Source organism: Zea mays, chromosome 7, assembly GCF_902167145.1.
Source record: "Zea mays cultivar B73 chromosome 7, Zm-B73-REFERENCE-NAM-5.0, whole genome shotgun sequence".
NCBI lineage: Eukaryota > Viridiplantae > Streptophyta > Magnoliopsida > Poales > Poaceae > Zea > Zea mays.
Window position 1 is genome coordinate 19,172,223 of NC_050102.1, and position 72,089 is coordinate 19,244,311.

Consider the following 72,089-nt stretch of genomic DNA (forward strand, 5'->3'; position numbering starts at 1 on the left):
CACTGTTCACGTTGTCAGTCAACCGTTGGAGTTGACCGTTGCGCTGGCGACTGTTGCTCCGCTTGGCACACCAGACAGTCCGGTGCCACACCGGAGAGTCCGGTGAATTATAGCGGAGAGCAGCCTCAGAAACCCGAAGGTGAATAGTTGGAGTTGATCGACTCTGGTGCACCGGATACTGTCTGATGGCACACCAGACAGTCTGGTGCACCAGACCAGGGTTCTCTTCGGTTTCTTTTGCTCCTTTCTTTTGAACCCTAACTTGTATCTTTTTATTGGTTTGTGTTGAACCTTTAGCACCTGTAGAACATATAATCTAGAGCAAACTAGTTAGTCCAATTATTTGTGTTGGGCATTTCAACCACCAAAATCATTTAGGAAAAGGTTTGACCCTATTTCCCTTTCAATCTCCCCCTTTTTGGTGATTGATGCCAACACAAACCAAAGCAAATATGTAAGTGCAGAATTGGACTAGTTTGCATAATGTAAGTGCAAAAGTTTGCTTGGAATTAAACCAATTTATATTTTATTAGATATGCATGGATTGCTTTCTTTTATTTAACATTTTGGACCACGCTTGCACCACTTGTTTTGTTTTTGCAAAATTGTTTTTGGAAAATAATTTCAAAGCCTTTTTGCAAATAGTCAAAGGTATATGAATAGTATTGTAAGAAGCATTTTCAAGATTTGAAATTTTCTCCCCTGTTTCAAATGCTTTTCCTTTGACTTAAACATAACTCCCCCTCAATAAAATTCTCCTCTTAGTGTTCAAGAGGGTTTTAGATACCAATTTTGAAAGTGGTCATACCAATTTGAAATATATCAAAAATAAGATACCAATTGAAAGACTTCTTTCTAAATAATATACCAATTGAAAATCTTTTGTACTAATTACAAATCTTCTTTAAAAACTTTTGAAATTGGTGGTGGTGCGGTCCTTTTGCTTTGGGCTAATACTTTCTCCCCCTTTGGCATGAATCGCCAAAAACGGATACTTTGTGAGTGAAATATGAGCCCTTTTACTTTCTCCCCCAATGGTACATATAAATATGAGTGAAGATTATACCAAAGTGAAGAGAGGTGCGGAGTGACGGCGAAGGGTAAATAATACCGATAGAGTGGAGTGGAAGCCTTGTCTTCGCCGAAGACTCCATTTCCCTTTCAATCTATGACTTAATAGAAATTCTCTTGAAAACACATTAGTCATAGGCATAAAAGAGATATGATCTAAAGTATATAAATGAGCTATGTGTGCAAAGTTTCAATCAAAGTTCCGAGAATCAAGTATATTTAGCTCATGCCTAAGTTTGGTAAAGGTTTTCTCATCTAATGGTTTGGTAAAGATATCGACTAATTGTTCTTTAGTGCTAACATAAGCTATCTCGATATCCCCCTTTGTTGGTGATCCCTCAAAAAGTGATACCGAATGGCTATGTGCTCAGTGCGGCTGTGTTCAACGGGATTATCCGCCATGCGGATTGCACTCTCATTGTCACATAGGAGAGGGACTTTGCTCAATTTGTAGCCATAGTCCCGGAGGGTTTGCCTCATCCAAAGCAATTGCGCGCAACAATGGCCTGCGGCAATACACTCGGCTTCGGCGGTAGAAAGAGCTACTGAGTTTTGTTTCTTTGAAGCCCAAGACACCAGGGATTTTCCCAAGAATTGACAAGTCCCTTATGTGCTCTTCCTATCAATTTTACACCCTACCCAATCAGCATCTGAATAACCTATCAAATCAAAGGTGGATCCCTTGGGGTACCAAAGTCCAAACTTAGGTGTATGAACTAAATATCTCATGATTCTTTTCACGACCCTAAGGTGAACTTCCTTAGGATCGGCTTGGAACCTTGCACACATGCATACAGAAAGCATAATATCCGGTCGTGGTGCAGATAAATAGAGTAGAGATCCTATCATCGACCGGTATACCTTTTGATCTACGGATTTACCTCTCGTGTCGAGGTCGAGATGCCCATTGGTTCCCATGGGTGTCTTGATGGGCTTGGCATTCTTCATTCCAAACTTGGTAAGTATGTCTTGAATGTACTTCGTTTGGCTGATGAAGGTGCCCTCTTGGAGTTGCTTCACTTAAAATCCTAGAAAATACTTCAACTCCCCCATCATAGAGATCTCAAATTTTTGAATCATAATCCTACTAAACTCTTCACATGTAGATTTGTTAGTAGACCCAAATATGATATCATCAACATAAATTTGGTATACAAACAAATCATTTGCAATGGTTTTAGTAAAGAGAGTAGGATCGGCTTTACCGACTTTGAAGCCATTAGTGATAAGGAAATCTCTTAGGCATTCATACCATGCTCTTGGGGCTTGCTTGAGCCCATAAAGCGCCTTAGAGAGTTTATATACATGGTTAGGGTACTCATTATCTTCATAGCCGGGAGGTTGCTCAACATAGACCTCTTCCTTGATTGGTCCATTGAGGAAGGCACTTTTCATGTCTATTTGATAGAGCTTAAAGCCATGGTAAGTAGCATAGGCAAGTAATATACGAATTGACTCAAGCCTAGCTACGGGTGCATATGTTTCACCGAAATCCAAACCTTCGACTTGTGAATATCCCTTGGCCACAAGTCGGGCTTTGTTCCTTGTCACCACACCATGCTCATCTTGTTTGTTGCGGAATACCCATTTGGTTCCTACAACATTTTGATTAGGACGTGGAACAAGATGCCATACCTCATTCCTTGTGAAGTTGTTGAGTTCCTCTTGCATTGCCAACACCCAATCCGAATCTCTTAGTGCATCCTCTACCCTGTACAACTCAATAGAGGAAACAAAAGAGTAGTGTTCACAAAAATGAGTGACTCGAGATCGAGTTGTTACCCCCTTATGAATATCGCCGAGGATTGAGTTCACGGGGTGATCTCTTTGAATCGCTTTGATGGACTCTTGGGTGTGGCGGTCTTTGACCCTGATCATCTTGCTTGTCTTGATCAACTTCATATCCCCCTTGATCGTTGTCCTCCTCTTGAGGTGGCTCATCTTCTTGATCTTCTTCTTCATTGTCTTGAGCCCGATCCTCATTTTGAGTTGGTGGAGATGCTTGATTTGAAGATGATGGTTGATCTTGAACTTGTGTGGGCTCTTTGGATTCCTTAGGACACACATCCCCAATGGACATGTTCCTTAGTGCGACGCATGGAGCCTCTTCATCATCTAGCTCATCAAGATCAACTTGCTCCACTTGGGAGCCATTAGTCTCATCAAACACAATGTCACAAGAAACCTCAACTAATCCAGTGGATTTGTTGAAGACTCTATATGCCCTTATGTTTGAGTCATATCCTAGTAAAAAGCCTTCTACAACCTTAGGAGCAAATTTAGATTTTCTACCTCTTTTAACAAGTATAAAACATTTGCTACCAAAGACTCTAAAATATGAAACATTGGGCTTTTTACCGGTGAGGAGTTCATATGATGTCTTCTTGAGGATTCGGTGAAGGTTGAGCCGGTTGATGGAGTAGCAGGCGGTGTTAATCGCCTCAGCCCAAAACCGGTCCGGAGTCTTGTACTCATCAAGCATGGACCTTGCCATATCCAATAGAGTTCTATTCTTCCTCTCCACTACACCATTTTGTTGAGGGGTGTAGGGAGAAGAGAACTCATGCTTGATGCCCTCCTCCTCAAGAAAGCCTTCAATTTGAGAGTTCTTGTACTTCGTCCCGTTGTCACTTCTTATCTTCTTGATTCTCAATCCGAACTCATTTTGAGCCCGTCTCAAGAATCCCTTTAAAGTCTCTTGGGTTTGTGATTTTTCCTGCAAAAAGAACACCCAAGTGAAGCGAGAATAATCATCCACTATTACAAGACAATACTTACCCCCGCCGATGCTTATGTAAGTAATCAGGTCGAATAGGTCCATGTGGAGTAGCTCAAGCGGCCTGTCGGTCGTCATGATGTTCTTGTGTGGATGATGGGCACCAACTTGCTTTCCTGCTTGGCATGCGCTACAAATCCTGTCTTTCTCAAAATGAACATTTGTTAGTCCTAAAATGTGCTCTCCCTTCAGAAGCTTGTGAAGATTCTTCATCCCAACATGGGCTAGTCGGCGATGCCAGAGCCAACCCATATTAGTCTTAGCAATTAAGCAAGTGTCGAGTTTAGCTCTATTGAAATCAACTAAGTATAGCTGACCCTCTAACACTCCCTTAAATGCTACTGAATCATCACTTTTTCTAAAGACAGTAACACCTATATCAGTAAATAGACAGTTGTAGCCCATATTGCATAATTGAGAAACTGAAAGCAAGTTATAATCTAAAGAATCTACAAGAAAAACATTGGAAATAGAATGGTCAAGAGATATAGCAATTTTACCAAGTCCTTTGACCAAACCTTGATTTCCATCCCCGAATGTGATAGCTCTTTGGGGATCATCATTTTTCTCGTAGGAGGAGAACAGCCTTTTCTCCCCAGTCATGTGGTTTGTGCACCTCCTATCAATTATCCAACTTGAGCCCCCGGATGCATAAACCTACAAAACAAGTTTAGGCCTTGTTCTTAGGTACCCAAACGGTTTTAGGTCCTTTCACATTAGAAACAAGCACCTTGGGTACCCAAACACAAGTCTTTGACCCCTTGTGTTTGCCCCCAACATATTTGGCAACTACTTTGCCTGATTTGTTAGTAAGCACATATGAAGCATCAAAAGTTTTGAATGAAACATTAGGTTCATTTGATGTAGCAGGAGATTTCTTTTTAGGCATTTTAATATGAGTGGAATGCCTAGAGCTAGATGCCTCATTCTTGTACATAAAAGCATGATGGGAAACAGAATGAGATTTCTTAGCATGAATTCTCCTAATTTTATGCTCAGGATAACCAGTAGGATTCAAAATGTAACCCTCGTTATCCTGTGCCATGGGATCCTTTCCCTTAACAAAATTAGACAATCTTTTGGGGGCATTAAGCTTGACATTGTTTCCCTATTGGAAGCCAATGCCATCCTTAATGCCAGGGCGTCTCCCATTATAAAGCATGCTACGAGCAAATTTAAAATTTTTATTTTCTATGTCATGCTCGTTAATTTTAGCATTAAGTTGAGCTATGTGATCATTTTGTTGTTTAATTAAAGCTAGGTGATCATGGATAGCATCAACATTAACGTCTCTACATCTAGTGCAAATAGAAATGTGCTCAACAGTAGAAGTAGAGGGTTTGCAAGATTTTAATTCATCAATCTTAGCATGTAGCATGTCATTCTCATTTCTAAGATTGGAAATAGAAACATTGCAAGCATTTAAATGTCTACCCTTGGAAATTAAACTTGCATTCTCAGTTTTAAGGCTAGCAATTGATTCATTTAATTTATCAATCTTAGCAAGTAAAATAACATTCTCATTTCTAAGATTGTCAATTGAACCATGGCAAACATTTGATTTTTCAACCTTAGCAATTAAACTAACATTCTAAGTTCTAAGGTTGAAAATAGTGTCATAGAAAGTTCTAAGCTCACTAGTTAATTTTTCACATTTCTCTATTTCCTGAGCATAGGCATTTTTAACTTTAACATGCTTCTTGTTTTCCTTAATAAGGAATTCCTCTTGGCTATCCAAAAGTTCATCCTTCTCATGAATGACACTAATCAATTCATTTAGTTTTTTCCTTTTGTTGCATCTTAAGGTTGACAAAAAGACTAAGCAAGTTATCCTCAACATCACTAGAGCTATCCTCATCACTAGATGTCGCATATTTAGTGGAGGCTCTAGATTTTACCTTCTTCTTTTTGCCGTCTTTTACCATGAGGCACTTATGGCCGATGTTGGGAAAGAGGAGGCCTTTGGTGATGGCGATGTTGGCGGCATCCTCGTCGGAGGAGGAGTCGGTGGTGCTCTCGTCGGAGTCCCATTCCCGACACACGTGGGCATCACCACCCTTCTTCTTGTAATATCTCTTCTTTTCTCTCCTTTTTCCCTTCTTGTCGTCGCCCCTGTCACTATCACTAGATAATGGACATTTAGCAATAAAATGACCGGGCTTACCACACTTGTAGCAAACTTTCTTGGAACGGGGCTTGTAATCTTTCCCCTTCCTTTGCTTGAGGATTTGGCGAAAACTCTTGATGATGAGCGCCATCTCCTCGTTGTCGAGCTTGGAGGCGTCGATGGGGAGCCTACTTGATGTAGACTCTTCTGTCTTCTCCTCCGTTGCTTTGAATGCAACGGGTTGCACCTCGTGTGTGGAGGTGCTGCCTTGCTCGATGATTTGTTTGGAGCCTTTGATCATCAACTCAAAGCTCACAAACTTTCCTATCACTTCCTCAGGAGACATTAACTTGTATCTAGGATCACCACGAATTAATTGAACTTGAGTGGGATTACAAAAAACAAGTGATCTAAGAATAACCTTGACCATTTCATGGTCATCCGAATTGGTGCTCCCGAGGTTGCGCACTTGGTTGACCAAGGTCTTGAGCCGGTTGTACATTGCTTGTGGCTCCTCTCCTTGGTTGAGGATGAATCGACCGAGCTCCCCCTCGATCGTCTCCCATTTGGTGATCTTGGTCACCTCGTCCCCTTCATGCATGGTCTTTAGCACGTCCCAAATCTCCTTGGCACTTTTTAGCCCTTGCACCTTGTTATACTCCTCTCGACATAGAGAAGCGAGGAGTATAGTGGTGGCTTGGGAGTCAAAATGCCGGATTTGGGCGACCTCGTCCGAGTCGTAGCCTTCATTCCCTACGGATGGTACCTGCGCTCCAAACTCAACAATGTCCCAAATACTAGCGTGGAGTGAGGTTAGATGATGCCTCATCTTACCACTCCACATACAATAATCTTCACCGTAAAAAACCGATGGTTTGCCTAATAGGACAGAAAGTAAAGGAGTGCATTTGGAAATGCGAGGATAACGTAGGGGGATCTTACTAAACTTCTTGCGCTCTTGGCACTTAGAAGTGACAGACGGTGCGTCGGAGCCGGAAGTGGAGGGCGACGAAGAATCGGTCTCGTAGTAGACCACTTTCTTCATCTTGTTCTTCTTCTTGTCACCACTCTGATGCGACTTGACGCGGGGAGGTGATTCCTCCCTTCCTTTGGCGCCGGACTCCTTTGATGGAGCCTTCCCGTGGCTTGTGTCCGTTTCCATCTCCCTCTTGGCGGATGCTCCCGACATCACTTCGAGTGGTTAGACTCTAATGAAGTATTGGGCTCCGATACCAATTGAAAGTCGCCTAGAGGTGGGCAGTGAATAGGCAAATCTGAAATTTACAACTTTAAAGCACAACTACAAGCCGGGTTAGCGTTAGAATAAAATCCGAGTCTGAAAGAGAGGGCGAAAACAAATCAACCAAGAAATAAAGCGAGTGGCACAGTGATTTGTTTTACCGAGGTTCGGTTCTTACAAACCTAGTCCCCGTTGAGGTGGTCACAAAGACCGGGTCTCTTTCAACCCTTTCTCTCTCTCAAACGGTCACCTAGACCGAGTGAGCTTTCTCCTTAATCAAACGGGTCACTTAGACCCCTACAAGGACCACCACAACTTGGTGTCTCTTGCTTTGATTACAAGTGTCTTGAGAACAAGAATGGAGGAAGAAGAAAAGCGATCCAAGAACAAGAGCTCAAAGAACACGAGCAAAACTCTCTCTCTAGTCACTATTTGGTTGGAGTGGATTTGGGACTTGGAGAGGCTTTGATTCTATTGAATTGTGTCTTGTATTGATTGCACTAGCTTTTGTATTGAATGTGAAGTCTGAAAACTTGGATGCCTTGAGTTGTGGTGGTTGGGGGGTATTTATAGCCCCAACCACCAAAACAGACGTTGGGGAGGGCTGCTGTCGATGGGTGCACCGGACACTGTCCGGTGTGCCAGCCACGTCACTCAATTGTTAGGGTTCTGACTGTTTCGACCGTTGGAGCTCTAACAGCTTGGGCCACCGAACAGTCCGGTGATGCACCAGACAGTCACTGTTCATTGTCCGGTGCGCCTTTTGGCGCTGCTCTGACTCTGCACGCACTGTTCACGTTGTCAGTCGACCGTTGCTCCGCTTGGCACACCGGATAGTCCGGTGCCACACCGGACAGTCCGGTGAATTATAGCGGAGAGCAGCCTCAGAAACCCGAAGGTGAAGAGTTGGAGTTGATCGACCCTGGTGTACCAGACACTGTCCGGCGGCACACCGGACAGTCAGGTGCGCCAGACCTGGGTTCTCTTTGGTTTCTTTTGCTCTTTTCTTTTGAACCCTAACTTGTATTTTTTATTGGTTTGTGTTGAACCTTTAGCACCTATAGAACATATAATCTAGAGCAAACTAGTTAGTCCAATTATTTGTGTTGGACATTTCAACCACCAAAATCATTTAGGAAAAGGTTTGACCCTATTTCCCTTTCACTCCTCAATGGGAACTAGGTTCTTTGGAACCGAACCTCGGTAAAACAAATCACCGTGCTCACTTGTGTTGATTTTCATTTGATTTGTTTTCCCTCTTTCCTCTCTCTAAAGTTCCCTTGCTCATATTGATTCGAGTTTGCTCCCAAACGTTATCCGCATCGATTGAGCAACTCTAAGCAAGGAGAACAATCTTTCTAACTCTAATTTAATTCTAACGCTAACCCTGCCCTAGTGCAAGTTTAAGTTTATAAATTTCAGGTTTCGCCTATTCACCCCCTCTAGGCAACTTTCAGGTGGAAGCGGCTGTGGTGGCGCGATGGCAGATTTCGGGGGCACGTGAGCAACGACGGCACCCCTAAGGCGTGCATGACAACAAGGTGGGAGTGACTGATGCGACGGATCTTGGGATGCACGCGTGAGAGGGTTGACCCCTGAGCGTGTACGACTGCGATGCCATCCAAGGTGGGAGAGGTGATGGCGGACTTCCCTAGGCGTGAGCGACGACGACAGCCTCCCCTAGGAACGAAGTGGTGGCGCATCCTAGATGCGAGGCGGCGGTTCTGCCGGGCGGTGGTCCTATTATTATGCTATTTTGTATACATATTTATGCTAACGTCAATAGGTTTTTACGACCTATATTTCAGTTCATGGCTCCGCTTCCATCTATTTGTCTGTTTATGATATTTCTATTCACATTTTACGCAAACGGTTTATTGATTTTATGCATTATCTCGTTTACTTAATCCAGTGTGTATTGGGTTCCTACCATTTATATTACATTGATACCTTCGGCTTGCTCGAAGGTGAAGACGCGAGAGAGCGATTACAATCCAACGTGAACAGTACGGTGCTACTGTTCATCTATTTATAGACACGGGACGCAGCCCGGGTAAAATTACATTCATGACCTTCAACATTTATTTATAGGCATAACTTAAATTACTAGGGTCTATCTGGTCTTTTCATCCTCTGCTCGATCTAAACCGAAGCTGATGGTAGCTTCGTCACTTGGCATTGTTGCTTCTAAGCGAGGTCTTCATCTTGAAAACCTTCGACAGAAGGAGGGAAGACTTCAGTATCACTTTGCCGAAGGTGTTTTTGTCTTGACGACCTTCGGCGGAGAAGAAGACCCCCAACACTACGAAAGGCTAATGAACCGAAACTTGTTCTGGAGCGTTGAAGGAGACTTCAGAAGCTTCTCTTGTTAATATCTGTAGAAACACTTTTGGAGGTTCTTTGTACAAGAAAGTGTATCATTTGGCAAAAAATTGTAATTGCATGTGAACAATTTTTTGTAAATATTTGTGAATGCTTCGTAATGCTGTTTTACCTTTTATTTTACTGTTGTTTGTTTTGTTGTGGACGAAACCGATGCTCACAGCTTTTTGAGCCGTAGGCGAAAAACACCTTCCCTTCTTTTCGTTCACAACGAAGCACCTTTGGGCCAAAATCAAAGAATGGTCCCCTCATATATAACGAAGCATTTTCCTTTCTTTTTCTGAAAAACAACTTCATTTGAAACAAAGCATCTTCGTTCACAATGAAGCATTTTCTCGTTGAAGGTAGAAACCCTCACTTCTTCTCCTGTTAATGCCTTATGTGTTATGTCATGATGCGATGAAGCTACAGATGCCTAATGTATGTTCGTATGAATGCAAAAAATGATGTGATGAAGTATGCAAATGTATGCCGAAGGTAAAAAAACTCACGCGAATACACACCCAGACTCTGCATCCCCTTAGGAACGACTTTGGAGATAAGCTCTGCATCCCCTTAGGAACGACTTTGGAGCTTCTTCACCTTTGACTTAGGTGGCATTTAAGCTCTGCATCCCCTTAGGAACGACTTTGGAGCTTCTTCACCTTTCACTTAGGTGGTATTTTAGCTCTGCATCCCATTAGGGACGACTTTGGAGCTTTTTCATACTTTTTTACACTCGATGGTGTAATCTCGGATCTTTACATTTTACATGTGGGGGAAGCTGGCCCTTGTATTGCACATGGCTGCGTAAGAAAAAACAAAAATTACAACCTATGGCCCTATTAAAAACCTTTCTCCCCTCTTGAAAGGAAAAGGGTGCCATAGGGAAAAGTAAGAAAATTACATAGTTTACACATAATATCTCCGAAGCTCATCTGCATTCCAAGATCTTGGAATGTCATTACCATCAATGTCTTTCAACCTATATGATCCAGGTCTTGACTAAGACACCACCAAGAAGGGACCTTCCCACTTAAGCTAAAGCTTCCCCAATGTGTCTGGGTTGGCCACTCTTTGAAGCACCAAGTGTTCTGGCTTGATATTCTTTAATCTTACCTTTTGTCTCACCATTTAACTGTTTCGACCTGATATTTATTGATGTGATCTATTGCCTGAAGCCTGGTCCCTTCTATAGTGTCTTTTGTTATTTTGAAAGCCTCTTCGTCTTCTATCGAAGTTAGGGTCCTTATTGAACCTGTTCTTGCTTCTTCTGGTGTTATTGCTTCGTCGTCGAATAAAAGTTTGAACGGAGTAAACCATGTTGATCTTGAGACAACAATGTTGTGAATCCATACCACTTTTACCAACTCATCTTACTACTTTCCTTTTGGCAGATTCAACATAGACTTCATTATTCCTGTTATAATAATTCTGTTAGCTCGCTCTACCAACCCATTTGACTCTGGATGCCTCACAGATGCAAAATGTAGTTTTGTACCAATTTGGTCACAAAAAGTTTTGAATGTTTCAACATCAAATTGAGTTCCATTATCAACTGTGATAGCCTTCAGCACATCGAACCAGCAAACAATATTTTGCCAGAAGAACTTCTGGACCGTGGCTGAAGTGATTGTAGCTAGGGGTTTAGCTTTGATCCACTTTGGAAAGTACTCCACTGCTACCACAACATATTTCAAGTTTCCTTGTGCTGGTGGAAGTGGGCCTAGTAAATCTAGGCCCCACCTTTGCAGTGGACTGAATTAGCTGAGTTAGAGACGAAGGTTGTTTTTGATATCTGGCACTCTTCTGGCAGTTTTCACATTTTTGAACTAGGTCCGCTGCATCCGAAGATGCCTTCGGCGTACAAAATCCTTGTCTGAAAACTTTTCCATGCAAAGGCCTGGATCCAATATGAGCTCCGCATATCCCTGCGTGTATCTCTTTCATTTGTTCTTGACCTTCGGCTCTGGACAAACATTTCAGCAGTGGAGAACAAACTCCTTGTTTGAATAATTCTCCTTCTATGATCATATAAGGTTTTGTCTTGGCTTGCATTCTTTTTATGTAAACTTCATTGTCCGAAGGATAATTGCCTTGTAGGAAAGGTACATTCTCAGTCCTCCAATCTTCGCTATGTACATGTGAGATTGTAGCACCGCTCGCTCCATGAGCTCGATTGAAGGTGCTTTTAGAGTTTCAAATAATACTTCTGAAGGGAGTGGGAGCCCCTGTGCTGCTTATTTAGCTAGTAAATATGCATGCTCATTTTCTCCTCTTGGGATATTCTTCACTGAGAAACCTTCGAAAGAGGCTTCCATTCTTCGAACTGTATCAAGATACTTCTCAAGCTTCGGATCTCTTGCTCTGCTACTTTTATCAATGTGGCCTGTGATGACCTGTGAGTCAGATTTGATGACTACCCTTCTTATTCCCATCGCCTTAAGCTTTCGAAGCCCTAAAAGAAGAGCTTTGTACTCTGCAATGTTATTTGTGCAGTTGAACTCCAATCTGGCCATGTAGCAGGTTTTGATCTTGGATGGTGAAATTAGAATAGCAGCTGCACCTCCGTCGAAGGTCCCCCATGAGCCATCACAGAACACTGTCCAAGCTTCGTTGTCTGTTATGCTTCCTTCGTCCTGAGCCCCTAGCGTCCAGTCAGCAATGAAGTCTGCTAACACCTATGATTGGATCGAAGATCTATGGACAAAATCAATAGTGAACTCATTCAGTTCTGCAGCCCAGTTTCCAACTCTTCCCGTGGCTTCTCTGTTTCTTATAATGTCCTTGAGAGGCTGGGATGAAGGTACTATAATGTGGTATGACTGGAAATAATGCCGACACTTTCTGCATGCCATCAATACGACATATAGTACCTTCTCTAGCTCTGTGTAATTTCTTTTTGATGGACTAAGTACTTCAGAGACAAAGTATACCGGGACTTGCTTCTTTGCTTGATCATCTTGTCTCTCCTGCACCAGCGCTGCACTGACTACAGCGTGGGAAGCAGCTACATACAGTAGCAATGGGGCTCCTGACAAAGGTGGAGTCAATGTTGTTAGTTGTATCAGATATTGCTTCAGCTCTTCAAAAACCTTTTGTTGAATTGGTCCCCATTTAAAGACTTCGGCTGATTTTAGTACTTCGAAGAATGGTAAATTCCTTTCTGCTGATCTTGGGATGAACCTTATTAAAGATGCCAACCTTCCTGTTAATCTCTGAGCACCTTTTCTTGTTCTTGGTGGCTCCATCCGAAATATAGCTTCTATTTTATTTGGATTTGGTTCAATTCCTTTTGTTGATACAAGGCACCCAATAAATATTCCCTTCTTCACCCCAAAGACACATTTCTCTGGATTTAGCTTGAGACCAGCCTACCTAAAATTGGCAAATGTTTCTTGTAGGTCGGCGATGTGATTTTCTTGCTTCGTTCTTTTTACAATGATATCATCGACATATGTCAGGACATTCCTGCCAATATGAGAGCTAAGGACTTTGGAGGTCATTCTGCTAAAGCTTCCTCTGGCATTCTTGAGCCCCTCGTGCATCCGAAGGTAGCAATAGGTCCCACTAGGGGTTATGAAGCTTGTTTTAGGCTTGTCCTCCTTCTTCATCCAGATTTGATGATAGCCTAACTAGCAGTCCAATAAACTCATGAGCTCCAAAGTGGCTGCTGCATCCACAAGGGAGTCTATTCTTGGCAAGGGGAACTCATCCTTCAGGCATGGCTTGTTGAGATCTGTAAAATCAATACACATTCTCCACTTTTCATTTGCCTTCTTTACCATCACAGTATTGGCTAGCCATTCTAGATATGTCACCTCTCTGATTACTCTGGCACTCATGAGTCTTTTGGCTTTGTTTCTTGCACCTTTGGCTTTGTCATCGGACATCTTTGAAGCTTCTACTTCCTTGGTCTAATGGCTGGGGCTACATTGAGTGAGTGTTCAACGACATCTCTGTTGACACCACAAAGATCATTGGCTGACCAAGCAAAAACGTCCTTGTTGTTGAACAGAAACTTTAACATAGTTTTCTCTTGTTCATCGGACAATTGGGACCCCAACAACACCTTCTGCTCGACTATGTCTTCACGTAGAAGCATAGGCTTTGGTTGATCTGCTGAAGCAGCCTTGTCTCTTTTATGTTTATACTGTTGATGAGCTTCGGCTTCATCTATGTTATGGATGACCTTTGAATCTGTCATGTTCCCTTCGACCCTTCTGGCAGCCTCTTGACTTCCATGCATAGCGATAGGACCTTGGTCAGACGGTATCTTCATGCACAGATATGCTGGATGGAGTATTGCTTCAAAGGCAATCAGTGTCCCTTGACCAATGATTGCATTGTAAGGATAGTCCATATCGACAATGTCAAATACAACTTGTTCTGTTCTTGTGTTGTGAACATAACCGAAGGTGATTGGCATTGTTATCTTTCCAAGTGCCACTATCTGCCTTCCTCCGAAGCCACACAAGGGGTGTGTTGCATCATGTATCTTGTCATCCTGCTCTTGCATATGCTTGAAGGCTTTTGCAAAGATGATATCTGCTGCACTGCCTATGTCTACAAGGACATTATGAACCAGAAAACCTTTGATAACACAAGATATGACCATTGCATCATTATAGGGGTAGTCCTTGAGCTAAAGGTCTTCCTGAGAGAATGTGATTGGTACATGAGACCACTTGGATTTGATGAAGGGCCCTTGCACTCCAACATGTTGTACCCTTCTATGTGCTTCCTTCTTCTGCTTCTTATTGGCTGGTTCAGAACTTGGGCCGCCTGTGATTGGAAGCACCAGCTTCGTAGCCGAAGGTGTCGCAACTTGGTCACCTTGCGAAGCCATTGTCGTGGTCGTGGAAGTGAGTTCACTGGAGGTGGGCGCCAATGTTGGTCACTTGATCTCAAATGTTGTGAATTAAGAACAAGACAACACAATTGTTAAAGGTTAAGGACCTTTGTCCTCCGAAGCATTATCTCCTTTTGGATATAATGATCTTCAGATGAAGGTCATGAAGGACACACCTTCATGATTCATGAGAATAAGAAAACATAGAAATAACATATGCAATCCATTCATTCATTCATATATCTATCCCATGTTATATGTATGAACATTAACAGAATTTATATTACATTGATACCTTTGGCTTGTCCGAAGGTGTTGACGCGAGAGCAATTACAATCCAGTGTGAACAGTATGGGGATACTGTTCACCTATTTATAGGAACGGGACGCAGCCCGGGTGAAAATACATTTATGACCTTAATTTGAATACATAACCGTAACATAAATCATCAGGGATTAACTGGTCTTTTCCTCTTTGGTTCAGCGCCATGCTTGACCTTCGTCATCACCTTGAGCCAAAGCTGTCGTCCTTCGGTAAAAGCTTTGACATTCCTTATTATAGCTCTTAGATTGTATCTTCGTCTTGAGGACCTTCGGCAAAGAGGATTGTTGGGACTATGCTTCGTCGCCGAAGGTCTTATAGAAAGAAGTGGTCCTCGGCTGAAGCTGTTTGTATAAGTTAGCCGAAGGTTCCTCTTCGTGAAGCTTCGGTATTACAAACCGACTTAAAGATAGAATGACCTTTTAGTCCATAAAGGTCTGAGTCAATGTTGTAAGCTTCTATAAGGGGCATACTTGTAATTCCTCACAGGCTGTGTCCTGTGCCTATAAATAGTGAACAGTAGTCCGTTACTGTTCACGGATTCTGGTAATTATACTCGCATCTTCTGGAATTCAACCCTTACCAAGGCAGAGGTATTATTGTATCCAATGATTCAATATATTAAGTAAATATGACATAATTCGTCTATGATTTATTTACCCCTTTAATACCTTTTATTTTATGTTGCCTTACAATATCTATTGAAATTTTATTACGAAGTCCTAAGCTTCGTAATTTTACTCTCATCAACCTTCGTCCAAGGCTCATTATCCTCAAGGGAATAATGTTTCATGGACGAAGAACGTTAACATTTAACACTTTATGTTGCCTTGTTCTTAATTCATAGCGGTTGAGAACAAGTCCCCAACATTGGCGCCCACCTCCGGTGAACTCACTCCCACTTTTTGAGCTGATGGCTTCGTTCAACGACCAAACTGGAGCTGCTTCGGACCCGAAGCTGGTGCTCCCGATCACAGGTGGTTCGTCCTCAGAGCCAGCTAACAAGAAACAAAAGAAGGAAGCACAGAGAAGGGTACAACATGTTGGGGTGCAAGGACCCTTTATCAAGTCAAGATGGTCTCACATTCCTATTACCTTCTCCCAAGAGGACCTTCAGCTCAAGGATTACCCACACAACGATGCCATGGTTATCTCTTGTGTTATCAAAGGATTTCTGGTCCACAATGTCTTGGTTGACACAGGCAGTGCAGCTGATATCATATTTGCTAAGGCCTTCAGACAAATGCAAGAGCCAGAAGATAAGATTCATGATGCTACACATCCTCTCTGTGGCTTCGGAGGAAGACAGATTGTAGCACTAGGCAAGATCACCATGTCAGTGACCTTCGGGTTCATCAACAACACTAGAACTGAGCAAGTTGTGTTTGACATTGTTGACATGGAATACCCTTACAATGCAATTATTGGTCGTGGCACCCTCAATGCCTTCGAAGCAATCCTTCATCCTGCCTATCTTTGCATGAAGATACCTTCGGATCAAGGACCCATTGCTATCCATGGAAGTCAGGAAGCTGCAAGAAGGGCCGAAGGCAATTGGACTGACTCAAAAGCAATCCATAACATAGATGGAGCTGAAGCTTGTGAACAGTACAAATTCAGAAGGGAGAAAGCAGCTTCAGCAGATCAGCCGAAGCCTATGCTCTTATGTGAGGACATAGCAGAGCAGAAGGTGCTGTTAGGCTCTCAATTATCCGAAGAGCAGGAGAAAACTTTGATAAGGTTTTTGTTCAACAACAAAGATGTTTTTGCATGGTCAGCTAATGATCTTTGCGGAGTAAATAGGGATGTTATTGAACACTCGCTCAATGTTGATCCATCTTTCAGAGCCAGAAAGCAGAGGCTTCGGAAAATGTCAGATGATAAGGCCGAAGGTGCTCGTAACGAAGTTAAAAGACTCCTCAGTGCAGGAGTCATCAGAGAAGTAAAGTACCCAGAATGGCTGGCTAACACTGTTATGGTAAAAAAGGCCAATGGCAAATGGCGAATGTGTATCGATTTTACAGATCTCAACAAGGCGTGTCCGAAGGACGAGTTTCCATTGCCAAGGATAGACTCTTTAGTAGATGCAACAGCTTCTTCCGAGCTCATGAGTCTGCTTGACTGTTACTCAGGCTATCACCAAATTTGGATGAAGAAGGAAGATGAGCCGAAGACTAGCTTCATAACTCCAAGTGGCACATATTGCTATCTTCGGATGCCTGAGGGGCTCAAAAACGCTGGAGGAAGTTTCAGCCGAATGACTGTGAAGGTTCTCCAATCTCAAATAGGCAGAAATGTGCTAACTTATGTTGATGACATCATTGTAAAAAGCACGAAACAGCAAGATCATATTGCTGATCTGCAGGAAACCTTCGCCAGTTTCAGGCAAGCTGGCTTAAAGTTAAATCCAGAAAAATGCGTCTTCGGAGTAAAGAAGGGGAAATTTCTTGGATGCTTGGTTTCAACAAAGGGAATTGAAGCTAATCCAAGTAAAATTGAAGCTATACTTCGGTTGGAGCCACCAACTACAAAGAAGGGGGCTCAAAGATTGACAGGAAGATTGGCATCTCTCAATAGATTCATATCCAGATCAGCAGAGAGAAACTTACCATTCTTCGAAGTGCTGAAATCAGCCGAAGTCTTTCAATGGGGACCGATCCAGCAGAAGGCTTTTGAAGAGCTGAAACAGTATTTGATAGATCTAACAACATTGACTCCACCAATGCCAGGGGCTCCTTTGTTATTATATGTGGCAGCTTCGCACTCAGCGGTAAGTGCAGCGCTTGTCCAGGAGAAGCTTGATGGTCAAGTCAAGAGGCAGGCCCCAATATATTTTGTATCCGAGGTTCTTAGTTTATCAAAGAAAAATTATACAGAGTTGGAGAAGGTACTGTATGCTGTCTTGATGGCCTCCAGGAAGCTTCGGCACTATTTCCAAGCTTACAACATAATTGTTCCTTCTTCACAACCTCTGAAGGATATTATGAGGAACCGAGAAGCTACTGGAAGGATTGGAAAATGGGCTGCAGAGCTCAATGAATTTTGTATTGAATATGTTCATAGATCTTCGATTCAGTCCCAGGCGTTGGCAGACTTCATTGCTGACTGGACGCCAGGGGCTCAGGAGGAAGAAACGAATAAAGACAACGAAGCATGGACAGTGTTTTGTGATGGATCTTGGGGAACCTTCGGAGCGGGAGCGGCTGCTGTATTGGTTTCACCTTCCAAAGTCAAAACTTGTTATGCGGCAAAACTTGATTTTAGTTGCACAAATAACATTGCCGAGTACGAAGCATTACTTCTAGGTCTTCGGAAGTTAAAAGCAATGGGAATCAGAAGGGCCATACTTAAAACTGATTCCCAGGTTGTTTCGGGTCATATTGACAAGAGTTGCAAGGCTAAGGATCCGAAGCTTGAAAAATATTTGGATATGGTTCGAAGAGTTGAAGCTTCCTTCGAAGGGTTTTCTGTCAGAAATATCCCTCGAGGACAAAATGAGCATGCTGATTTGCTAGCTAAGTCAGCAGCACAGGGGCTGCCCTTACCTTCGGATGTGTTCTTCGAAACAATAAAAGCACCTTCAGTGGAACTTCTTGAAAGAGCAGTCCTCAACATATCTCCTGTTTATAGCGAGGATTGGAGAACTGAGATCATTTCTTACCTTCAGGGAAAATTCCTTTCAGATGACGAAGCTTATAACAGGAGAATAGAGGCAAGAGCTCGTCCATATGTCATGATAGAAGGAGAGTTGTATAAGCATGGAGTTTGTGCTCCGCTACTCAAGTGTTTATCCAGAACCGAAGGTATAGAGTTGATGAAAGAAATACATGCAGACCTCTGTGGATCTCACATTGGATCCAGGCCATTACTTGGAAAAATTTTCCGCCAAGGATTTTATTGGCCGAAGGCAGCTTCGGATGCAGCGGAATTAGTTCAAAAGTGCGAAGGTTGTCAGAAATGTGCACGAAATCAAAAACAACCTTCGTCCCTAACACAACTCATACAACCCATTTGGCCATTGCAAAGGTGGGGCCTTGACTTGTTAGGTCCGTTACCACCGGCCCAAGGGAACCTAAGATATGTTGTAGTGGCAGTGGAATATTTTTCCAAATGGATTGAAGCAAGGCCTTTAGCCACAATAACTTCGGCCACCGTCCAAAAGTTTTTCTGGCAGAATATTGTTTGTCGTTTTGGGGTACCAAAGGCTATTACTGTGGATAATGGAACACAGTTTGATTCCGAAGCTTTTAGGGATTTCTGTGATCAGATTGGTACGAAGATCCATTTTGCATCAGTCAGACATCCGGAGTCCAATGGACTCGTTGAAAGAGCCAATGGCATTATAATGACAGGAATAATGAAGTTAATCTTCAATCAACCCAGGGGAAAATGGCCAGATCAGTTAACCAAAGTGGTGTGGAGCCACAATACAACAACATCAAGGTCTACAGGCTTTACTCCATTCAAGTTATTATTCGGTGACGAAGCAATAACTCCGGAGGAAGCTAAAACCGGATCAATAAGGATAATAGCTTCGGCAGAATCAAGTTCCGAAGCTGCTTATTCTGTGGAAAAAGATGCTTTAGAAGGGATCAGGCTGCAAGCCGTGGAGAACATCAATAAATATCAAGCCGAAACAATTAAATGGCGAGATAGAAAGGTTCGGTTAAAGAATATTGAGCCAGGACACTTGGTGCTTCGGAGAGTGGCCAACCCAGAAACAGTGGGCAAGTTGCAGTTGAAATGGGATGGACCTTTCTTAGTAGCATCTTCGTCAAGACCCGGTTCATACAGATTGAAGGATATGGACGGCAACGACATTCCTAGGTCTTGGAATGCAGATGAGCTTCGGCGATATTATGTATAACTCGATGTAATTTTTCATATTTTTTATTTTTCTTTCATGGCACCCTTTTCCTTTCCGAAGGGGGAGAAAGGTTTTTAATGGGGCCAGCACATGTAATTTCCTTTTTTAGTTCTATAAGAGCAAAATCCCCCAAGGAATGTAAATGTAAAAGTTGAGAACGCACCATCGAGTGCCAAAAAGTAAAGGCGAAGAAGCTCCAAAGTCGTTCCTAAGGGAATGCAGAGCTTACAGCGAAAAGTCAACGCTGATTCCGCCAAAAGTAAAGGCGAAGAAGCTCCAAAGTCGTTCCTAAGGGAATGCAGAGCTTACAGCGAAAAGTCAACGCTGATTCCGCCAAAAGTAAAGGCGAAGAAGCTCCAAAGTCGTTCCTAAGGGAATGCAGAGCTTACAGCGAAAAGTCAACGCTGATTCCGCCAAAAGTAAAGGCGAAGAAGCTCCAAAGACGTTCCTAAGGGAATGCAGAGCTGAGGTGCGATTGTTTTTAAGAGAATAATGGCTATGAATATGGCTTCGGATACGACTTTGGCCATTCATTTGCACATCACATTACATCATAACATTTGCATTCATAAACATTCATCTAGACATATGTAGGGTAATCATCTTCATGGCATAAATGGTTGCTTCGGCAAAAAGAAGAAAAAGAAGGGGAAGAAAGAGCTTCGTGTACAAAAAGGAGAGCTTCGGAAAAAAAAGGAAAATGTTGTTTTCTATGCTTCGCTGCGTACGAAAAGAAGGGAAGGTGTTTTTTCGCCTTCGGCTCAAAAGAAAATTTCGTCCACATCAAAGCATTTCCCATACATCAATGGAAGGATAAGGATATATAACAAGGTATGAACAGAATTCATTAAAGACAAGTTTTGGTTACATTTACAAAAGTTATCTCAAAAGTTTCTCAAGTACTGTCTACAGTCTACTATCTAATCTCCAAGGAGCTTCGGCTTTGGCGTCATTTTTGATCATCGGCTTCGGCTTCGTCATCCTACATGAATAAGGTCGTTGTAAGTCAAAATCAAGCTTACAGGAAAAGGTAAGCACAAGGTATGGTTTCTTACTGGTTCAAGGTGGCTACGAGCTTCGTCTCCAGCCTTTTCTCGCCCACCTTTGGTCCATATCATTTTTACAAATCTATTCGAGATACTTCGGGCGAGATCAGGAATGTCATCCAGGATTGATGGTGATAAAGTGAAATTTGGCCTGTTGACAACCTTTCCATGATCGCAGCCAGCCTTCAGGAAAGCTGCAGCAGTACCTCGAGAAGCCACCCAAGCACAGAAGTCACCATGCCCAGCTATGACTTCGTCGAGCTCGTCAATCTCCCCCTCAATATGTTCGAAGGTTTTCGGTAGATCTTCAGCTGAGGGGGTGAATTTTTCACTGCTGACTCCAACTGAGTAAAAAATCTTTCTTAATCGTTGAATGCACTTGTTGCTAAATTCCAAGCATTTTTCTTGAAGACTTGTCAGTAGTTTTCTCAAATCTGAATTTTGTTGAGCTTCGGCGTCAAGTTTTGCATTAAGATCTTGTTTTTCTCGTTCGAACTGCTCAGACTGGCGGAGAAGCTTCGTGTTCAGTTCTGCTATTTTTGCTTCAGCTTCCGCCAATAAAGCTTCGGTTGCCTGGAGCTCAAAGTTCTTTTTCTCGAAAGCATCTGATTGCTCCTTTATTCTGCTTTCCAAATTTTGAATTATAACTTCGTGCTTTTTATCTTCAAAATCTTGCTGCATTTGCAAGGCTTTGCTCAACAGCATACTCTGCACAAAAACAACCTTCGTCAGACATGTTTTTATTATTAGAAACAATAAAAGTTAAGGGACAAGTAGTTCACCTTGAAGTTGGAATAAAATAAACTACCAACGACATGTTGTCGTCGGTAGCGGCTGATGTCTGTTTCTAGCTTCGGGAAGCCGATACTCTTGGACAGAGTACTGATAACTTTGGCTCCTGTCTGATCTCGAATACAATCTAATTTTTCATCATCAACGCCTCCGAAGAGGAGTGCCCCAGGTTTGTATCCACAGGATTTGGCATACTCTCTAAGCTCTTCTATTTCAGCTTTTGATAGTTGTTCTCCAACTAAGTTCTGGAACATGAAGGCTTCGTTTTCTGAAGCTTCATCAGCAATTTCTTTTCCTTTCCCCGACGCTGCGGTCACGGCCTCTTCGGCGGCGGTGGTAGCTTCTTCTGCAGCCATGTTTAGCAGTATTTGGTCAATGTGTTCAATTGTGCTCTCCAGGTTCAAATCTTCAGCTGAGGCAGCTTCGGCAGCTGCGGCCTCCGAAGGTGCAATTTCAATATCCGTCCCCTCTGCAGTCGCTGGTGTTTTCTGGGCTGAAGCTCTTGGCGGCGTCTTGTCAATTACCTCTGTCACAGTGATAATTCTTTGTTTCTTTGCCCTGATTGTTTTCTTCGATTTTTCGGGCTCCTTGTCCTTCTGAAAAAACTTTGTCAGTTGAGGGCCCAGTGGACTTAGCTTCGCAGGTAAGGATTCAGTCATTACCTTCAGAATTTCCTCAACGACAGCAGCAGAAGGTGATGCGGGGGTTTCTTCTGCTCCGGATATTTGTTGCTTCGGAGAAGAAGCTTTCCTCTTCTTCGGAATTTTCTTCTTTAATGGTTCTTTTTCTTCATTCATGGCCTCAGTTATCCTTTTTCTTTTTTGGCCCCCAGCACCTTTGTTCAGATTTTCATAATCAGGGTAATCAAAGCCCAAGGCGTCCAACACTCGATTTAGCCTTCGCTTCGGACGGGTGCCGAAGGCTGCGGTCATCAATTGATCTTCTTTTTTGGAATAATTGCCAAGTATTTCATTGCACATTACTTCAATTGTATCTAGCCACTCTTGGCAAGGTGTTTTAAAGTACTTTTTAAACTTGAAATAGTAAGGTAAACGTACAAGTTCACCTTCTTTCTTTTCCCCCTGTAGCTTCGGCATTTCCCATTCTTTCAAACTGGGAAAAACTTTGAAAGCTAAAAACTCTTGAACCAGGTCCCTTGTGCTGATATGCTCTGCAATAATTCTGAATTCACTCATTGCTTGCTGTGTTGGACCTTCGGGTGTCATGTTGCAGCGAGGTCGGGTTTCTCCGAAGATTAGTTCCAGCGGGCTTTGCACACGCTTTTCCTTGTCGTCATCAACCTTGACATAGAACCACTCAGATTTCCAGCCTGCTGCCCATTTGCTTCGGTAGCTAATTACAGGAAACTTTGTAGTTTTCCGATAGGCGAAGTTATAACAACCAAAATTGTCGTGCAATCCATCCTTTCTAGCCTTCGTTTGATAATGCAACTCGTGAACCCAGCAAAAGCTGTCTGCAAATGGTTCCACTGCTTGGCTTCGGAGTGCCCAGATATAAACAATAAGTCTAACGATAGCGTTAGGGGTCAGCTGGTGAAAATAGATACCGAACCTATTCAGTACCTCTGCAATAATCCCGTGTAGGTGGAACCTTAATCCAGCCTTTAGAAAGCTTTTGAAAATAACAATTTCATCTTTCTCCGGCTTTGGGGTAGTCTCTTCTCCCCCGAAGCGCAATAGCTTCTTCTGATTTTCAGTAAAAAAGCCCGATTTTACCATCTTGGACAGATCAGCCTTCGAAACAGTAGATTTCCCGAAGTCCAAATGGCTGGGTTTGCTTGGCATGGCAATGCGATAATCATCTTCGGGATCAGTTTCCTCAATATCTTCTTCCTCTGCTTCAGCGATTGCTTGTTCTGCATCATCACTAGGAATCTTTTCCGAAGTCACTAGTCCGGATCGTTGCATGGCTTCGGAGATAGGGACAGTCTCCGAAGCTTCAGTTTCGTCCCCCTCACGTTCAACCCTGGCGGTAGAGCGCACTCTGGCCATTTAAATATGAACTTGTGGAACTTTAATACTTTTTTTTTCCTCCGAAGCAGGTTTCAAGCAGGAGCTTCGTTTCGGTTCCGACAGACAAGCTTCGGCGACGGTTAAAAATTTTGGCAGCAAAACAGTGTAAATAGCAATGAATGCTGTGATAACTTCACACCTACTCGTCTGTTTATATAGTGTTGCAGGTAAGAAGGCGAAGCGCCAGAATTTTTACACCAGGCGGACACCCGCTCGCACTCGCTGCGTGGTGGACCGCAGAGACCGAACAGTAACTCTGCAAGGTGGGGCCGCTACACGCTGGGAGATTGAATCGTTTCTCGACAACGAGCTCAGGGAAGGTGTTTTTTAGACCTTCGGCGCTCCGAAGCTTAAGAGACTTTTTTCACGGATCAAGCTCGTTACGAAAAACGATCTAGCACCGCGAAAGGGGCTACTGTTGGGACTATGCTTCGTCGCCGAAGGTCTTATAGAAAGAAGTGGTCCTCGGCTGAAGCTGTTTGTATAAGTTAGCCGAAGGTTCCTCTTCGTGAAGCTTCGGTATTACAAACCGACTTAAAGATAGAATGACCTTTTAGTCCATAAAGGTCTGAGTCAATGTTGTAAGCTTCTATAAGGGGCATACTTGTAATTCCTCACAGGCTGTGTCCTGTGCCTATAAATAGTGAACAGTAGTCCGTTACTGTTCACGGTTTCTGGTAATTATACTCGCATCTTCTGGAATTCAACCCTTGCCAAGGCAGAGGTATTATTGTATCCAATGATTCAATATATTAAGTAAATATGACATAATTCGTCTATGATTTATTTACCCCTTTAATACCTTTTATTTTATGTTGCCTTACAATATCTATTGAAATTTTATTACGAAGTCCTAAGCTTCGTAATTTTACTCTCATCAACCTTCGTCCAAGGCTCATTATCCTCAAGGGAATAATGTTTCATGGACGAAGAACGTTAACATTTAACACTTTATGTTGCCTTGTTCTTAATTCATAGCGGTTGAGAACAAGTCCCCAACAAGGATCCTCAACATCACTTTGCCAGTGATACATTTGTCTTGAGGACCTTCGGCGGAGAAGAAGACCCCCAACATCCTCTGAAGCATTATTCCCTCTTGGGTATAATGAATCTTAGACAAAGGTCATAAATAACAAGTCTACATTATTCACAAATATAAAAATATACTCACAAGACGTAATATCATGCCATGTATTCATTTCATAATGAATATAAAAGTACTTTCAAAGATTATATTACATTGATACCTTTAGCTTGTTTGAAGGTAGTGATGTGAGGGCGATTACAATTCAGCGTGAACTGTACAGGGGTACTGTTCATCTATTTATAGGCAATCGTACAACCTTGTATGTTATTACATTCATGCCCTCAACAATTACATATAGGGTTTACAAATGTCACAGGGACATCATTATCATTTGTACTCAACAACTTGAACAACACCTTCTCCCTGCACTGCCTTCCTGCTTCATCGTGATGAAGCTTGTTTATGAAGCTTGCTTCGTCGTACTTCTCTTGTGTTATGTCGAAGCTTTTCTGGTGACAAAGCTCCTGTAATATTTAGTAGTAAGCTAAAAGCAAATGGTTAGCCATATTTTTGAGAACCTTCGGAAGATGAAGGCCCCCAACAATATGAATACTTCATTTGACTAAATAAATAGTTGATATATAAAATAAACCATGTATTTCATGTTGAGCTTTCTTTTTGTGCATTTAATGTTGGTGATCAAACTATATTTGAATTTAAAATCAAAAAAGGAAAGAAAATAACAAAATAGAAATAAAGAAAAAAAAGAACAGAGAAAATAGCGCATGGGCCGATTCCCCCTCTCCGCCGGCCTAGCCCACTTCACGCACGCACGCGCTCGTCCGCCGTCTGTCTGCCGGGCCCCGCGTGTCAGCCTAATGTACATGGTGCGCGTTTGTGGGAGTCAGTCACTGACATGTGGGCCCCAACCGCAGTCGTCTTCCTCAACAGAACCCCATAAGAACCGCATGGTGATCTTTGGCTTGAGTTCGTCGCGCCAGCCACGGGGATTCTCCACCCGGGATATAAAGCACCGTGTTGGGGGCCTTCGGCTTCCGAAGGTCCTCAAAAACATGATTTGACAATGTTTCTGGAGTACAATACATGAGCAGGTACCTTCGGACATGAACCCTTCGGACAAGTCAAAATTGCTGTATGAAGAAACACAAAGAGAACGAAGGATGGAACAGAGCCAAAGCTGTGCGCAATGAAGCTTCGGCATGATGGCAGAAAAGAGGAAACCGACTTAAAGAGGAAAATACTATTTAGACCCCGATAGATTACTATAGAGTTATTATCAAAAGCAAAGGGACTGGATGTAATTTTACATGGGCTGCGACCCGTGCCTATAAATAGGTGAACAATACTCCTGTACTGTTCACGCTGACTTGGCATTTGCTTTTGCATCACGCTTGTACTTTTACCTTCTTTCAAGTCAAAGGTATATTTGTAACCCAACATCATTCCTATTCTTCTATAGCAATAAAATAAAAATGAGTTGATAATAATACATAACTATTCATGTTATCTTTTATATTCCATGTAATTCCCTTTTCATTATGATATGTAATGTTTATGAAGGTATGTCCTTCATAACCTTCGTCCGAAAATCATTATATCTCAAGGGAAATAATGCTTCGAAGGACGAAGGACTTTAACATTTAACGTTTTCTGTGTTGCCTTGTTCTTAACTCTTAGCATTTGAGAACAAGTCCCCAACATTGGCACCCACCTCCGGTGAACTCACTTCCACTTTTTGAGTTTCGAACACCTTCGGCAAGCATCGACCTTCATCATGCCGCCAAAGAAAGCTTCAGCGACAGGGGCTGCAGCTCTGCAGCCGCTGGACCCGAACCAGGAGACCCTTTCCCTTTGAGAGGCCCGAAGCCAGAAGAGGAAGGCCACCAGTCCAACGCCCCAAGAGGACGACTTGGACCAAGAGATCAGGAATATGGAGATGCTCCATCAGCAAGTTCAAAGGAAGAAGGAAAAGATGGCTCGGCTAGCTGATCTGCAAAGGCAGATAGATGAAGCTTCTGAAGAAGTTCGTCATCTAGCTCAAGATGAGCAGAACCGAAGGCCTCAGCACAGAGAGCTTCATCAAGAGGGCTTCTTCAACGAGGATGACTGGTATGAGGATTTCCATCATGGAGATTTTGCTTTTGATGATGCTTCTCCTCTGTCAGCAGAACTGCAGGCTACACCTTGGCCCCCATCTTACAAGCCACCCCAGCTTCCCATGTACGATGGACACTCAGACCCGAAGCAGTTTTTGATGAGCTACGAAGCAACCATATCTTCGTATGGTGGCAATACTGCAGTCATGGCGAAGTCTTTCGGCATGGCTGTCAAGAATGTTGCACAAACCTAGTACTCCTCTCTTCGGCCAGGAACAATCACGTCATGGCAGAAGCTGAAGGACATGTTGATTACCAGTTTCCAAGGGTTTCAAACGAAGCCGGTCACCGCTCAAGCTTTATTCCAGTGCACCCAGGATCATGAAGAATACTTTCAGGCGTATGTCCGAAGGTTCTTGCGTCTGAGGGCATAGGCACCAACGGTGCCCAATGAAATTGTCATTGAGGCCATGATCAAGGGGCTTCGGCCAGGACCTACGGCCCAATACTTCACTAGGAAACCACCTCAGACCCTGGAAAAGCTGCTCCAAAAGATGGATGAATACATCCACACTGATAATGATTTTCGTCAAAGAAGAGAGGAAGCTTACAGGTTCTCCGAAATGACCAGGGGCTTCGGAGGGAGAATCCACCCAAGACATGTAAGATCAATCCATTCCACTCAAAATGATGATAGAGGAAGTCAGCAACAGCGGCCACAATACTCCTCTCAGGCTTCGGGGCAACAACAAAGCTATCTTCGGCCGCCAGCTCCAAGGGGCAGAGGCGTCAGGGGCTTCGGAGTAAGATTTGGGGACCAGCCCAGGAAAATTTATTGCTTATTCTGCGGTGAGGACAAGGGCCATACTACCAGGATGTGCCATGTCACCATCCAGAAACAGAAAGAGATAGCAGAAGCTGCAGCCCAACAGAGTCAGCCGAAGCAAGTTATGCATACTGCTTCATATCATTCACCATACATTCCAGAGTATGTGGGTAACCATCCTGTAGCTTCTGTTGCTTCGGTAAGACAACCTCAGGCGTCTTGGCAATAGCCTCCACCTCCACCACCAATGCAACGAGGCCAGCAGCCAGAAGGGAGCCAGCACACTCATCAGCAACGAGACTTCAGAGAGGAGTCCGAAGCTCGCACAGTCAACAGTACTGTGCCAGAGTCGAAGCACATCTACTAGAAGATATCCTACCTCAGCAACAGTTCTTGCATTCGTTTTCATTTTTCGTTTAAATAAGGAACAATCATTAAAGCTTAAGTTTTTCTTCTCATTTTCAATTTCTTGTAACAGCTTCGTTTTTTACGGAGTCAGAAAAATTGCCGAAGCACGAAAGCTCGGTCTTAAGAGCTTGTTATTACAGAAAGTGTCTCCGAAGATAAAAAAAGTTGTTCTACGGAACGCAGCGTAAGTTGCCAAAGTTACAAAAAGTCGTTCCTAAGGGAGCGCAGCGTAAGTTTTCTGCTCAATAGTCGTTCCAAAGGGATGCAGAGCTTACAGCGAAAAATAAACGCTGATTCCGCTGAAATAGAAGGCGAAGAAGCTCCTAAGGGAGGCTTACAGCGAAAAATAAACGCTGATTCCGCTGAAATAGAAGGCGAAGAAGCTCCTAAGGGAGGCTTACAACGAAAAATAAACGCTGATTCCGCCGAAATAGAAGGCGAAGAAGCTCCTAAGGGAGGCTTGCAGCAAAAAGTCAGCACTGATCTTCGGCACAAATATCATTTTGCATAACATCACATCATCACATCATTTGCATAGCATAACATCATACATCATATTGCATCAATGACGCAAGAAGGGGGTTCAATGTTGATCTTTGGAGATTGTTTCGAAGAAGCAGTGCCAAGGCACAAAATAATTATTGAAGAAGTATACCTTCGTCAAACTCTAAAATGAAAAGACCTATTGCTTACGAGGCACAATATTTTTTTTCGAGGATTGGATGTTTTTATGAAATATGGATATTCTTCACGAAGCATGAAAAGAAGGGAAGGTGTTTTTTCGCCGAAGGCTCAAAAACGGTATGTACGTAAAGTTTCATGCATCGTAAAGAATTGAGTTACAAGCAGCCTATATATTACATTCAAGGTTATAAAAATATTACACACTTTGTCCAGCAAATATTACATTCTCAATGTCTTTACAATAGTAGCTAATCTTCTCTTAAGACTACTTCCGCAACTTCGTTTAGTAGTTGATCAACAACCTTATCCATAATAGCTTCGGCCATTTTTCTAATTTCGTCATCCCCCTTTGCGTTGGGGTCCACCAATGGCTCGGCGAGCTCTGAGGGAGAAGATAGTGCGGCTGTGTTACAAAGTGTAAATAAGTCCGAAATCATATAATTACAACATAAAGTCAAAACTTAGTAGTCAATACCTATTCGCCTCTCGAGATCCGCACTTTTCTCAGCGGCCTCTGCTACATTTCTAGCGTCGTGAATACCTTTTTCACTTTTCCTTATAATTTCTTGAGCCATCTCCCGGCCACCATTTTCCCAGATGTCGGTGAAAAATTTACCACCAACCAAGCTTGCTTCGGCTGAGGGGTCTTTTATATCTTCAGAAGATAAGGCGACCTCGGCTTGTGCCAAGGATTTCACATGATCGCAGCCTCTACTCTCCAAAATAGTGGCAATCCCCCTAGCACCCGAGAAGGCACATATGTCTCTGCGACCATTCAAAACTTCCTCAAAAGATTCGGCTTCGTGGCTGGTCCATTCAATTGGGCCCTCGGGGTCATCCTTTACGAAATTTTCCTCGCTTGAATACGCGCCAACATTGGCGAAGCTAGTTTTTATTTTCTTAACACACTCTATAGACTTTTCATAACACCTTTCCTTGGATGCACGAAGTTCTTCAACATTTTTCTCTAAAAGATTTGTCCATTGTTCACTGATTTCTCGTTTAGCTTCTGCAACTGCGCATTTTTCTTTAGCTTCGGCTAGCTGTTTCCGCAGACCCTCAATTTCGCGCTTCTGGGCCTCAGCTTGAGCTTTGGAAGCAGCTTTGTCTTCCTTTATTTTATTCACCAATGAATGTAATATTTTATCTTTCTTAAGACCTTCGTTCCTTAGCTCAATTACTTCGGAACGAAGGTTGTTTAAAGCCATGGCGCACCCTTCATCTTCGGCACTTTTTTGCGCTTTGAGGGCATTGCTGAGAATAAGGCCCTGCAAAAGGGATGTGATATTAAGAAATAAACACACGAATTTTTAACCACACAAAAAGTGTATTTTCTCACCTTTAAGCTGTTATATGCTAAGCTGTCGGCCAATTCATCTTTTGACAAAACTGAAAGCCCATCTTCTAGAGTTGGGAATCCGAAGTTTCTTGCCATCTCCCGACAGACAGAGATCTCCTTGCTGTCTGGGAGGCAATACAAGAAGTCTTCTTCTCCGCTGCCATTGAATATCAAAGCCCCTTTCAGATATTTCAATTTTTGCGCATAGAACTGAGCTTCTCGCTTTTCTTTTTCAGTCAGATTTTTACTCGAAGCATGGCATAAGACATAGTTGGGAGCTTCGGGAATAGGGATGGCGGTTTTCTCAGATAAAATTTCTTCTACAGATTCTTTTTCTGTTTCTTTTCCAATTTCCAAGAATTCCCTCTTGGCAGGCTCTGAAAGCTCAGTTTCGGTTTCCACTTGGCTTTTGGCAGCTTCGGCCTCAATTTCTGTTTTTGGAGCTTCGACAGCTATCTTCGAAGTAGAGCTTGAAGATTTTATTGTTTCTAGAACATCTAGCACGTTAACCATTCTCTTTCTCTTGGGAGTTGTTGTAAGGTACTTTTGTGCCTTCGGTGTTGGCATTGGCACCTCAACTCTTGCTGAAGGACTTAAAACTTCCGATGTCTTTGTCTCTTCAGCCCTCGGTTCTTCCATTTTTTCCGTCTCCGGCATTGCAGCCAGCTCTTCAATATTCTGCAGATGAGTAGGCTCTTTGGCTTCAGTGGCTGAAGAGGTTTCACCGACAAACTCAGGCACTGTGGCCGGCTCAATATAGCGTGGCCGGTGCATAAGAACTTTCATCTTTTTTCTCTTCGGCGCTGGCTCACTAGGAGCGGCCGAAGCAACTTCCTTCACAGAAGCCGTACCTTTCCTTTTTTGACCCCGTATTGGGTAACAGTAGTCAGGATAGACGAACCCAATAGCATCAAAAACTCGGTTGAGTCTTTTCTTCTTTCGGCCTCCGAAGGCCGCAGATAGTGCAGTATCTTCTGTCTTCGAGTATGGCCCAAGCAGTTCATCGCTTGTAGCTTCAACGCATTTCAACCAATCGTCGTCTGGCTCGATAAATTGGTCTACGAACCTGAAGGTATATTTTAGTCGAACCAGGCCACCTTCATGTGGGTTGTTGATGGTTTCCTTCGGCATTTCCCAGTTAGCTACCAATGGCCATATCCTGTAGGCCACGTGCTCTTGAACTAAGTCCCTAGTCCCGATGAAAGAGCAGACTATGCCGAAGGCCCTCTGGCACTCTTCGGCTGCTTCATCCATTTCCACCTTCGTTTTCCGGAGGCCAAAATGCTGCTAGATAGGGCGCATGATGATATCCTTAATATCTTCTCGTGCCTTCAAATCATTTTTTACATAGAACCATTCCTTCATCCAGTCTCCGAGCCATCTCTTTCGAAAGGTTGGCACAGGACAGCTTGACCCAGATCAAGCACCGAAGCTATAACAACCAAAATTGTTATGATATTGTTCTTTACCCCAGGGTTTCGTCTCATATAATAGCTCATGCATGTTGCAGAAACTTTTTGCATTTGGCTCCAAACCATGGCTCTTCACAGCCCATACAAAGATTCCCATCCTTATGATTGCTTCGGGGGTAATTTGATGAAGGCAGATTTCAAATATCTTCAAATCTTCAACCACGAAACTGCTTAGAGGAAACCGAAGCCCAGCCTTGAAGAAGCTTCGGAAGATTACGACTTCATTTTCCTCGGGAGTAGGACAAGTTTTCTCTCCTTCGTCAGCCCTCACAATAGACAAATCCCGAAAATATCTACCTCTCATATTGGCAAGATGGCTTTGTTTAATGGTTGATTTTCCAAAAATTGCATGGCTTGGCCGCCAGGGTCGATCTTCCGAGTCTTCCCCCCCACTTTCGGCATCATAACTGTCACTATCACCAGTATCTTCAGATAAACCTTCCAAAATTTCCCTTGTAAGCTTTTCTGTATTTGTCTTTGATATTGATTCAAGAAAGCCAAGATTCTTCTCCTCAAGAAGGCTCAGCTTTGTTTCAGCAACAACTTTTTATCTTTAGACATCTTCAGAAACGCTAAAAACCGCTTTTAAAGCCGAAGCTTAAAAAACTTACAAATTAAGCAAGTCTTGTTGCGCAGGAGCTAAAAATTGAGTGAGCAAGAGCAGATGGCAAAGAAAGCGTACCAAATGACATTGCGGTGTGCTCTTATTTATACATCTGGCGCATTGAGAACAGGAGGGCACCGCTTGACATTGACTGTTGCTATTCTAGCAAGAGGAAGGTGTTTTTTCGGACCTTCGGCTTAGGGCCTTCGTCCATATCGCAATCTAAATTTATTATCCTAACAAATTAATATTGCGAGGGGCTACTGTTGGGGGCCTTCGGCTTCCGAAGGTCCTCAAAAACATGATTTGAAAATGTTTCTGGAGTACAATACATGAGCAGGTACCTTCGGACACGAACCCTTCGTATAAGTCAAAATTGCTGTATGAAGAAACACAAAGAGAACGAAGGATGGAATAGAGCCGAAGCTGTGCGCAAGGAAGCTTCGGCATGATGGCAGAAAAGAGGAAACCGACTTAAAGAGGAAAAGACTATTTAGACCCCGATAGATTACTATAGAGTTATTATCAAAAGCAAAGGGCATGGATGTAATTTTACATGGGCTGCGACCCGTGCCTATAAATAGGTGAACAGTACTCCCATACTATTCATGCTGACTTGGCATTTGCTTTTGCATCACGCTTGTACTTTTACCTTCTTTCAAGTCAAAGGTATATTTGTAACCCAACATCATTCCTATTCTTCTATAGCAATAAAATAAAAATGAGTTGATAATAATACATAACTATTCATGTTATCTTTTATATTCCATGTAATTCCCTTTTCATTATGATATGTAATGTTTATGAAGGTATGTCCTTCATAACCTTCGTCCGAAAATCATTATATCTCAAGGGAAATAATGCTTCGAAGGACGAAGGACTTTAACATTTAACGTTTTCTGTGTTGCCTTGTTCTTAACTCTTAGCATTTGAGAACAAGTCCCCAACACACCGCAACCCCCTCGGTCCTCCTATCGTGAACTAGAGACACCAATGGGGGCTGCCTTGTTGTCACCAATCCTAGAGAAATAGGGGCAGTGGGTCGCCATGGTCCAGCTCATGCTTCGCCATCGCCAATGCCGTGGGGTGTGGCCCCAGGGAACCGCCAGGGCTAGTAAATGCTGAGAGTGGAATTTCTCGTCGAAGCAACGGATCCGCTGCGTTGCCGCTATGCTATGTGACCTGGAGCCTCAGTGCCATCCTTCTCGGTGAGAATGCTCCCTTAGTCCTTGCCTTCGTCTCTGCTCCGTGTATTGTCCTTTGGATTAGAGTTTTGCACTCAGGTACATAATTGGGGGAGGCCGGCAATGGTGCCGTCGTGCCCACTCTGGGCGCCACTGTGGCCCGGTGTCAGGTGAGGGAGGTAGGGCACCATCCGTCCGATCTGTGTTGGACGTGGGTGATTAGAACATAAGGTACCTGTCGGTGTTTTGGGTCCGACCGCACACCCGGGGTTGCCCCTCAAGGTGTTTTTAGGAGTAGGACGGTGTCGCCGACTGTAGCAAAATGGTTCGTGCCAGATGCATGAGGAACAGTGGACAATGTTTACAGGTTCGGGCTGCTTAGAGATGCGTAACACCCTACGTCCTGGTGAGTATGCTTGGTGAATGAGGTTACAAGGGAGCTCTCCGAATTGAGAATGCAGAGAGCTGAGGTGGGTGGCTGAGTAATAGGGTCGATCCTTTTGAAGGGGTGCCCCCTAGGCCTTATATATTCGACCGTGGGGCAATACACGTGGATATGATAACTATGTGTACCTAAAAGATAGCGAACTGTTTGAGTCTATCTTCCTATGATCCTGCCGACCTATCCTCGCCTGGTTCCGCTGCATGGGGCTCCAGCGCGGGAAAGTCGGATCCTTGTTGTGGTCGCTTGCTCAACGCTATGGACCGCCTGGGCTTGCACCAATCCAACCTTACATCGACCTGCTTTACCGATTGTCTCTTCCCAGGCCCACGAAGGAATGGCCTTACGATTCATTGGGCCCTTGGGCCTTTTGTGAGGTCTTTCATACTTCTAGTGGACCCGGGGGATATCTGTCCCCCACAAGCCCCCGATCTTTGGGTTGATTTAGAGGTAATCAGCCTAAAGATCCCAGGTCCAGTTCGCAGTCTTGATTTATGATAAGAGATGCTTTCCAAGCAGTCTAGTAAAAATGATTTTTTACTGTCTCCTTCTACTTAGACCACTCGTGGACTGGAGCATTTGCTTCATGTTTGTGCCTTAGAGGTCGACATTTCTTCTTGTGGGACCCTAGATTTCATTGGGTGCACCGGAGGTGCACCCAATGGGTGCAGCCCCCGAGCTTTGAGTAGATTTTGGAAAATAATCTGCTCGAAGGTCTTCATCAGAAATTATCTTTATTTTACTCTTGTTCTCTGGTTGAGAGCCAGCCTTGTCTTTAATCTTGTTCCATGCCTTAGAAGTCGGCACTATCTTGGCTTGAAATGGTGATCCATGGGGTGCACCGAAGGTGCACCCAATGGGTGTAGCCCCCGACCTTCAAGTGGATTTTTGAGGATAATCCATTCGAAGGTCTTCCTTTTGTGTCTTTTTGTTGAAGATTATCCTTTCTGCCTGTAGAAGTCGGCATGATGCCATCCGCATTATGCTTTGGAGGTCAGCATTATGTCATCAATATTATGCTTCAGAGGTCAGCATGTATTTTGTCTTTTGCAGCCGAGTTCACAATCCACCCATATCTTGCTAGGTGGTATAATTTATTTGCTCTGCGACTGATTGGACATTTGATGGACGTTCCCTGGCTAGTCTTCACGTCGCTTCTGTCGGTCAGATTTTGTACTTCCCCGGCTATATTTGGCTTTCCTCTGATCCTTACTGATATCTCATTTTTGTCTTGAGGTATTCATTGCATGCCCTGCACGGATGTGACAGTTTTGAAAAATATACTGATAATTCCTGGGCGTCCCCCCAATGGGTGTGGGCAAGGGACGGCTTGGTACGCTGAGTGTTTTAGCCGGCTGCTTCTGAGTAGTAATGTGATGTGACGGCGGGTGTAATCATATCCTCCGCGCTGTTGACTGGAGTCCCAATGGGTGTTGTGTTGCGTGAAACGGCGTCAGCCGCCTGACGTGTCTTCAGACAGGCTGAAGTGCTTATTGAATGCTTTGCGACTGTTCAGTGACCGTGGTTGTAGGTGAGCGGTTGCCTTCTTCTTCTATAAATAATGTCGTTGTCTCTCCGGCTTTTTCACATCTCTTGTTGTTCTCTGCTGCTTGCTTCTCTTCTCTCCCTTTCGCTTCCACCATGGGCAAGAACAACAAGCGCAAGCGCGAGCCAACTCCTCCATCGGAGGATTTTGGTGACTCGGAGTACTCAGAGGAGGAGTTCTCCTCTGAGTCTGAGGGGTCTCCGGCTCCCATCCCCCTGCGTGAGTCGTCTGACGACTCAGACGACTCCCAGGGGTTCGCGGCGGAGGTCTGGACGTACATCCGGGCCATCGAGCGCTCCGGGCTCGAGGGCTCGGATGAGTCGGAGTACTCCTCGGATGAGGAGGACTCGTCCGAGGAGGACGGTGGCGGCGACGGTGAGGACAACGACGACGACGACGACGACGAAGGCGGTGGCGGCGGTGACGGTGACGGCAGCGGCGGCAGCAGCGGCGGCAAGGGTGACGACGGCGGCAGCAGCAGGGGCGGCAGCGGTGGCGGCGGCAGCAGCAGGGGCAGCAACAGGGCCAGTGGCTAGATGCCACTGGTCATTAGATGTTAGTATAGTATAGTTAGAATAATGTAGTAGTATTTAGTAGTGTAGAGTAGTATAGTGTAGTGTAGTAGTAGTAGTAGTATAATGTAATGTAGTAGTAGTAATAGGGAAGTATCAACTCATAATGAGTTGATTTGTAAGTATGATGTCTTCCCTTTAATGAAGAAATGATGTTGGTTTCTCTGTGATGATTGCTCGTTGATATTCACAACTCAAAGTTCTTGAATCATTACTCTTCCCGCCTTTTTCGTGAAGTTGATTCCCTTGGAATAGTAAGTGAATAACTCGGGCATCATGTCGATGCTTTTAGAGGTAGCTGCCGAGTGACTTGTAGATGATGTCAGGGTTTTTGAGGTAATGCCGATTGACTTGAAGACAATGTCAGCGTTTTAGAGGTAACGCCGAGCGACTTGAAGACGATGTCAGCGTGTTAGAGGTAACGCCGAGTGACTTGAGGGCAATGTCAGCATTTTAGAGGTAATGCCCAGCGACTGAAGACGACGTCGGCGTTTTAGAGGTAACGCCGAGCGACTGAAGACGACGTCAGCGTTTTAGAGGTAACGCCGAGCGACTTGAAGACGACGTCAGCGTTTTAGAGGTGACGCCGAGTGATAGCAGGCTGCGTGGGCCATTTTGAGGATAATAGCCGAGTGATGATGTGGCGCACCGGTGTTTTGGAAATAACTGTCGGGTGATGACGTGGCACGCCGGTGTTTTGGAAATAACCGCCGGGTGCTGACTGGGCGCTTTTTGAAACGGTATCTGGCTCGGGAATATCCCATAAGTGCTGCGCTTTTAGCCGCCTCTGCTTTCCGTGCCCTAGTTCTTGCTTTCTCGCTTCCAAATTCTCTCTGCATTTCGCCTCCCACTCTGCTCGCCGGTAGAATCGAGATGGCGCCCAAGAGGAAGGCCTCGAGTTCGTCTGCCGTGGTGATTCCTCCAATCGATCCCAACAGCCAGTTGCCTTTCGCAGGTAACCACATGTCTATCATCTCCGAGCCCGAACTTCTCCACCTCGTGTCCATCGGGGTTCTTCCCCCGAGGGAGCTCTGCTCTTGGCGGATTTGCCATGGGGTCACTGTCCCGACAGAGGATACCCATGAGTCCGTGATTTACGCCCCTTTTCTTCTCCGCGGCCTCGGTCTTCCCATTTCTCCCTTTTTCCGCGGCCTTCTTGATTTCTATCATCTTAACTTGACCCATCTGAATCCCAATTCTATCCTGCAAATCACCATTTTCGTTCATTTATGCGAAGCCTTTCTTGGTGTGCTGCCACATTTTGGGTTGTGGAAGTACTTGTATCACTGTCGCCCTGGGATGGCCGGGGGACAACATCAGTTGGTTGGGGGTGCTAGCTTGGAGATGCGCCGTGGGAGGAAGACTGAGTATCTCAAAATCCCTCTCAAAGACAGTATCAAGGGATGGCGCTTGGAGTGGTTCATTGTTGAGAATTATGGCAACTCTCTCCCCCCTCGGTCGGGAAGACAGCCGAACGTTCGCACCCCGAGCTGGACCGAGTCCCCCACGGATCAGGAGGTAGCTGAGGCAGGTGCTTTGCTAGCTGAAGTTGGATTGCTGAAGGAGAGGGGCCTGACTGCTGAAGCTGTGGTTGCTGATTTTGTCTTCAAGAATATTCAGCCATTGAAGGACAGGGCATAACCGGCTTATCTGTATCGAGGCCTAGCCGACTCAACTCGGGTTACCAACAGAAGAATTCCCTCTGTAGACTTGGTAAACCGACTTGAGATGATCCTTAGAGGCAAGGTGTCAAATGTTGGTGCCCCAGTGGCATACTTAGCCCGGAACTTGCCTCCTCCCAAAACCTTCACTCTTTTTGTGTCGAATCCACCTGTCACTGATGGCAGTTTGGGCCTTAGAGTGCGGCCCTCTGCTGAAGAAGTTAGTGCCTTGGTTGCCTCGCTCGGGGAGATTCCTGATGATGAACGGCAAGTCCATTTTGAGGTGCCCCTGAATCCTAGTGATGCAGAGATAAGTGCTATGCTTGATTTGCTGGCTGAGGACTCTTCTGATGCTGCTCCTGCTGGGACATCCGTGGTGGCGCCCCTCCCAGAGGCTGATACGACCTTGGATATTCAGAAGCCTGCTAGTACTCGCCCGAGGTGCCCTTGCCGAGCTAATCAACCTGATCCTCCTGCTGATGAGCAGAAGAAGAAAAAGAGACGCCTCCGGTGAGTATCCAGTTTGGATCGGGATGTTGGTACTTCGGTTCCTGCTGCTGAAGAAGTGCCTGTGACTGAATTTATTGACGCTGACCCCAATGGGTGTGCCCGGTCTGCTGCTGATCCCAATGTGGGTGCTCCATCTGTTGCTAATCCCAATGGGGGTGCTGCCTGTGTTGCTAATGAAGACGACGGGGAGGAAGAGGATGAAGTTCCTTTGACTCGGAAAAACAGTCGACAGTTCATCGCTAGTGGTGAAAGTAGTGGAGTTCCTTCTCCTGCTTTGTCTGCTCTCATTGGTCTGCAAGAACTGTCCCTGGCCAATTTTGATCAGACTCTTGAGGATATGGTTCCAGAGGATTTGTTATCGGAGCCAGCAGATGATGGTGTGATGGAGGTTTGTGCTGATGTGCTTGATGCTGGGTTGAGGTCGTCCCGTGCCTCGTCGACCTTAGAGCGCGATCTCGAGGGTCGGGAGACTGACTTGGATCGTCCTGGTCCCATGGAAGTAACTGAGGGCCCATCAGCCTTAGAGGTGGCTACCACAGAGAACTTGGACCCCAAGGATGGTGTTGACACGTGCCCAACCCCCGAGGATGTTGTTGGGGATGACTTGGGTCGGGTGGGAAGTGCAAGCCACTGCCCAACCCCCGAGGGTGCTGCCGGGGATGACCCGGCTCAAGTGGGCAGTGCAAACTATGACCCAGCCCCCGAGGATGTCCGAGCGGGGTCTCCCTCTTGTACTTCCATGGACGTTCATGCGGGATCGCCTCCGCACTCCGGCTGCATGGTGTTAGCCCAAGCTTTGGACCAGGGGGTCGCTTTAGAGGGCAGCGTCCCCGCTGACCAAGTTGTGGGCTCTGTTGATGGCACTGAGTTGGTTCCGGCTAGTTCGTTGCAAGCTGCTTCGGGTGGCGGCCTTACGTCCGGCCATCAATTGATCTCTCATGATTTGGGGGTCCCTTCGTTCTTTTCCAACCTCCAGGTACTTTGGTATACTTCAGCTTGATTTTTTCACCGCATGAACTGCTGTCATTACACTCATCTGCTCTCCTTATCAGGCTTTGGTGGACGGGATGGCTAGCCAGCTGAGGTTACAGGGTGCTCCTGTTCCAGAAGTAGCTTCGTCTCTTGCACGTTGGAATCCAGTGTTACTTCAACATCGTGTCTCTGACTTGGAGGCGGCCAACGCTGGTTAGTGCTTTTTTGCTTCTCTTTGTCTTCACTATTAAACTGCTTTACATTCTGATCCCCTTTGTTTGGTTGTCTCCTGCTAGGTATGACTCGACAGATTTCCACTCTTGAAGAAAAACATTCTCGAGATCAGGCTGAATTGGTCCAGCGGTGCTCTGACTTTGAAGAAAAGTATTCTCAAAGTCAGACTGAACTAGCTCAGGTCTCTGCTGCCTTAGATGACGCCAATGCACAGAGCTCTTCCCTTCACACTCAGCTTAACTCTGAAAAGGTGACTTATGAAACTGTGCCTTGCCTTGCTGTGCTCCTATTGCTTGCTTGATGTTTGAGGGAGTTGACTTTTGTTTGCAAGAAGAAAAACATATCCTTGCTGCTTCTCGTGACAGTCTCGACAGATTGTATCGCGATTCTAGTAACTCGCTGACCATCCTGGAGAGGAGTCATCGCTTCACCATGGAAGAGTTAGACAACCAACGCTGTAAGCTGCAGGAATCCACGGATGAGGTGACCCGGCTCAAGCAATTGATATCAGCGAAGGACGCTACTATCAAAGAACTCCGAGCTTCCAAGAAATCCATCGCCCAGGAGTTAGAAACTGCTCGGTTGGCTGCCAAGGTCGCTGAAGAAACTTCCGTTACTCTCAGAGCCCAGCGCGACAGAGCCATGGATAAGGCCATTCGGGCGGGGCGAATCTTGATGAGGAGACCCGGCGTGGTTGTTCCCGAAGATATAAGGGCCGACGTGAATGCTGCCCCTGATTCCTCGAGTCGTCCTTCCTCATCGATTGCTCCTGAGAAAAATATCACAAAATAGAGAAACATTTTGCGTGCTTTGGGTGCGCGGTTAGCATGGTCAGACATTTGTTAGAGGACGTCATTTCAGTACTTTGAGCGACATTGTTATTCTCATATTGTTTCAGAATTCCTCAGTTCGTAAATTTGCAGTAGTAAAATGATGTGCGATGGTTTTGAAATTTGTTTGCGGGATATAGAAGTCATCCTTATATGAGTAATTGTAAGCACGTCAGATCGCCTTAAGTCGCTGCTGACTTAAGTCGATTGCTTCTGTTAATAGGGCGCAGTGGTCACCCTGACTTGCGTAGGCGTGAGCATGTTGCACCGCCTTAAGTCATTGCCGACTTAAGACGATTGCTCCGCTAGCAGGGCATAGTGGTCACCCCGAGTTAAGTAAGCGCGAGCATGTTGCACCGCCTTAAGTCGTTGTCGACTTAAGCCGATTGCTCCGTTAGCAGGGCATAGTGGTCACCCCGAGTTAAGTAGGCGCGAGCATGTTGCACCGCCTTAAGTCGTTGCCGACTTAAGCCGATTGCTCCGTTAGCAGGGCATAGTGGTCACCCTGAGTTAAGTAGGCGCGAGCATGTTGCATCGCCTTAAGTCGTTGCCGACTTAAGCCGATTGCTCCGTTAGCAGGGCATAGTGGTCACCCCGAGTTAAGTAAGCGCGAGCATGTTGCACCGCCTTAAGTCATTGCCGACTTAAGCCGATTGCTCTGTTAGCAGGGCATAGTGGTCACCCTGAGTTAAGTAGGCGCGAGCATGTTGCACCACCTTAAGTCGTTGCCGACTTAAGCCGATTGCTCCGTTAGCAGGGCATAGTGGTCACCCTGACTTGCGTAGGCGTGAGCATGTTGCACCGCCTTAAGTCGTTGCCGACTTAAGCCGATTGCTCCGCTAGCAGGGCATAGTGGTCACCCCGAGTTAAGTAAGCGCGAGCATGTTGCACCGCCTTAAGTCGTTGCCGACTTAAGCCAATTGCTCCGTTAGCAAGGCATAGTGGTCACCCCGAGTTAAGTAGGCGCGAGCATGTTGCACCGCCTTAAGTCGTTGCTGACTTAAGCCGATTGCTCTGTTAGCAGGGCATAGTGGTCACCCCGAGTTAAGTAAGCGCGAGCATGTTGCACCGCCTTAAGTCATTGCTGACTTAAGCTGATTGCTCCGTTAGCAGGGCATAGTGGTCATCCTGAGTTAAGTAAGAATGCAAGTCAATCATGAACAAGCTGAGTATCTTTGAAGCCCTTTTTTATTGATGACATATTTCCATTTTACAGAGTGCATCGTCGTCCCGATAGCTTTTGAAATACAGCTAGGGATAAAATTTCCTGAGGTGTTCTATATTCCAGGAGTTCCCGACTTCTGTGCTGTCCATTTGAGTGAGACGATATGATCCTGGCCGAGTGACTTCTGCTACTACGAAGGGTCCTTCCCATAAGGGTGATAACTTGTGCCATCCCTCCCCCGTTAGAATTCGGCGGAGGACGAGGTCTCCTACTGAGAAGGAACGCGGTCGTACGGCCTTGTCGTGATAGCGCCTTAGAGTCTGCTGGTACCGTGCTGATTGGATTACCGCATTCAGCCGTTCTTCCTCGAGTATATCGATGTCCTCCATCCTGGTAGCTTCGGCTTCTGCTATGCTTTCGAAGATCAACCTTGGCGCCCCAAACTTGAGATCGGCGGGTAACACTGCCTCCGACCCATAGACCATGAAGAAAGGAGTGTTTCCATGCAGAGCTCGGCTAGGTTGGGTTCTTAGGCTCCAAACGACATATGGCAATTCCCTTATCCACTTCCCTGCGAATTTTTCATTCTTATCGAAGACCTTTTTCCTGAGTGCCTCCAGTATCATCCCGTTGGCTCGCTCAACCTGCCCGTTGGCTCTTGGATGTGCTACAGAAGCATACTTGATCTGAATGCTTTTTTGCTCGCAGAAGTCGAAGAACTCTGAACTTGTGAAGTTGGATCCTAGGTCAGTTATGATGCTGTTTGGTATCCCGAATCTGAATATTATGTCTTGTATGAATTCCACGACCTTAGCTGAGGTTAAAGAAGCAATGGGTTTGAACTCTATCCATTTAGTGAATTTGTCGATTGCTACCAGTACATGAGTGTATCCTCCTTGAGCCTTCTTGAAAGGTCCAATCATATCCAGTCCCCAGCACATGAAGGGCCAAGTCACTGGTATGGTCTGCAGTTGCTGTGCTGGTAGATGTTGTTGTTTTGACAAGTATTGGCAAGCTTCGCACCTCTGAACTAACTCGGCTGCATCACTCTTCGCTGTTGGCCAATAGAATCCTGACCTGAAGACCATCCCGACTAGTGTTCTGGACGCTGCATGTATTCCACATTGCCCAGCATGGACCTCCTCCAGAAGTCGCTTCCCAGTAGATGAGAGAATGCACTTCATGAGGACGCCTGATGCACCCCTTCTGTACAATGCCTCCCCAATGAGTGTGTAGTGAGCCGACTGTCTGGCAATGCGCTCGGCTGTATTTTTGTCATCTGGTTCCTCTTCATTCTTTATATGCCTGATGATTGGCCTTCTCCAGTCATCAGAGTCTGACTCTAGTTGATTCACAATATTACACTCTTCTGCTTGATCCATTGAGATGCTCGGCTGTGATATTTCTTGTACAAAGACTCCAGGTGGGACCTGAGTTCGACCGGATCCTAGCTTGGACAATACATCGGCTGCCGTGTTCCGATCTCTCTCTACATGATGAAATTCTAGACCCTCAAATTTATCTTCCAGCTTTCGGACGGCAGTGCAATACTTTCCCATTGAATCGCTTGAACAATCCCACTCTTTGTTTATCTGGCTAATGACTACCAGAGAGTCTCCGTACACCATCAGTCTCTTGATGCCCAACGATATGGCGATGTTCAATCCATGGATCAGAGCTTCATACTCGGCTGCATTGTTGGAGGCCGGAAACAACAACTGGAGGGCATACTTGAGGTGCTCGCCTCCAGGTGCGGTGAAAAGAATTCCTGCTCCTGCTCCCTGCAGCTTCAGCGAGCCATCAAAATACATTCGCCATACTTCTGCAGTCTCTAGGTTATCTGGTACTTGCTGTTCAGTCCACTCTGATACGAAATCAACCAATGCTTGAGTTTTGATGGCAGCGCGAGGTCGAAATTCGATGTCATGAGATCCCAGCTCACAAGCCCACTTGGCTATTCGGCCAATGGCTTCCTTGTTGTGAAGAATATCCCCTATCGGAAAACCAGTGACTACTATGACTTTGTGGTCATCAAAGTAGTGACGTAGCTTGCGGGCAGTTAGGAGTACTGCATATAACAGCTTCTGAACTTGAGGGTACTTTTTCTTCGAGGGACCCAGAACTTCACTGATGAAGTAAACAGGATGTTGCACTGGGTAGGTATGTCCTTCTTCTGCTCGCTCGACTACCAACGCGGTGCTTACCACGTGAGTCGTGCAAGAGATGTACAGCAGCAGATCTTCAGCTGGTTGAGTTGATGTGGCTCGTCGTGGCGGTTTCAGTACTGGTGGTGTCGTCAAGAATTTCTTCAGTGCGTCTAGAGCTTCCTGTGCTTCCGAAGTCCACTGAAACTTATCCACTTTCTTGAGTAGCTTGTAAAATGGTAAACCTTTTTCTCCCAATCTGGATATGAATCTGCTCAGAGCTGCCATACATCCAGTAAGTCGCTGAACCTTCTTCTGTGATCGAGGTGCTTCCATCTTCATGATAGCTTCAATCTTATCTAGATTAGCCTCAATTCCCCGGTGGCTGACAATAAACCCGAGTAACTTGCCTGCTGGAACCCCAAAGACACATTTTTTGGGATTAAGCTTCCATCGATATCGCCGTAGACTGTTGAAAACCAGCTGCAAGTCTTCGATGAAGTTTTCCGAGTTCTCCGTTTTGATTACCACATCATCTACGTAGGCCTCCACACGCTTGCCCCAGTGATCGGCTAAGCATGTTTGAATGGCTCTCTGATAAGTCGCTCCAGCGTTTTTGAGGCCGAACGGCATGGAGGTATAACAGAAAGCACCAAACGGAGTAATGAACGCTGTTTTTTCTTCGTCTTCCTTTGCCAAACTAATCTGGTGGTATCCGGAATAGCAATCCAGGAAAGACAGCACAGAACATCCAGCGGTGGAGTCCACCACCTGATCTATCCTCGGGAGCCCGAAGGGATCCTTTGGACAGTGTTTGTTGAGATCAGTATAGTCGACGCACATGCGCCAATCCACTTTATTCTTTTTGAGTACAGGGTTGGCTAACCACTCGGGGTGTAACACTTCTCTAATAAATCCAGCCGCGACCAAGCTAGCTAACTCGGCACGAATGGCCTCTCTCTTGTCGGGCGTGAAACGACGTAGTTTTTGCCGGATCGGCCTTGCCTGGGGATAGACCTTCAGTTTGTGCTCGGCCAGTTCTCTTGGGACTCCCGGCATATCCGCAGATTGCCACGCGAATACGTCTCGGTTATCTTGCAGAAACTGGACGAGCGTGCTTTCCTATTTGTCGTCCAGGCTGGAGCTGATGATGGCAGTTTTGCGTTCATCAGCGAACCCCAGGTTGATCCTTTTAGTTTCTTCAGTCGGCCGCATAGAGGTCGCGGCCTGAGCTTCGTTTACCGGTACTGCAAGGTCCTCCTCAGGCTTGGAGTTCGCCTGTGTTGAAGAAATCATCGACGACATGGTGGTGAGGGCCGCTTGGATGGCCACTCGGAAACACTCTACGGTGCCTTGGAAGTCGGCGCGCACAGTTATGATTCCTTGTGGTCCTAGCATCTTCAGTATCATGTACGTGTAATGAGGAATGGCCATGAATTTGGCCAATCCCGCCCTCCCGATGATGGCGTTGTACCCGCAGTCGAAGTTCGCCACTTCGAACCTCAGGAACTCGGTTTTGTAGTTCTCCGGAGTTCCGAAGGTGACGAGCATGTAGATGTGGCCCAGCGGGTATTCCCCTTCAGTCGGCACGATGCCAAAGAAGGGAGTGTCCGACTCGTGGAGCTCTTTGAGGTGAACTCCCAAGCCTTGGAGTGTCCGGGGGAAGGTGACGTTGATGCTGCTCCCCCCGTCCACCAACACCTTCTTCACCCGGCTCTCTCGGATCACCGGATCGACGAGGAGCGGGTATTTGCCTGGATGGTCGAAGTTGAGCCATTGATCCTCCCGAGTGAAGGTGATCGGGTGCTCCGACCACCGGTATGGAGCGGGAGGACCAGTGGTTGCCACTAGTATCTGGCGATCGTTGAACTTTTGTTTTCTTTTGTTCTCCTGCGACCTGTGTCCGCCGAAGATGACGTTGACCTCCCTGTCAAAGCGCGGGAAAGCTCCTCCTCCTCCCTCCTCCTGCTGATGGGGTTGTCATGGTTCATCTGGTCCTCCCCTCGGCGGAGGAGGAGGTGGAGGTTGGAAGGGTCGGCCGTGCCCGACGGAGTGCTTGAAGTCCCGGCAGTTCCGAAGAGTGTGGCGCATGTCTTTGTGGTACGGGCACTGGGCATCGAGGATGTCGTCCAGCGTGCGCTCGCCTCCGCGAGGTCCTCCTCGGGCGCGAGAAGCTGGTGGCCCAGCGGCGTGTACTTCTTCGCGGGGCCTCTTCTTCCAGCGTTTGTCGGCTTGCTGGTTCGCGTCGCGTCGTGGTGCCGCCGGTGCGGGCTTTGCTCCTCCGATGAGGTCCTGGGCCCGCTCGTCGACGGTGATGTAGAGGTCGGCTTCCCGGAACAGCTCCTCGGAGGTAGTCGGCGCCTTCTGTAATATGGCTCGGACGAAAGCCGAGTCATTGGATCCTCTGTAGAAGTCCTCGATCACGGCCGCCTCCGTGACCTCGGGGATACGATTTCTCATGGTCTGGAACCTTTTGAGGTACGACCGGAGAGTTTCGTCCCCCCGACGCTTGATGGATTTGAGGTCCCACGGTTGCGCCGGTTTGTCGGAGAGGGACTGGAAATTGGTGGTGAAGCATCGACTGAAGTCGCCCCAGTCGTCGATGCAGTGTCGGGGTAGATGTCGCAGCCATTGCAGCGTGTCTTGCCCGAGGACAATGGGTAAGTACGCGGTCATCATGTCTTCGGACGCCCCGGCAGCTCGAGCAGCGGTGGTGTAGACGGCCAGCCAGCCCCCTGGATCCTGCTTAGGTTCATATTTGTCGACATTGGATACCTTGAAGTTAGGAGGCCATTGGATGGCCCTAAGGCATGGAGTAAGAGCAGACACTCCACACGTGTCCTCCTGTCGTCGGGGATGATGTCTGTCCCGGGGAGGGGAGTAGTTGTTGTGGTTCCTCGACCGTCCCCGGGTTGTACCGCCAGTTGAGGCCGTTGCCGACTCAGTTCTGGTGGCCTGGCTCCGAGCTGGGATGCCATGATCCCTGTCGTACTCCTCCCGACGGCGGATCTCGTTCTTGTGCCGTCGTTCACGCGAAGCATTGATGGAGCTTCGCGCGTCTCGGCGACTGTTGATGGCGTGTCTTAGATCGTTCGGCGGGTGAGCAAGCGGTAGAAGATGGTTGGCTGCCTGGGTGAACAGTCGTCGGTAGCCCTCGGCGTCGGGAGTCCGAGGGAGTCCATCAGCTATCCGAGCTAGTACTCCTCCAACTTCGCTCGGCGTGTTCATGGCTCGGGCGAAGTCGGGATTCAGGTTGCGCCCGAAGAATGGATTCTCCCGGTGTTGCCTTGCATCTTGCTCGGCTTGTTCCTGAGCCCGGCGGCGATCACGTCGTCGGGAGTTCCTTCGTTCTCTGAAGACGCGTTCCTCCGGAGTTTCTCCTATCTCCGAGACCTCGTCCCGCGAGACAGGTTGCTCCGGATCCCGTTCTCTGGCCGCGTGATGTCGCCAAACGTTCCGGCGCCGGTTTCTCCATCGGCGGGATTCTCGTTGAGGTGGTTCTTCTCCGGGTGCTGTCGGCTCGTCGTCGGAGACGGGAGGCGACTCCACTCTCCCGATGAAGAGGACGTCGGGATAAAATGGTGCTGCTGTCGTGGCGACCTTCTTTTCGTTCTCCTTTGAGGGCGGAGGAACGGAAAGAACAACTTGCTTCCCCTTGGTCTCCTTCTTCCTCGCGATCTGCGTCCATTCTTTTGTCGGGGAAGTAGGCAGTGGAGTTCTTCGGGTCAGCGGGCTCTCGGCCCCTGACTTTCTGGGAACGATCTTTTTCCGGAGAGCTGGAGGTTGCGCTTCTCCGACATTTTCGGAGTTTGTTGGAGGAGACTTCTTTTCCGGCGGATCTGCAATGCGGTGTAGAGTTCCCTCTTCATCTGCTACGGATGAGATTGTTCCGAAGCAGAATACGGATCCGGGACGGAGGGTGATCTTGCTGTGGAAGGTGACGGCCATTGAGCTAGCTTGGATCGTCGACACACCCCCTACCTGGCGCGCCAGCTGTCGGTGTTTTGGGTCCGACCGCACACCCGGGGTTGCCCCTCAAGGTGTTTTTAGGAGTAGGATGGTGTCGCCGACTGTAGCAAAATGGTTCGTGCCAGATGCACGAGGAATAGTGGACAATGTTTACAGGTTCGGGCCGCTTAGAGATGCGTAACACCCTACGTCCTGGTGAGTATGCTTGGTGAATGAGGTTACAAGGGAGCTCTCCGAATTGAGAATGCAGAGAGCTGAGGTGGGTGGCTGAGTAATAGGGTCGATCCTTTTGAAGGGGTGCCCCCTAGGCCTTATATATTCGACCGTGGGGTAATACACGTGGATATGATAACTATGTGTACCTAAAAGATAGCGAACTGTTTGAGTCTATCTTCCTATGATCCTGCCGACCTATCCTCGCCTGGTTCCGCTGCATGGGGCTCCAGCGCGGGAAAGTTGGATCCTTGTTGTGGTCGCTTGCTCAACGCTATGGACCGTCTGGGCTTGCACCAATCCAGCCTTATGTCGACCTGCTTTACCGATTGTCTCTTCCCAGGCCCACGAAGGAATGGCCTTACGATTCATTGGGCCCTTGGGCCTTTCATGAGGTCTTTCATACTTCTAGTGGACCCGGGGGATATCTGTCCCCCACAGTACCCCTTCGTGGATGGATTTTGGACCGTGGATCTTAGATCTGATGGCCTGTGTTGCTTACTGGTTTAGAGTTATGAGCAAACTATTCTGGGGCATTGGTGGACGATCTAATGACTGAAATCGTCTGTACCCCTTCATCGCGAAATATTTTCATAAGAGACCCTAAGCTATTTTATAATAAACCCGCCATCCCTAACCATTGTAAAACCATTACACTTAAGTCCAATTTCTTCCGAGGTCGACCCTGACCTTTTTATAAATATAGCCGCAGTCCAGAAATTCTTGAAATTTGTCAAATAAATATAGAAGATAAACTTTAGGTATAAAAATTTTTCCCTAAACTTCGGAAAATCATATCTCCGATGTTTTAGCTCCGAATTTATCCATTCAAGTTGCATTAGCTTTGTATAAATATTTACTATGTAGTAACACACATTAATTAGGCATACCACTTGTTTTATAATTCGATATTTACGTAACCTATGCTTACTAGATTAACTCTTCTAAACAAAGCTAACCTGCCCATAATTATAATTTGATTAAAATGTGATCTCTAATCAAGTTATAACTTAGATTAAAGTGGAATTAGTTAAATTCCTTAAAATATCTTCTCACATGATTAAAATACCATAGTTTTGCTATTTAAGCACGAATATCTTTAGAAAACTATATCTTTCAACTGTAACTCCGAATTTAGTGGTTCTCGAACCTACAAACTCATTGCGATGCGTAGAACATTATTATTCAATATGTTCCCATGATTGGTGTGATGTTAATTTTGCCTATACCATGTTTGTTTGTATCGCTATGAGTAGCAGCGAGGTTACGAGTCACTTGAAGACCAAGTTGGTAAAGTACTTGGGATCTCAAGTCACAGACAAGTTGTGCCCTTGATCACTCTTCTTTACCTAATAATGTTCCTGTTAATCACTGTGACATGCTCAGATCAACTTGATGGGACCTAATAGGTTTCCCTAGTTTTGTTTACCCCACCCCTTGCAGACAAATGAACTCTGCAATGCATTTGATATATTAAGTTTAGTTCCATAAGTTAATCATGCGAGAGTCCTAAGTCGCTCTTGACCGTGAGCACGACTGATATACCAGATTTACACTTTGCAGAGGTTGCGCCCTTTACCCACAAGTCGTGTTACTAAGTGTAAGTGGATACCAACCCAATCAAATAAGAGATCACAATTAATAATAAGACTTATGATCTCTTATTTGATTGGGTTCGTATCCACTTACACTTAGTAACTGCTAATAAAAATTTAACCAACTTTAAAAGCAATGCTCAGCTTTAACCATCTTCTTTGGTAAGCCTTACACTTCACATGAGTCCCCACCGTAAGTGAGCTCATGCACATTATTCCTCACAACTTGTTGAACGATGAACGTATGTGAGCTCACCCTTGCTGTACTCACATCCCCCAGGTCAAGGAAAGGTACTACAAGATGTGGAGCAAGAAAGATGTCACGATGAGTTCGTGAGAGGTCTAGGTCATCGTCTCCCAGTCTACTATGGTTGCTGTTGGGGACTTGTTCTCAAATGCTATGAGTTAAGAACAAGGCAACACAAAATGTTAAATGTTAATGTCCTTCATCCTTCGAAGCATTATTTCCCTTAGGATATAATGATCTTCAGACGAAGGTTATGAAGGACTTACCTTCATCAACGCGATATATGTTAATAAAAGAAAAAGCATATGAAATATAAGAGGCAAGATAAGTAATCACATAACATTATTAATTCATTATCATTATATTATTCTAAAAAGACAGAGATAATATTGAATTACAAATGTACCTTCGACTTGATAGAAGGCAAAAAGTAGAAGCGTGACGCAAAAGCAAGTACAAGTCAGCGTGAACAGTACGGGGGTACTATTCATCTATTTATAGGCACAGGACGCAGCCTGTGAGAATTTACATACATGCCCTTTACATTTATTATTGACTTATATACAATTCTATGAGGACTAGATAACCTTTTCCCCTTTAAGTCGGTTCCTTTTTCCGCCATTTAGCCGAAGCTCCCTTGCGCGTAGCTTCGGAGCAACTCCATCCTTCGTCACGATCATGCTTTTTACATCGTACATGCTTTTAGCCCGAGTCCGAAGGTACCTGTTCATATGTCACACTTGGAAGATATTGTTAAATCACGTTTTTGAGGACCTTTGGAGGACGAAGGCCTCCAAAAGTAGCCCCTTGCAGTATTAATTTGTTTATGATAGCGAATTCAGACTGCGACATGGACGAAGGCCTTATGCCGAAGGTCCGAAAAAACACCTTCCCTTTGCTAGAATAGCAACAGTCAATGACAGACGGGCCCCCCCAATTTGGAGCGTGCCGAGCGTATAAATAAGAACTCGCACCAACCACATTTGGTACGCTGCTTGTGCCATTTGCTTTGTTTTCTCAATTTTATAGCTCTTGCTCACTAACGCTTGCTAGTTTCTGAAGCTTCCTAAGCTTCAGTTAGAAAGACACATTTTCATCATCTCTAGAGGAAAAAATGTCTCAAGACAAGAAGACTGCTGCTGAGACGAAGCTAAATGAAGAGGAGAAGCTTTTTGAGGAGAAGAAGGCTGCAAATCCTTACATTGCTGGATTTATCGAGTCAATGGCAAAATCGAATACAGAAAAGATCACTAAGGAGATACTGGAGGTCCTGTCTGAAGATACCGGTGACAGTGACAGTTATGATGCAGAAAGTGGAGGCAAAAATTCCGAGGATCGACCCTGGAGACCAAGTCATGCAATTTTCGGAAAATCAACCATCAAGCAAAGTCACCTCGAAAACATGAGGGGAAGGTACTTTTGGGACATGTCTATTGTGAGGACTGGCGGAGACAACAACGTTCCTACGCCTGAGGAGAACGAAGTTGTGATTTTCCGAAGCTTCTTCAAAGCTAGGCTTCGGTTCCCACTGAGCAGGTTCGTAGTTGAAGTGTTGAAAACGTTCCAAATTTTCCTTCATCAATTGACCCCCGAAGCTATATTGAGGATGTGAGTCTTCGTCTAGGCAGTAAGAAGCCAAGGGATAGAGCCAAGCGCAAAATGCTTCTGCAGCATGCACGAACTTCTGTATGAGACGAAGGCCACGGGGAAAGAACAGTATCACCACAACTTCGGTTGTTATGGTTTTATCGCCTGTCCCAACTCAAGCCACCCAGTGCCAACATTTCGGAAGAGATGGCCGAGAAATTGGATGGAAGAATGGTTTTATGTGAAGAATGACTTGATAGCAAGAGAGGACATCAAGGAGGTTATTATGCGTCCCATATGGTCCCGCTTCGGCCTCCGAAAGCCAAAGGTTGAAATTGACGAAGCCGCCGAAGCATGTCAGAAGGCATTTGGTACTGTCTGCTTCTTTATTGGTATGAGAGATTTAATTCAAGAGCACATAGCATTCAGAGTATGGCTGCTTGTAGAGAGCTGGGAAATGCCGAAGGAGACCATCACCGAATCTAGTGAAGGTGTAGCATCCCAAAAATTCAAATCCTGAAATTTTCTCAAACTTGCTCTAAATTCAAAATGAATTTCAAATTTCATTTCAAAATGTTTTTTTGCGAGTTGATATCAACAAATAAAATATAGTGGTCTATATTCTCTCCAAAATTCTCCTCAAAATATCCTACAAATATTTCTCCAAGTGATCCCCCTCAAATTCTTTCCAGAAATACTACCCAGATATTTCCCCAGTAGTCCCCTTCAAGTTCTTTACAGAAATACTGCCCAAATATTCCACCGATAATTCTCCAGATATTTTCCTCCTCGGAAATACCTTCAGAATCATTTTTAAAGTCCCCACAAATATTTTCTTCATAACTTTCCTCATGCTCATACGTATACGTATGCCTACGGTGTCATACGGTGAGCTCTACAAGCTAATCTCACTCATATAAGACAAATCCATGCTAATCTCCCACTAATCCTCTCATCCTCCCACTAATCCTCTCATCCCTCCCCCTAATCCCCCACCATGGCTATAAATAGAGGGGCAAGGGCCTCCTCTCATCCCACCCCAAGCCATTTCATGGCAACTCTCTGCACTCCCCCCACACGCCCACTCCACCTCCCACACAAGCACACACTAGCACAAAGATCGTTCGGTCGTTCTTCGATCGTTCGTCCGATGGTTCATGGTTCGTTCGTCCGTTCGTCCGGTCGTTCGTCCGTTCATTCGTCCAAATAATCTTTTTCCTGCCGTTATGCTGCCGAAATTCCGATCGTTCCTTCGTTCGATCATTCGATCGTTCATCATTCGTTCATAGTTCCTATTCATCGTTCATCGTTCGTTCACAGTCCCTATTCATCGTTCTTCCAGATAATCTTGTCCTACCGTTATGCTGCCGAAATTCTGATCGTTTGTTTGTTTGATCATTCGATCGTTCGTCCGTTCATTCGTCCAAATAATCTTTTCCCTGCCGTTATGCTGTCGAAATTCCGATTGTTCGTTCGTTGGATCATTCGATCGTTCATCATTCGTTCATAGTTCCTATTCATCGTTCATCTTTCGTTCATAGTCCCTATTCATCGTTCTTCCAGATAATCTTTGTCCTGCCGTTATGCTGCCGAAATTCCGATCGTTCGTTCGTCCGATCATTCGATCGTTCGTCCATTCGTTCATAGTTCCTATTCATCGTTCATCGTTCTTTCATCGTCACTATTCATCATTCATCGTTCGTTCATATGACTATTCACCATCAATATTCATCGTTACTATTCATCGATGATATCTACGGCAACCTTTTCGTTGTCACTATTCATCATTACTATTCATCGATCATCTGATCACCCCAAATTTCAACTACTCATCCGTCATGCTGTCCAGTCCACCTAAGACCAGCCAGACCAATATTTCAGTCATACGAACTCCGGTGACTGTGATTTTCCTTCCAGTAGGGAACCTCCCATCTGGTCACCCATCCTAGGTTTCTCCAAGTTGAGCATGCTTAACTTTGAGATTCCTTTGAACCAGGCTTTCAAACTCAGATTCCAATAATTCTTGTTTCTAAATTCTTATCAAACTATTCCCTATCCAACCATGTCATCCCTTAAGCCTGGTCCATATTCCAGAAAACTCCCAAAATACTCTTGTCCCATATTCTGCCTATAACTCTCCTGTTCATACTAAGTCAGACGATTCATTCGTCACTATTCTCACCAATAGTGAACTTCACTGTGCTACACCACATACACTCAGCTATAAATACACCCAACTACCCTCTCCCTCTCCACACACACTCAACACCCTCAGCCAAGGCAAACACCCCACCCACTCAGTTACTCTGCTCTGCCGACTACACGCATAGTGTCGCTTCGCCTCCAGTCCACCCTCCTGGTAAGCACCTCCGCTCCACCACCAGTAATATCGCAACACCACATGACACAGATTCTACTCAAGACTCTACCCATCCATATATCGCTATTCTGACCACTATACTAAATATTTGTTGGTATACTTGCTGGTTTGTATGTTTGCTTGTTCATGTTGCATAGTTATCAGAGCGTTCGTGCCGTCTCGTGGAGGCCAGATCTGCAAGTCTACGCCAGGCGGTGGAGCCAGAAGCCAGTTCCGCGAGCTCTCCTTCCCCCTTCGCCGGATAAGCACGACAAGCTCACTGGATCCCTTTGATGCATAAATTATCTATGATTTTTCAACCACAACCCTCAGCCTGTTATTTTATGCATGATATGATTTTGAGACAAGTTATTATGGCCACCTAGCCGCTTGCCGCAATCAATCCTTGATATATTTGTTACAAATGATTTGAGAAAAGGTGTGAGTTTTCAAAAGAAAATGCTTTTCAAAACGTGTATGATGAAGGGTTTTCACCCTTATCACCTTTGAGTAGGGATGATCAGGGACTCCCTGGTTTAGGGGAGGGCCTAAGGTGATGGCTCAGCTGGTTTAGGTGTGAGCAAAAGGATTGTCCCCTCATATAAGGACCGGTTTGTCATCCTTCACTACATGTACTCGTGATAAGTACAACCACTCAAGACTATATGGGCAGTCACTCAATCTGAACTCGTACGGTCCAAACCCCAGGGTTATGAAGGCTGGGGAGCACCAGGAGGATAAGGATGGGGAATGTTTTGTCCGATTTGGACATGGCGGTGGCCTGACTCCTTCCGGTATAACCGTTAAGGTAAGGACGTGCAAGGAAAGAAAGAGATTCGACATTCGGGTGTCACGACGGTGAGATCGCAGAAACCGGACTAGTGGATAAAGTGTACCCCTCTGCGCAGAGTTCAAACCTATTCGAATAGTCCGTGTCCACTGGAATGGACGAGTCTGGTGTGGTTTGGCAATTAGTGTTTTGTTTTAAAAAAAGGGTGCATTTGAGAAAAGTGGTTTTAAAAAGGTCTGGCGGTTGAGCCGTGAGCTATGGTGGACGGGAAGTCCAGTAGCTGTTTTTGAAAATGAAAACTAGTGGGAAACTGTTTAGATACCTGGATGGTTTAGTCCAGGGGATTTTATTCTATATTGAAAAACTTCCCTCCTTTGGGAGAGGATGCGCTTTGAAAAATACAAAATGTTTTACAAAACAACCCTGCATAAAATATTGTTGTTTCTGCAAATTATCCTGAGCTCCACATATTCCATGCATTATATCTGATTTCCCCATTCCGCGGGTGAAGGTGGGATGTTGAGTACGTTTGTACTCACCCTTGCTTATTTGTTGTTTTTCAGAAAAAGGAGATCGGGTAAGAGTTACGACTGTTCCCATCCTTGCTTGTGGCTGTTGGACCGCTGATTTGCTTCGCTGTGTATATCGGGCTGCTTCAGCCCCACTCTAATGATATGTCCCGAGTTGTGGACCAACTCTTAAAGTTGATCGCCACCTTTATAGGTTTGTCTCGTTTAAGCAGATCTGGAATCAACTGATGTATAAATGTGTTTACTAGCCTCCTGGGACTAGTTATTGTATCACATTTGAGTCCCAGAGGATTGGGGCGCTTCAGAAGGTGAACTGGTCCGGCTGAAGTACACATTCAGATATGGGGATAAATTCGATGAACCAAACGATGACTAGCTAAAATGCATCGAAGTTACAAGTGATGAACTGCTTGGATCATATTCCAAGGCAGAAGATAATGCACTATCCACAGCCTTCGGAGGCTGGGGAAAAAAGAGATTGAATAGAGTTTTTGATTCCATTGGCTTTGTTTACCCTGACTACCGCTATCCGTTGCGAGGACATGGAAAGAAGAGAAAAACTGCCACTCCGACCACTCCAGACGAGCCTGTGCCAAAGGGCAAAAAGTTAAAGGTTCTTACCCACCGGTCGCGCTATATTGAACCAGCCGCGGTGCCTGAGTTTGGCGGAGAGGCTTCTTCAGCTGCTGAACCAAGAGAACCTGTTCCTCCCATGCAGAAGGCTGAAGAGCCGACTATAATGCCGAAGGCACCTTCGGTTGAGCTATTTGAAACAGAGGTTAACAAAGATAAGGCTGAAAAGTCAAAAACTGAAGAAGTAACAAAGATGCCATGGATTTTATGTCCTTCAACAGAAGCAACAGCGTTGAAGGCAGAAAAGAGTTCTGCCACAACTCCCAAGAGGAGGAGGATGGTGAATGTGTTAGATATTTTAGAAACAATCGACTCTGTAAGTCCTGCTCCCACAGGGAAGGTTGCCGAAGCTGACAAAACGCAACCGAAAGCTGATACTAAGCAAATAGAAGTGGAGACTACAATAACCCAGGCTGAAGCCGAGGCAGAGCCCACGGTACCTACTAAGACGAAGCTTGCCGCCACCGAGCAGAAGGCCGAAGAAATAACTCCAGATATTAATATAGCTTTTGAGAAGAGTGCGGCCAAAGAGGCCGAATCCCTTGCCCCTGAAGCACTCTCCGAAGATCTTGATTATATCATTCGACATGCTTCGAGAAAGAGATTATCCGAAGAAGAAATTTTTGAAGCTAAACACTATGCCTGAGAACTGAAGTATCCGAAGGGGGCCTTAGTGTTTAATGGTACAGACGAAGATGATTTCCTGTAATGCCTCCCAGACAACAAAGAATTATCTGTCTGCCGGGAGATGACCAGAAGTATGGGTTTTTCGAAGCTCGAAGCTGGCCTCTGTGCCATGACGAAGGACGATCTCGCAGATAGTCTTGCATACAATAGTCAGAAGGTACTAAAGTTGTGAATTTTAAAGCCCAACTCTAGAATGGAGTCTTTTTGTTCTTATGTTAATCCTTTATTCTGTCTTGCAGGGCTTAATACTTAGCAACACACTAAGGGCGCAAAAGAATGCTGAAGATGAGAGTTGCACTATAGCTCTCAACAACCTTCGATCAGAGGTTATCAGGCTGAGAAACGAAGCTATGTAAAAAGACAAGATTCTACTTTCATTGGTGGATAAAGTAAAGGAAGATGAGTCTAGCTCCAAAGCTCAATCAGAGGCCCAAAAAATTGAGATTGAAGACCTTTGGAAACAGCTAGCCGAAGCCAAAGAAAAATGTGCCCTCGCAGAAGCTAACCGAGAGGCCAGTTGTCGGCGTTTCAAACCCGGGGGGGTCCCTGGAACGACGAGTAAATTGTCACCGTGTGCCCCAGCCCAGATGGGTCGGCGCGAGACGGAGCACGAAGGGGGGAAGGAGCCAGAGGGAGACATGCGTGAGAGGTGAAACCCGCGGCCTTCGTGTTTGTCCCGCGCCCAGGTCGGGTGCGCTTGCAGTAGGGGGTTACAAGCGTCCACGCGGGTGGGAGCGAGCGGCCTTACGCGAGCGCCGTCCTGTCCTTCCCCGCGCGGCCAACCCTCTGTAAGAGGGCCCTGGACCTTCCTTTTATAGGAGTAAGGAAAGGATCCAGGTGTGCAATGGGGGGTGTAGCAGTGTGCTAACGTGTCTAGCGGAAGAGAGCTAGTGCCCTAAGTACATGCCATCGTGGCAGCTGGAGAGGTTTTGGCACCCGGTTCGTGTGGTGTCGTGGCTGTCGGAGGAGCGCTGGAGCCTGGCGGAAGGACAGCTGTCAGGGCTGTCGGGTCCTTGCTGACGTACTCTTGCTTCCGTAAGGGGCCTGAGAGCCGCCGTCGTCATAGAGCGTGCGGGGCGCCATCATTACATGTTTGGCGGAGCGAGCCAGATGGGACGCCGGTCTTGTTCCCCGTAGCCTGAGTCAGCTTGGGGTAGGGTAATGATGGCGCCTCCTGTGACGTGGTCGGTCCGAGCCCTGGGTTGGGCGAGGTGGAGGCTCCTTCGAGGTCGAGGTCGAGTCTGTCTTCCAACGCCGAGGTCGAGTCCGAGCCCCTGGGTCGAGCGAGGCGGAGACCGTCGGCTGAGGCCAGGGCTGAGTCCGAGCCCTGGGGTCGGGCGAAGCGGAGTTCGTCGTCCTCCGGGGCTGAGCCCGAGTCCGAGCCCTGGGGTCGGGCGAAGCGGAGTTCGTCGTCTTCCGGGGCTGAGCCCGAGTCTGAGCCCTGGGGTAGGGCGATGCGGAGTTTCCTATGGTGCCTGAGGCCGGACTTGGCTGCTGTCAGCCTCACTCTGTCGAGTGGCACATCAGTCGGAGCGGCGTTGTCCTCTTGTCAGGCTGGTCAGTGGAGCAGCGAAGTGACAATGGTCACTTCGGCTCTGTCGACTGGAGGGCGTGCGTCAGGATAAAGGTGTCAGGCCACCTTTGCATTAAATGCCCCTGCGATTCGGTCGGTTGGCGTGGCGACCTGGCCAAGGTTGCTTCTTGGTGAAGACTGGGCCTCGGGCGAGCCGAAGGTGTGTCCATTGCCGGAGGGGGTCCTCGGGCGAGACGTAAATCCTCCGGGGTCGGCTACCCTTGCCCGAGGCCGGGCTCGGGCGAGGCGTGATCGCGTCCCTCGAATGGACCGATCCTTGACTTAATCACACCCATCAGGCCTTTGCAGCTTTGTGCGGATGGGGGTTACCAGCTGAGATTTAGGAATCTTGAGGGTACCCATAATTATGGTCCCCGACAGTAGCCCCCGAGCCTCGAAGGGAGTGTTAATACTCGCTTGGAGGCTTTTGTCGCACTTTTTGCAAGGGGACCAACCTTTCTTGGTTGCGTTTTGTTCTGGTGGGTGCGCGCGAGCGCACCCGCCGGGTGTAGCCCCCGAGGCCTCGGAGGAGTGGTTTGACTCCTTCGAGGTCTTAATGCATTTTGCAATGTTTCGGCCGGTCTGGTCGTTCCCTCATGTGAGCTGGCTGTAGCCCGGGTGCACGGTCGGGTCCCAAGTTCTCGGGCTGGTATGTTGACGCTGTCAATGGTTTGGCCGTAGCCAGGTTTGCGAGAGCAGCCCCCGAGCCTCCGCACAGGGCGAGAGGACGGTCAAGGACAGACTCGACATTTTTACATACGCCCCTGCGTGGCCTTTCCGCAAGGAGGAGGGGGGGAAAAGCGCCATGTTGCCCTTGGAGGGCGCCGAACATGGTGTCTCCAGTGAGCTGCTGACGGGTAATCCGAGTGGACGCCCGTGCCCCATTTGTTAGGGGTCGGCTAGAGGCCCGGAGGCGCACTCCAAAAGTACCTGCGGGTGATCTGCCGGACCCGGTCCCCTTTTGACGGGGTCCGAGGGCTTGATGCCTCCCTCTGATGGGATTCCGTTACAAGATCGTTCCCGCTGGTCTCGGAAATGTCCTAGGGTACCTCGGGAGCGTAGCCCGAGCCTTGGTTATGTATCGAACGTACCCAGGGTCATCCCTCGCTCTGTGTCTGAGGCGGCTGTGAACCCTTCGTTGGCCAGCCTACGAACCCCTGATCAGTAGTGGGCGCGGAGCCCGAGTGGCCTGATGCGGCCGTTGAACCCTTCCGAGGGGCCGGCCCTCGAACCTCTGACCAGTAGTGGGCGCGGAGCCCGAGCGCTCTGAGGCGGCTGTTGAACCCCTCCGAGGGGCCAGCCTTCGAACCTCTGATCAGTAGGGGGGCTCGGGGCCCGTTTCCTTCGCGGAGAAGGATCCCTTTCGGGGTATCCCCCTTTTCCGGTCCCTGTTGTAAGAGAGAGAAAGAGGAAAAGGGAAAGAATACGAAATCGAGATGACGTGGCGCACCTTTTTTGACGCGGTCATTATGGCGAAGGCAGGTGTCGCTCGCTTCTCCTATCAAAGGCGCCGCCTGTCCCGCTACGGAGTTAATGCGACAGGGCGAGTGGTTCGCGGGGCAGCCGTTGCGCGTGCGCGGGCCGTTCGAGGAACGGAACACGGGCGCATCGTCTTAACGCCGTGGGAGAGGGTTCTCTCGTTGTCCCACGAGGTGACGTGAGCTTGGCTGACGACGTGACCGCCGCTTCCGCCCGCCTGCCACCGCCATTACTGTCGGCCCATTTTTGGCCGCATCGACTGTCGCGCCTTCTCCCGCGGCTGACTGGCCCGTGACCGATGCGCCTGGCTGGCACCGTTGGGTCATACGCAGAGTTGCCTCGAGTCACGGTACTGGTTCCGTAGTCGAGGAGGCGCGGTAGTGGCGCGAGGGGCGGTGCGGTTGCTTGCACGTAGCAACTGGCGCGCCGGTTGCATGACGTGTGGGCCTGGGCCTCCATGCTGGGCGCGTTGGAGTCGAAGGGGTGCGCCCACCTGGTGCGGTTGCCTGCCGACTGCATGGATGTCCGCCCTTTCACCAGCTGGTTTGGGCGAAAACGGAGGAATGCTTGTAACCGCTGGGCAGTTGCATGCACCGCGCGTGGCAGTTTGGCTTCTTCCGCCTTGGGCCAGCTTGCATGATGCGTGGGACCCAGCCCCTGTGTCGTAGGGGGAGGAGGAGCGTGTTGGAGAAGACTCAGCCCGCGATGGCTGAGGACGCAAGTGGGGAGAGTCGCCTTTAAAAGGAGGGTGACCCCCTTGAAAGGCGACCATGTCTTCGCACTACCTTATGCATCGTGTCTTTCCACCTTCGTCGGTGCCGAGGTGGCGGCGGCTGGAGAAGTCCTCATCGCCGACGGGATCACCGCCACCATCCGCGCTCCGGGCCTCCGACTCTTTGTACTTGTCCTCGCCCCTCGAGTGTAGACGTGGGCGAGGGCACTGTTGCAGCGGCGTCCGCCTCGAGGCCATCGCTGCTGCAGTTCGGCCACCCGGAGCGGAGGTCGTTGTCGCTGCTGCTGGAGCGTGCGGCGGCGGGCGACCAGGGGCCTTGTCGCCCCGCGGGCCCTCCAATGTGGGGGGTTGTTCGTACCCGCGGGGACAGAACCGGAGTTCCGTTTGTGATGGCACCTTGAGTGCCGGTGTCTTGTTCATTGCGGCTGTCGGGGCCTGAACATGTATGTATTTTCGGCACGGAGCCGTGTTTTTTCTTCATTTCGAGCACTAAGACTCGCCTGTCGACTATCTGAACCGCTTCACCAAGCGTGAGTCGCCTCGTGCAAAGGTGACGAGTGAGGTATCCGTATCCCGGAGGCGTAGGAGTCCCTCGGCTCGGTCGGCCTTGCTGTCCGAGGCTTCTCTTACTTAGTTAGAGGAAACCCTCGGCCGCTCTTCGATGAGCCGAAGCCGGAGGTAGCGGTGTCAGCACGGACAGAGGCAGAGTTGCGTTGTCCTGGCCGGGTCGTCCACTGGCGGGACCGACGCCGGAGTTGAGTTGCCGAGGCCACAAGCCGGGCCGATGTCCTCGGAGGACAGGTGGCTGAGGTTTCGGGGTGACCGGCCCGAGCCGTCTGCTCGAGCCGGATTCCTGGAGAAGGCCCTGGCAGTGATGGCCCGGGCGTGGTGCTGATGTCGTCCTTCGGAGTGGAGATCCTCCGACCGCGTCGCCGTCCGAGGGTAGGCCGGACCTCGCCGAAGGTGTAGTTGACACCGAGGGTGCTGCTGCTCCCTTCAACTGTCAAGATCCGAGCCTGCAGGATCGGATTATCTTGTAGTGTATGTATGTTTTTTGCGGCCGCCGAGGCCCAAACACACCATCGTCGTGTTGTAAAGCTGTGTTCCTTTTCCTCTTGTTTCGAGTATCTGGACTTATTTGTTGGTAACATAATTGTTTGTCCGAGCGAGAGTTACTTTTCACGGAAGGTGATGAGTGAGGTATCCGTATCCCGGAGGCGTGGGAATCCCTCGGCTCGGTCGGCCTTGCCGCTTATGCGCATTCTTACTCGTCCATAGGGTTCTATCACCGACGCAGTCGAGAAGGCCCGAAAAATCGTTTCGGCAGAGGAGCTTTCGAGCGTGAAGACTTGTTCGGTCCGCGGAATCACCTATCCGAGCGCGAGTTACTTATCGCAGAAGGTGATGAGTGAGGTATCCGTATCCCGGAGGCGTAGGAGTTCCTCGGCTCGGTCAGCCTTGGCTGCTTACGTGTACTTTGTCGTTTTCAGGATCCACTTTCGAAGTAGTCGAAAAGCACGAAAGACATTCTGGCAGAAAAGATCTTTTTCCGAGGAAAATTTCGACGCAGAGGGGGTTCCCCCCTTTTAGCCCCCGAGGGAGGGTCGAGCTTTACCGAGGCAAGGTTGACCCTTCCTTGATGACTAGACTTTGTGTGTGAACGAGGTGTACGAATAACTTGAAAGCATCTTAAGGGTAGAAGCGACGTAGCTGTCGGATGTTCCAAGCGTTGCTGTAGACCTCGCCTTGACTGTTGACCAGCTTGTACGTTCCGGGCTTCAGAACCTTGGCGACGATGAACGACCCTTCCCAGGGAGGCGTGAGCTTGTGCCGCCCTCGGGCGTCTTGTCGCAGCCGAAGCACCAGGTCGCCCACTTGGAGGTCTCGGGACCGAACCCCTCGGGCGTGGTAGCATCGCAGGGACTGCTGGTACCACACCGAGTGTAGTAAGGCCATGTCTCGAGCCTCTTCCAGCTGGTCCAGTGAGTCTTCTCGATTAGCTCGATTGCTTTTGTCGGCGTAGGCCCTCGTCCTCGGGGAACCGTATTCTAAGTCTGTGGGCAAGATGGCCTCGGCCCCATAGACTAGAAAAAACGGTGTGAAGCCCGTGGCTCGGCTCGGCGTTGTCCTCAGACTCCAGACCACAGAGGGGAGCTCCTTCATCCATCGCTTGTCGAACTTGTTGAGGTCGTTGTAGATCCGTGGCTTGAGCCCTTGCAGGATCATGCCGTTGGCACGCTCTACTTGCCCATTCGTCATGGGGTGAGCCACGGCGGCCCAGTCCACCCGGATGTGGTGATCCTCGCAGAAGTCTAGGAACTTTCTGCCGGTGAACTGGGTGCCGTTGTCGGTGTTGATGGAGTTCGGGACCCCAAAGCGATGGATGATGTTGGTGAAGAATGCCACCGCCTGTTCGGACCTGATGCTGTTTAGGGGTCGGACCTCGATCCACTTGGAGAATTTGTCGATGGCGACCAACAGGTGCGTGTAGCCCCCGGGTGCCTTCTGTAAGGGGCCGACTAGGTCCAGACCCCACACATCAAACGGTCAGGTGATGGGTATGGTCTGCAGGGCCTGAGCGGGCAGGTGGGTCTGCCTCACGTAGAACTGACACCCTTCGCAGGTGCGGACAATTCTAGTGGCGTCGGCCACCACCGTCGGCCAGTAGAAACCTTGTCGGAAGGCGTTTCCAACAAGGGCTCGAGGTGCTGCGTGATGGCCGCAAGCCCCCGAGTGTATCTCTTGTAGGAGCTCCTGGCCTTCAGCGATGGAAATGCATCGCTGGAGGATGCCCGAGGGGCTGCGGTGGTAGAGTTCCTTCCCGTCTCCTAACAAGACGAACGACTTGGCGCGCCGTGCCAACCGCCGAGCTTCGGCTTGGTCGAGGGGTAGCTCTCCTTGGAGGAGATATTGCTGGTACGGGGTCTGCTAGTTTCGATTAGGCGTGACCCCGCTCCGCTCCTCCTCGATGCGCAGTGCCTCACCCTCGGGGGCCGAGGGTACCTCGGGCCGAGCCGAGGGTGCCTCGGGCCGAGCCGAGTGTGCCTCGGGCCGAGCCGAGGGTGCCTTGGACTGAGCCAAGGGTGCCTTGGGCTGGCCCGAGGCCTTCTCGGGCTCGGGCGTGTCGTCGGTCTTGACGGAGGGTTGATGCAAGTCTCGGAAGAAGACGTCCGGGGGAACCGTCGCCCCGAGGCTATTTTAGCCAGCTCGTCCGCAGTCTCGTTGTAGCGCTGGGCGACGTGGTTGAGCTCGAGCCCGTAGAACTTGTCTTCCAGGCGCCGAACCTCATCGCAGTAGGCTTCCATCTTCGGGTCGCGGCAGTGGGAGTTCTTCATGACTTGGTCGATGGCGAGCTGCGAGTCACCGCGAGCGTCGAGGCATCGGACCCCTAGCTCGATGGCGATGCGCAACCCGTTGACCAGAGCCTCGTACTCGGCCACATTGTTGGATGCCGGGAAATGGAGGCGTAGCACGTAGCGTATGTGCTTCCCGAGGGGCGAGATGAAGAGCAGGCCTGCGCCTGCTCCCGTCTGCATCAGCGACCCGTCGAAAAACATGGTCCAGAGTTCCGGTTGGATCAGAGCTGTTGGGAGCTGGGTGTCGACCCATTCAGCCACAAAGTCTGCCAAGACCTGGGACTTGATGGCCTTCCGAGGGGCGAACGAGATCGTTTCGCCCATGATTTCCACCGCCCACTTTGCAATTCTACCCAAGGCCTCTCGGCACTGGATGATCTCCCCCAGGGGGAAGGATGACACCACAGTTACTGGATGAGACTCGAAGTAGTGTCGCAACTTCCACCGCGTTAGGATCACTGCGTACAGTAGCTTCTGAATTTGTGGGTAGCGGATCTTGGTCTCGGACAGTACCTCACTGATGAAGTAGACTGGCCTCTAGATGGGCAATACATGCCCCTCTTCTCGTCTCTCAACCACAATCGCGGCGCTAACCACCTGAGTGGTCGCGGCGACGTAGATCAAGAGGGCTTCTCCGGCAGCGGGGGGCACCAAGATGGGCGCGTTCGTGAGGAGCGCCTTCAGGTTCCCAAGGGCTTCCTCGGCCTCAGGGGTCCAAGTGAAGCACTCGGCCTTCCTTAAGAGGCGGTACAGAGGCAGGCCTCTTTCGCCGAGGCGCGAGATGAAACGGCTCAGAGCCGCAAGGCATCCCGTGACCCTCTGCACACCTTTCAAGTCCTTGATGGGCCCCATGCTAGTGATGGCCGCGACCTTCTCCGGGTTGGCCTCGATGCCCCGCTCGGAGACGATGAACCCCAAGAGCATGCCTCGGGGAACCCCGAAGACACACTTCTCGGGATTGAGCTTCACGCCTTTCGCCTTGAGACATCGGAATGTCACTTCAAGGTCGGAAAGGAGGTCGGAGGCTTTCCTCGTCTTGACTACGATGTCATCAACGTAGGCCTCGACCGTTCGGCCAATGTGTTCGCCAAACATGTGGTTCATACACCGTTGGTACGTTGCACCCGCATTCCTCAAACCAAACGGCATGGTGACATAGCAGTACATGTCGAAGGGTGTGATGAAAGAAGTCGCGAGCTGGTCGGATTCTTTCATCCTGATCTGGTGATACCCCGAGTAGGCATTGAGGAAAGACAGGGTTTCGCACCCAGCAGTGGAATCCACGATTTGATCGATGCGAGGCAGAGGGTAGGGAACTTTCGGACATGCTTTGTTTAGACCAGTGTAGTCTACACACATCCACCATTTCCCTCCTTTCTTTCTCACAAGCATAGGGTTGGCAAGCCATTCGGGATGGAATACCTCTTTGATGAACCCTGCCGCCATTAGCTTATGGATCTCCTCGCCTATGGCTCTGCGCTTTTCTTCGTCGAATCGGCGCAGAGGCTGCTTCATGGGTCGGGCTCCAGCTCGGATATCCAGCGAGTGCTCGGCGACATCCCTCGGTATGCCGGGCATGTCCGAGGGACTCCACGCGAAAACGTTGGTGTTTGCGCGAAGAAAGTCGACGAGCACTGCTTCCTATTTGGGATCGAGCTCGGAGCCGATCCGGATCTGCTTGGAGGTGTCGTTGCTGGGGTCGAGAGGGACGGATTTAACCGTCTCCGCTGGCTCGAAGTTGCCGGCGTGGCGCTTCACGTCTGGCGCCTCCTTAGAGAGGCTCTCCAGGTCGGCGATGAGGGCCTCGGATTCGGCGAGGGCTTCGGCGTACTCCACGCACTCCACGTCGCATTCGTACGCGTGTCGGTACGTGGGGCCAACGGTGATGACCCCGTTGGGGCCCGACATCTTGAGCTTGAGGTAGGTGTAGTCGGGGACGGCCATGAACTTGGCGTAGCATGGCCTCCCCAGCACTGCGTGGTAGGTTCCTCGAAACCCGACCACTTCGAACGTGAGGGTCTCCCTTCGGAAGTTGGAGGGTGTCCCGAAGCAGACGGGTAGATCGAGTTGTCCGAGGGGTTGGACGCGCTTCCCGGGGATGATCCCGTGAAAAGGCGTAGCACCCGTCCGGACCGAGGATAGATCGATACGCAGGAGCCCGAGGGTCTCGGCGTAGATGATGTTGAGGCCGCTGCCTCCGTCCATGAGGACCTTGGTGAGCCTTACATTGCCGATGACGGGGTCGACAACGAGCGGGTATTTCCCTAGGCTCGGCACGCGGTCGGGATGGTCGCCCTGGTCGAAGGTGATGGGCTTGTCGGACCAGTCTAGATAGACTGGCGCCGCCACCTTTACCGAGCAGACCTCCTGACGCTCTTGCTTGCGGTGCCGAGCTGAGGCGTTCGCCACTCGCCCACCATAGATCATGTAGCAATCGTGGACCTCAGCGAACTCTCCTGCCTTGTGATCTTCCTTCTTATCGTCGTCGCGAGCCCTGCCACCCTCCGCGGGTGGCCTGGCCTTGTGAAAGTGGCGCCGAAGCATGGCGCACTCCTCAAGGGTGTGCTTGACGGGCCCCTGATGATAGGGGCACGGCTCCTTGAGCATCTTGTCGAAAAGGTTGGCACCTCCGGGAGGTTTCCGAGGGTTCTTGTACTCGGCGGCGGCGACAAGGTCCGCGTCGGCGGCGTCGCGTTTCGCTTGCGACTTCTTCTTGCCTTTCTTCTTGGCGCTGCGCTGAGTTGACGCCTCGGGGACATCTTCCGGTGGGCGGCCCTGGGGCTGCTTGTCCTTCCGGAAGATGGCCTCAACCGCCTCCTGGCCAGAGGCGAACTTGGTGGCCATGTCCATCAGCTCGCTCGCCCTGGTGGGGGTCTTGCGACCCAGCTTGCTCACCAGGTCACGGCAGGTGGTGCCGGCGAGGAACGCGCTGATGACATCTGAATTGGTGATGTTGGGCAGCTCGGTGCGCTGCTTCGAGAATCGCCGGATGTAGTCCCGGAGAAATTCTCCCGGCTGCCGTCGACAGCTTCTGAGATCCCAGGAGTTTCTAGGGCGCACGTACGTGCCCTGGAAATTGCAGGCGAAGGCTTGGACCAGGTCGTCCCAGTTGGAGATCTGCCCCGGAGGCAGGTGCTCCAGCCAGGCTCGAGCGGTATCGGAGAGGAACAGGGGAGGTTGTGGATGATGAGGTTATCATCGTCCGTTCCACCCAGGTGGCAGGCCAGCCGATAGTCCGCGAGCCACAGTTCCGGTCTCGTCTCCCCCGAGTACTTTGTGATAGTAGTCGGGGTTCGGAACTGGGTCGGGAACGGCGCCCGTCGTATGGCGCGGCTGAAAGCCTGCAGACCGGGTGGTTCGGGCGAGGGACTCTGATCCTCCCCGCTGTCGTAGCGTCCCCCACGCCTGGGGTGGTAGCCTCGGCGCACCCTCTCGTCGAGGTGGGCCCGATGGTTGCGGTGATGGTGCTCGTTGCCGAGGCGACCCGGGGCCGCAGGCGCTGTGTTGCGCGTGCGCCCGGTGTGGACCGAGGCTTCCCGCATGAATCGGGAAGTCGCGGTGCGATGTTCCGAGGGGTACCCCTGCCTTCGGGAGGCGGAGCTTTCGGCCCGTCGGACCACGGCATCCTCCAGGAGATTCTTGAGCTCTCCCTGGATACGCCGCCCCTCGGTGGTTGATGGCTCCGGCATCGCGCGGAGAAATATTGCCACTGCAGCCAGGTTCTGGCCGACTCCACTGGAAGTCGGTGGCGGCCTTACCCTGACATCGTCGGCGATGCGGTGCTGGAAGCCCTGGGGGAGATGACGCACTTCTCCGGCTGGAGGTTGGCCCGCCCATTCCTGCCCGATGTCCCGACGGATCGGCTCAAGTGTTCCTGCTCCCTCGTCGAGCCTGGCCTGCATCTCGCGGATTTTCTCGAGCTGTGGGTCATGACCCCCCGCCGGGACGGGGACCACAGCTAGCTCCCGAAGGATGTCAACGTGAGGCACAGGCCCAGGGGGATCGCCGTTTTCCGGCATACCAAGATGGTTGCCTTTGCCGGGACCCCCTAGATCGACGTGGAAACATTCACGACTTGGGCCGCAGTCCTCGTCGCCGGGGCTGCGGCTACCGTCGGAACAGTCGGAAAGGCAATAGTCGCATGCGGTCATGAAGTCCCGCATGGCACTGGGGTTACCAAGTCCAGAGAAATCCCAACAGAAGTCGGGCTCGTCATCTTCCTCGTACCCCGAGGGCCCGTAGGTCGAGACGGCCGTTAGCCGGTCCCAGGGTGACCGCATATGATACCCCAGAGGGTTTGGACTCGCCTCTATGAGAGCGTCCACCGAAGCGAAGTCGCTTGGTGGGTCGAGGCTGAATCCAAAAGGCGCGAGATGGGAATCGGTTGGTACCTCTTGGTCGACAGGCGGTGACGAAGTCACGTTAGGGGCCGACTGCACCGTCGTCTCAGGTACGAGGGTGACGCCCAGCAAGTCCTTCGCGAGCGTGCTGGCGTCGTCCGTTTGCTTGGGGTTGGCGTGGTTCGGGGAGACGACGCTCGTCTTCGTCTCAGACGCGAGGTCGATGCCCGATGTGCCCCCCGTTGGGGCGTCGGCGTCATCGACTCGCTCGATAGCCGACGAGGTGCCGCCTCCTGCTTGGCCTTGGTTGCATCGCCTCCTCCTCCGTCGGCGAGGGAGGGGACGGGACAAGCCCGAATGTTGTTCTTCCACCACGTGGGGAAGACGTCGTCGATTCCACCGCCGGCGGGCGGGTTGTCGGCCGCCATTGTCGCTGTCGCGCGGCGGGGGAAGGAGTATCATGTCGTAGCTGCCGTTGAGGGACATGAACTCAAGACTCCCGAAACGGAGCACCGTCTCGGGCTGGAAAGGTTGCTGGAGACTGCCCATCTGGAGCTTGACGGGAAGCTGTTCGTCAACTCGCAGCAGGCCCCTACCTGGCGTGCCAACTGTCGGCGTTTCGAACCTAGGGGGTCCCTGGACCGACGAGTAAATTGTCGCCGCGTGCCCCAGCCCAGATGGGTCGGCGCGAGACGGAGCGCGAAGGGGGGAAGGAGCCGGAGGGAGACAGGCGTGAGAGGTGAAACCCGCGGCCTTCGTGTTTGTCCCGCGCCCAGGTCGGGTGCGCTTGCAGTAAGGAGTTACAAGCGTCCACGCGGGTGGGAGCGAGCGGCCTTACGCGAGCGCCGTCCCGTCCTTCCCCGCGCGGCCAACCCTCTGTAAGAGGGCCCTGGACCTTCCTTTTATAGGAGTAAGGAAAGGATCCAGGTGTACAATGGGGGGTGTAGCAGTGTGCTAACGTGTCTAGCGGAGGAGAGCTAGTGCCCTAAGTACATGCCATCGTGGTAGCCGGAGAGGTTTTGGCACCCGGTTCGTGTGGTGTCGTGGCCGTCGGAGGAGCGCTGGAGCCTGGCGGAAGGACAGCTGTCGGGGCTGTCGGGTCCTTGCTGACGTCCTCTTGCTTCCGTAAGGGGGCTGAGAGCCGCCGTCGTCATAGAGCGTGCGGGGCGCCATCATTACATGTTTGGCGGAGCGAGCCAGATGGGACGCCGGTCTTGTTTCCCGTAGCCTGAGACAGCTTGGGGTAGGGTAATGATAGCGCCTCCTGTGACGTGGTCGGTCCGAGCCCTGGGTTGGGCGAGGTGGAGGCTCCTCCGAGGTCGAGGTCGAGTCTGTCTTCCAAGGCCGAGGTCGAGTCCGAGCCCCTGGGTCGAGCGAGGCGGAGACCGTCGGCTGAGGCCAGGGCTGAGTTCGAGCCCTGGGGTCGGGCGAAGCGGAGTTCGTCGTCTTCCGGGGTTGAGCCCGAGTCCGAGCCCTGGGGTCGGGCGATGCGGAGTTTCCTATGGTGCCTGAGGCCGGACTTGGCTGCCGTCAGCCTCACTCTGTCGAGTGGCACAACAGTCGGAGCGGCGCAGGCGGCGCTGTCCTCTTGTCAGGCCGGTCAGTGGAGCGGCGAAGTGACAACGGTCACTTCGGCTCTGTCGATTGGAGGGCGTGCGTCAGGATAAAGGTGTCAGGCCACCTTTGCATTAAATGCCCCTGCAATTCGGTCGGTTGGCGTGGCGACCTGGCCAAGGTTGCTTCTTGGTGAAGACTGGGCCTCGGGCGAGCCGAAGGTGTGTCCGTTGCCGGAGGGGGTCCTCGGGCGAGACGTAAATCCTCCGGGGTCGGTTACCCTTGCCCGAGGCCGGGCTCGGGCGAGGCGTGATCGCGTCCCTCGAATGGACCGATCCTTGACTTAATCGCACCCATCAGGCCTTTGCAGCTTTGTGCTGATGGGGGTTACCAGTTGAGATTTAGGTGTCTTGAGGGTACCCCTAATTATGGTCCCCGACACCAGCGAATATTGGAGAAATTATTTAGAAAAAAAGTTGCAGAACTTCATGCATCCAAAGAAAGATGCTTCGAAAAATCCCTGAGCTGCGTGGAGAAAATAATGGCTAGCTTCGCGAACGTGGGCGCCTATTCCAACGAAGATAACTTTATACGAGGCGACCCTGAAGGCGTTATCGAATGGATAAGCGGAGAAGCTGAAGCTTTCGAAGAAATTTTAAGTGATCGTGGGGATGTCTGCGCATTCTCCGGTGCGAGAGGAATTTCAGCCATCTTGGAGAAGGCGGGTTGCGAACATGTCAAAACCCTGGCCCAGGCCGAAGCTGCCTTCTCCGTGGATGACACAAAGGATTCCTCAGCCAAAGCAAGTTTAATCGGCGGAAAATTTTATACTGACATCTGGGCAAATGGCGGCCGAGAAATGGCCCACGAAATAATGAAGAAAGGTGAAAAGATATTCATGACACTCGAGAAGCAACGAGAAGAGCTGAGGAAGCTGCAAAACGCGAGAGACAGATAGGTATCGTTTAATGGTCTTTAGCTTCGTCGTTTGTTTTCGTGACTTCGAACTGATTGATTTTTTCTACCACAGCTGAATTATCTCCTCCACCGGAGCCGTTCGACCCCCTTGCCGACCCAGAAACGAAGAAAGCAATAGAAATCATCAATATAGCCGAATCTATTGTTGACGAAGTTGTTAACAAGTTGCTGAATGAGATTGCATAAAAGGTCCTAAAAGAGGACTGATATTGTAAAAACATTTTTAGACGATCAATGTAGTTTTGTTGTATGAAGACTGTAATATTCGATGTGTATATTTTTTAATTTAATGTGTAGATTACTTGTAATTCAGTTCTTTGCGATGCATGAAACTTTATATATATACCGTTTTTAGCCTTCGGCGAAAAAACACCTTCCTTTCTTTTCATGCTTCACAAAGAAGAAAATATGTGCTTTGTGAAAATATCCATGCTTCGTAAAAACCTCCCAGCTTCGTAAATGAAGGATCCCTTCTTTTGCAATAGAGCTGACGATGCTGTATTTCTCAGCTTACTTTGTGCCTTTGCACATTTTCATTTTTTATAAAGCAGTCTCCGAAGGTCGACTTCGTATTCAATTTGTGTCATCAGTGCAATATGATGTATGATGTGATGCTATGCGGGATGATGTGATGATATGATGCGAATGATGCTCATGCCGAAGATACGCACCCACACGCCCACACTAGAACACACCATCTCTGTGTTCCCTTAGGAACGATTGAAGTTTCTTTACCGTTTATTTTTCGGCTTCACCGCTTATTTTTTGGTGTAAGTTCTACATCCCCTTAGGAACGTCTTTTGAACTTCTTTGCCTTTTATTTCGGCGGTATTTTTCGCGTTGACTTTTCGCGCTTCGCCTTATATTTCGGCGGTATTTGGCTATGCATTCCCTTAGGAATGACTTTTGAGCAGAAAACTAACACTGTGCTCCCTTGGGAACAACTTTTTTGTAGCTTCGGCAAGACTTATGCTACGCTCCCTTAGGAACGACTTTTTGAGCTTCGGCAATTTTTGAGCTTCGTAAATTTGTGAAGAAGATATATTTCATTTTAATAGAAGCGAAACTATTACAAAGAATTAAAACTAGATTTGCATTACTTGTCCCTTATTAAAAAACAAACTGGCATAGAATAAAAAAGTGTTTCAGAAAGTAGGATATCTCTCAATAGATGTGCTTTGACTCCGGCACAATACTGTTGACTGTGCGAGCTTCGGATTCCTCCCTGAAATCCCGCTGATGTTGGGTGTGTTGGCGCCCTTCTGACTGCTGACCTCGTGAATAGGTAGGTTGTAGTGGTGGCGGAGGTGGAAGCTATGGCCAAGAAGCCTGTGGCTGGCTAGCCGAAGCAACAAAAGCTGCAGAATGATTACCCACATATTCTAGTATGTAGGGTGAATGGCACGAAGCAGTGTGCAAGACCTGCTTCGGTTGATTCTGTCGAGCTTCGGCTTCTGCGATCTCCTTCTGCTTTTGGATGGTGATTTGGCACATTCTTGTAGTATGGCCCTTGTCTTCACCACAAAATAAGCAGTAGATCTTCCTAGGCTGATCCCCATATCTTCCTCCGAAGTCCCTGGCGCCTCTGCCTCTTAGAGCTGGCAGCCGGAAAGAGCTTTGTTGCTGCCCCGAAGATTGTGAGGTATACTGTGGCCTCTGCAGCTGACTTCCTTTGTCATCACTCTGAGTGGAGTTATGAATTAACCTGACATGCCTCAGGTGGATTCTTCTTCTGAAGCCCCTGGTCATCTTAGAGAATCTGTAAGCTTCCTCCCTTCTTTGGCCGAAGTCATTGTCAGCCCGGATGTACTCATCCATCTTTTGAAGCAGCTTCTCTAGAGTTTATGGGGCCTTCGTGGAGAAATATTGGGCGGTAGGTCCTGGGCGAAGACCCTTAATCATGGCCTCAATGACAATCTCATTGGGCACCGTAGGCGCTTGTGCCCTCAATCGCAAGAACCTTCGTACATATGCCTGAAGGTACTCTTCGTGGTCTTGCGTGCATTGGAACAGAGCCTGAGCTGTGACCGGCTTCATTTGAAAGCCTTGGAAGCTGGTAACCAACATGTCCTTAAGCTTCTGCCATGATGTGATAGTCCCTGGCCGAAGAGAAGAATACCATGTTTGGGCTACATTCGGGACTGCCATGACGAAGGACTTCGCAATAACTGCAGTATTGCCTCTGTGGGGGACAGATATCCCCTGGGTCCACTAGAAGGATAAAAGACCTCACGTAAGGCCCAAAGGCCCCATAATTCGTAAG